This window comes from Humulus lupulus, chromosome 3 (genome assembly GCF_963169125.1).
Source record: "Humulus lupulus chromosome 3, drHumLupu1.1, whole genome shotgun sequence".
Taxonomy (NCBI): domain Eukaryota; kingdom Viridiplantae; phylum Streptophyta; class Magnoliopsida; order Rosales; family Cannabaceae; genus Humulus; species Humulus lupulus.
This window is the reverse complement of record NC_084795.1, coordinates 202,394,845-202,466,933: the sequence shown is the minus strand read 5'-3', so window position 1 is coordinate 202,466,933 and position 72,089 is coordinate 202,394,845. Positions and strand designations below refer to the sequence as shown.

At 39.3% G+C, this 72,089-nt stretch overlaps 2 protein-coding genes and 1 pseudogene across 2 annotated transcripts; 2 read left to right on the top strand and 1 right to left on the bottom strand.

Moving 5' to 3' along the window:
- Positions 1 to 39,416: 39,416 nt before the first annotated feature.
- On the bottom strand, positions 39,417 to 45,812 carry LOC133825322 (polygalacturonase inhibitor-like; annotated as a pseudogene).
- Positions 41,948 to 43,030, top strand: LOC133823361 (uncharacterized). Its single transcript, XM_062256051.1, has 2 exons — positions 41,948 to 42,370; positions 42,673 to 43,030. The coding sequence occupies exons 1-2, from the start codon at positions 41,971 to 41,973 to the stop codon at positions 42,705 to 42,707; spliced, it is 435 nt and encodes a 144-aa protein (XP_062112035.1). The 5' UTR covers positions 41,948 to 41,970; the 3' UTR covers positions 42,708 to 43,030.
- Positions 45,813 to 49,325: 3,513 nt separating the features above from the next.
- Positions 49,326 to 51,457, top strand: LOC133825321 (uncharacterized). The gene is made up of 4 exons (XM_062258281.1): positions 49,326 to 49,923; positions 50,002 to 50,124; positions 50,316 to 50,824; positions 50,999 to 51,457. The coding sequence occupies exons 1-4, from the start codon at positions 49,326 to 49,328 to the stop codon at positions 51,455 to 51,457; spliced, it is 1,689 nt and encodes a 562-aa protein (XP_062114265.1).
- Positions 51,458 to 72,089: the final 20,632 nt, after the last annotated feature.

Genomic DNA, 72,089 nt, shown 5'->3' with positions numbered 1-72,089 from the left:
AACTTCAACTGAGTTCCTAAAGCTTTCTGCAAACCTCCCCAAAACTTGGAAGTGGAAATAGGATCCCGGTCTGACACAATAGACTTAGGAACCCCATGGAGACGTACGATCTCTTTCACGTACAACTCAGCGTACTGATCCACAGTATAAGTTGACCTCACTGGAAGAAAATGAGCTGACTTGGTGTATCTATCCACTATCACCCATATTGAGTCATGAAACCCTACTGTCCTGGGTAGACCTCCTACGAAATCCATAGTAATATCCTCCCATTTCCACTCAGGAATACCCAAAGGCCGAAGCAACCCTGCCGGTCACTGATGCTCAGCTTTCACCTGTTGACAGGTTAAGCATCTAGCAACGTACTCTATCACATCTCTCTTCATCCCGGGCCACCAATACAAAGTCCGTAAATCTTGATACATATTTGTGGTACCCGGATGAAGCGAGTACGGCGTCGTATGAGACTCATCTAGTATCTCCCGTCTAATCCCCTCGTCAGCTGGAACACAAATCCGCCCCTGATACCGAAGTAAACCAACCTCTGAAACAGAATAGTCCTTAGCTATTCCTGCTAAAACATCCTCTCTAACCCTCTATAACTGAGCGTCTGTCAACTGCCCCTCTCTGATCCGCTCTAGCAGGGTCGACTGTAGAGTAATATTAGCCAATCGGCCTACAACCAATTCTATTCCCGCTCTAACCATCTCATCTGCTAACTCCCTTGAGATCTGAACAGAGCTATACAACTGACCTGGACCTCTGCGGCTCAATGCATCAGCCACCACATTAGCTTTTCCTGGATGGTAAAGAATATCACAATCATAATCTTTCACCAGCTCCAGCCAATGCCTCTGTCTCATATTCAGGTCCTTCTGCGTAAAGAAATATTTCAGGCTCTTATGGTCGGTGTACACCTCGCACTTCTCCCCATAAAGATAATGCCGCCAAATCTTCAGGGCAAAAACCACTGCTGCCAGCTCCAAATCATGAGTAGGATACCGCTGCTCATACTCCTTCAGCTGTTGTGATGCATAAGCTATCACCTTCTCGTTCTGCATCAGCACACAGCCTAGACCCAACCTCGACGCATCACAGTATACCACAAACTTCCCTTCCCCCGAAGGCAAACTCAACACTGGCGCTGTAATAAGTCGTCGCTTCAATTCCTGGAAACTGCCCTCACACTTGTCTGACCAAATGAACTTTAGATTCTTTCTTGTCAATTCTGTCATCGGTGCTGCTATCTTCGAGAAGCCCTCTACAAACCGCCTGTAGTTGCCTGCCAAACCAAGAAAACTCCACACTTCTGAGGTGTTCCTTGGCCTCGGCCAATCCCTAACTGCCTCTATCTTAGACGGATCTACTTTAATTCCATCTGCACCTACAATGTGTCCAAGGAATGTCACTTCAGGTAACCAGAACTCGCACTTCTTAAACTTAGCATATAACTGATGCTCCCTCAACCTCTGAAGAACCAATCGAAGATGAAACTCGTGCTCTGCCTCTGAACTGGAGTACACCAGGATGTCATCAATGAAGACTATAACAAACTGATCTAGAAAATCTTTGAATACCCTGTTCATTAAATCCATAAAGGCTGCTGGGGCATTGGTCAAACCAAAAGACATGACCAAGAACTCATAGTGCCCATAACGCGTCCGGAAAGCTGTCTTAGGTATGTCCTCATCCTTGATCCTCATCTGGTGATAACCACATCGAAGATCAATCTTTGAGAACACCATCTTACCCTGCAACTGATCGAACAAGTCATCAATCCTCGGTAGGGGATACTTATTCTTAATAGTTAACTTATTCAATTCCCGATAGTCAATACACATTCTCAGAGTCCCGTCCTTCTTCTTAACAAACAAAACTGGAGCACCCCATGGTGAATAGCTAGGTCTGATGAACCCTATATCCAGAAGTTCCTGCAGTTGTATCTTTAACTCTTTCAGTTTCGCTGGTGCCATCCTGTATGGTGCCCTCGACACTGGCTCTATCCCCGGTGCCAACTCAATAACAAACTCAATCTCCCTACGCGGTGGCAACCCAGGCAAATCCTCAGGGAACACATCCAAGAACTCACAAACCAACCTGGTCTCCTCCGGTCCAACTGGTGAAACCTTGGTGGTATCCACCACACTAGCCAAGAAGCCTATACATCCACCCTGTAGCAAATCTCTAGCTCTCAACGCAAAAATCCTAGGTACACGGGGTCCACGCACTGCTCCCACAAAAACGAAGGGATCCTCACCCTCTGGCTCAAAAGTCACCATTTTCTTTCTACAGTCAATGGTAGCTCCGTATCTAACCAGCCAATCCATACCTAAAATCATGTCAAAGTCCTCCATACTCAACTCAATCAAGTCCACTGACAACTCTCTACCATCAACTAACACTGGCAGTGCCCTAACCCATCTCCTAGACACCACCAGCTCCCCCGTAGGCAATATAGTCCCAAACCCTGAAGCACTAAACTCACTAGGTCTACACAATCTATTAATCACCCTATCAGATACAAATGAATGCGTAGCACCAGAATCAATCAAAACAGTAAAAGAAGTGCCAGCACTAGAAAGCTGACCTGTCACGACCGAGGGACTAGCCTCGGCCTCTGCCTGCGTCAAAGTGAACACTCGAGCTGGAGTCAAGCTGTCCACCTTCCCTGCTTCGCCCTTCTTCATTGTTGGGCAATCTTTCCTGAGGTGTCCCACCACCCCGCATACATAACAGGCCTTAGCCTGACACTCGCCCAAATGGCGTCTCCTACACCTCGTGCATTCTGGGTAAGTCCTCCACGAATCGCCGCCTCCCCGTCGGCCACCGTGAATACCCCGACCTCCTCTATCATACCTAGGAGCAATTGGGGCTTCAGGAGTCTTTCTCTTCAAATCACTAGTACCTCCACCTCTACTAGAACCAGAATACGGAGGCACCGGTCTACGGCCCTCCCTTCTTGCTGCATTATCTCTCCAAATCCTATTCTCTGCTTCCTCAGCAGTCAAAGCCCTTTCCACAGCCTGGGCATAGGTAGTCACTCCAGGAACTATGGTAATCCTCACATCCCGGGCTATCATGACATTTAGCCCTCTAACAAATCTGTCTAACCTGGTCGCATCGGTAGGCACAAGATCCGGTGCAAACTTTGCAAGTCTGTAAAATTTCAAGGCATATTCCGTAACAGTCATACTGCCCTGAACCAATCCCACAAATTCATTCACTTTTGCTGCCCTGACGGCAACATTATAGTACTTCTGATTGAACAAATCTTTAAACTCCTCCCATGTCATTGCAGCAACATTTCTGGTTTGTGATGCCACCTCCCACCAGATTAGGACATCCTCTCTCAGCATATAAGTGGCACATGCCACCCTATCATGTCCTTCTACTTTAATAAAATCAAGTATGGTGGTGATCAAGGTCATCCACTGCTCAGCTTTTAGGGGATCTGGTCCACCCTCAAAAATCGGGGGCTGCTGCTTTCTGAACCGCTCATACAACGGTTCCACTTTATTGCCAACATCAACAGGCTGTACCACAGGTACCAGTGCCGGTGGCCCAGCAGGGGCAACACTCCCAGATGGAGCTTGCTGCAACATTCTAATCAACTCATCTTGGCTCTGGAGCCGAGCTTGCATTTCTGCCATTAACTGCTGCCAGTTCTCAGGGACTGGCGGAGGGGTTGGGCCCTGGTCATCTTCCCTAGCCCCAGACCTGCCGGCTTGTCGTGTGGATTTCCTTGAACGCATATCTATTAAAGTCAATCTGCAAACAACGACTCGGCAATTAGGCTAAGATGACAGGGTGATAATCTCTCCATAATCCACCACCGAAACTCCAATCATTCACAAGCAAGCAAGTATAACAATTTATCCAGATATTCATCCACATACACAGCAATGCTAATAAGCACGCCTCAATAACATCATACAATAGTCAAGGGCCATGCCCTATCAAAATCTCATGCTCCCTATTCATCAGACAGATATCAACATTCATATCTCACTCAAATCATTTAAACACATAATCATGCATATACAATTACCAAACCCTGAGTTGAGCTTGTCTCCCGCAGCGAATGTACATACCCAGCCAGTCTTCAGGACCCATAAACCTAGGACGCTCTGATACCAAGTTGTAACGCCCTGGATAGCCAAGACCGCTACACTGTGTTTTTATAAAGTGCCAGACTTGCTAATCAAGTCGTTAAAAGTAAAAACGTGCTCTGAAACGGTAGAGGTACTAGGGTTAAAAGCGTTTTGGCCTCAAAAGTTATGTTCTCATTACTAAACATTTTTTATGTACATGGGATCCCAAAAATGACAGTTTAAAAGCCATTTATAAAAGTTACAAAGTTTAAGTACATTAACAGCCATACTAAGGCAAAATGAGCAGTTAGGTAATCTCTGTCCTGAGACACTCCTCGACCATGGTGATCGAACAGCTGGCTATGTACATTCCACCTCGGAGCTCTCCACCTCAGGCTTGGTCCAGCTTGCCCTTGCCCTTACCTGCACCACGTAGCACCCGTGAGCCAAGGCCCAGCAAGAAAACACAACAATAATAGAGCATGCACATTTAGCTGTCAAGTCAATTACACATATAGCATCTCATAAACTTAAGCATAACAATAGTCAAGTATTTCGTATACTAAGCATCTCATAAATTCATAATACACAATGCACAGACGATAACCAGGGCTAGCGCTCACAGGCTGCTCCCTCTGTTATCCTCTCGTTTCTGGCTCCCAGTGGCCAATTCGCGCCCCATGCGCTAAATTCATGAACGGTACCCTTAGACCGCTTATACGTGTCCTTTGGCATAATACCAACGATGACACAATACACCACTCGGGAGCACTTAGTCCCATTCACAATCATACATTCGGGGGCAGTGTTCTTACCTTTCAATTCAGTGGTTTTCGATGCCACGTAGCCGCAAGCACGGTCCTCTACCTCGAGCCTCTCCAAAGTCCTAATCACAACGCAAATATAATATTCTTTGTCATTAACCAATCCAAGATTACCTTCCCGGAACCTAACCCACACTCTCGGAACCGCCAAAACCTTAGAACAACACCCCGGAGACATCCCCCGAACCCCCGGAGCAAAGGCCTAAAATTGTCAAAAGTAACATCCTGAAATTAGCCTTGTGCCGCGGCACCACTTTCCTTGTGCCGCGGCACCCAACATCAGAGACCCCCACGCCGCGGCACGCAAAAGTTGTGCCGCGGCACACCATCGCAGACCCAGAATTCTGGGTTTTCCTTCGCATTTTTCCCTAGCCTAACGCACTCCAAATCACCCCAACTTCATACCCAAGCCCCAAAACTTATTTGAAACCCCACATAGACCAACCAACAACTTATAAACACTATAACCCAGCTTAACTACACAATCACCCATAGAATTCACACCTAAATTCAATCTCTAACACTTAAACTGAAACTTGAGAAAAGTACAAACCAGACCCCTAAATCCTTAAACCATTACAGCTATGAAATTGCAAACATACTTAATACCCTTACCTCAATCAGAAATTCAACTTGAGCTTCCTCCAATCCAAGCTTGAGCTAAATTCCACCTTAACAAACCAGCTGAATTCCATACAAGAAAAACCATGGCTATCTCTCAATTCTTTCAAAAGAAACCAAATTCAGAACTTAACAAAACAGAGACCAATCCCTTACCTCAGTATAAACCTTGATATATGCCTGATTCCACACCCTTAAGCCCTTCACTAGCCTCAAAGAACTCAGTTCAGTTCCTCTCCCACTTTGCTTCTTAAGTTCTTGATTCTCCCTTTCCTTCTTGCCCTTTCTAGCCTTCCAAGACTTAACTTCAGTTATACTTAGCATAAATAAATCGTACATATCCTTTTCCCTCAGCCAAAGACTTCTATATCACTGCCAAAAGACCTTCTTAACCTTCCCCAAATATCCTTTTCTAACTAAACCTCAAGGGTACACTTGTCTTTTCACCAGCTTTGCAATTCTACCACTCTCCCCATAAAACTTGTTACTCTCTAAGGTTACTAATAGTTACGCAGGTTACCAAATTACCAATTACCAATATCTAGCCTTCTAGGACCGTCTCGGCACGTGCATCACATTGGTATTACAGCACCCACGTGATACGATTCACACATCATAGTTATCACATAACATAATTCACACATTCATGTAACATGCTTAAAATCATAATCATGCATCTTAATCATAATAATCACACATAATTCCCATCATGCCCTCCCGGCACACTAATCAAGGCCCTTAAGCCTTATTAGTGAATTTGGGTCGTTACATGCACATTGAAGATGTATGATATCAAAGAGCATTAAAAGCACATTGATTAATTTAAAAATAAATTTTTTGTAGATATGAAATATTGGTGATAAGATTTAAGATGAAGATCTAGGTATCTTAATTCTTAGTTCTCTATCCCAAGAGTTATGAACCATTTGTTTATACTATTATCTATGGTAAAGATACTCTAACCATATCTGATGTAAAGTCAACCCCTCACTCAAAAGAAATTTAGAAGAAATGAGAAGTTAAAAATTATCTTTTCTTTTTTGTAAAGTTCTTTCTTGTTAGTAACATTCAAGAATGAGCAGCAAATAAGAAGGCATGTTGCTTGTTTCCCCGTGGATGTTGACGTTCACATTGAGTGTTGAACCACGACGTCTTGTGTTGTTCTTCATTTACATCACCGCTAAGTTTTTCATTTCTATACTTCTATTTCAGTTTCCAGTTCTAGTTCTGGTATTATTGATTCAGTCAAGTAAGATCTATTGTTTTGTTAGATTGAACAAATCACTAAAATTTGTATTAGAACTATGTTTCGGAGAAGCAAGAATCATTCTTAGAGCTTCAAGAATTGATCAAGAATGACATCCACCAAATTCAAGGAGGACAAGATTACAGGGGAAAATGATCTTAGTATTTGGAGGATTAAAATGAAGGCTCTATTTGTGCAACATGGAATTTATCAAGTCATTGATAGTAAAGCTCTTGTTGAACTTTGTGATTACAAGAAGAAATAGTCAAATATTCAAATCAAAGCTCATAGTGTCATCTTGCTCAACCGTTATGATGAAGTTTTAAAAGAAGTTTCGACGAAGCTATGGAACAAGCTCGAATCGATTTACTCAAAAAGTCCTTTGGAGACAAGTTATATCTCAAGAACAAGTTGTACACATTGAGGAAGTATGAAAACAAAGAGCTCTAAAAGTACCTTGATGAATTTAACAGGAGAAGTTTGGAGCTGGGCAACATTATTGTTAAGATTGAAGATGAAAATCAATGTATCTTTCTTATTTGTTCTCTTCCCAAGAGTTATGAACACTTTGTTGATACTATTCTCTTTGGTAAAGATACTCTAACCGTGACAGAAGTAAAGTCAACCCTTAACTCAAAAGAAATTTAGAAGAAATGAGAGAGTTAAAAATGATCATTTTATTTATTGTAAAGTTCTTTCTTTGTTGTAACATTGAAGATTGAGCAATAAAGAAGAAGGCATGGTGCTTGTTTCCCCATGGATGTATATATTCACATTGAGTGTTGAACCACAAAATCTTGTGTTGTTCGTCATTTACATTACAACCAAGTTTTACATTTTAATATTTCTATTTCTATTTTAAATTTGGGTTTTATTTATTCAGTCTAGTAGATCTATTGTTTTGTGTGATTTAACTAATCACAAAAATTGGTTTCAAAACATGGTTTGGGAGAAACAAGAATCTTTCTTAGAGCTTCAAGAATTGATCCAGAATGACATCAGCGAAATTCGAGGAGGACAAGATTACTGGGGAAAATGATCTTAGTCATTGGAGGATGAAAATGAAGGCTCTGTTAGTGCAACAAGGAATTTCACAAGTCATTGATAGTAAATCATATGTTGAACTTGGTGATGACAAGAAGAAATAGTCAGAGATTCAAATCTAAGATCGTAGTGTCATCTTGCTCAACCTTGGTGATGAAGTTTTAAAGAAGTTTCGACAGAGTTATGGAACAAGCTCCTATCAATTTACCTCAAAAATTCCCTTGGAGACAAGTTATATCACAAGAAGAAGTTGTACACATTGAAGATGTATGAAACTAAAGATCTTTAAAAGTACCTTGATTAATTTAAAAAGATAATTTTGTACCTATGCAATATTGGTGATAAGATTTAAGATGAAGATCAAGGGATCTTACTTCTTAGTTCTCTTCCCTAGGGGAATGAACACTTTGTTTATACTATTCTCTATGGAAAAGATACTCTAACCATGCTTGAAATAAAGTCAGCCCTTCACTCAAAAGAAATTTAGAAGAAATGAGAATTTAAAAATGATCATTTTTTGTACAGTTCTTTCTTTGTTGTAACATTGTGGATTGACTAATAAAGAAGAAGGCATGGTGCTTATTTCCCCATGGAAGTAGATATTCACATTGAGTGTTGAACCACGAAATCTTATGTTGTTCTTCATTTACATTAAAACCAAGTTTTTTATTTTAATATTTCTATTTCTGTTTTTATTTATTCAGTTCAGTTAGATCTATTATTTTGTTAGATTGAACTAATCACAACAATTGGTATGAGAGCTAGGATTGGGAGAAGCAAGAATCTTTCTTAGAGCTTCAAGAATTTATCAAGAATGACATCAGCTGAATTCGAGGAGGACAAGATTACTGGGGAAAATGATTTTAGTCTTTGGAGGATTACAATGAAGTCTCTGTTACTGCAACAAGGAATTTTATAAATCATCGATTGTTAAGTTCTTGTTTAACTTTATGATGATAAGAAGAAATAGCCAGATATTCATCAAATGGGAATTACAAAGGAAATGGCAACAATTATTAGGGAAACAGTAACAAGGGTCACAACAACCATGGTAATTGGTCAAGACCCATGTCCATACTAGGGAAACAATGTTACTATTGATAAAAGGAAGGTAATTACATAGATGATTGTTATGCTTTGAAAGCGATGTTGAATCGATACAAGAACAAGGAGAAAGGAGAGGCTGGACGAAACAATTATCTGTTTTGTTCCTTTATTGAAATTGATGGTTGTACTGTGCTACTGGGAAACAACAAGGCGTTCAAAGTTATTGGAATATGTGCAGTTGTGATCAAGATGCATGATGGTGTTGAGAGGAAAATTTAAAATGTCAGATATGTCCCTGAACTTAGAAGAAACATACTGTCTATTGGGGTTCTTGCTTCAATTAGATGCATTGTTAAGATTTAAGGTACATCATTGAAAGTGTTAAGACGTTCATTGGTAGTCATGCCTGGTGAATTCTAGAATGGGTTGTATTTCCTTAATGGTAAATATGTTACTGGTTGTGGCATTTGAGGCTTGGGCACAATAGTGAAAGAGGTCTGACTGAGTTAGAGAAAAATGGTGGTTTGAAAATGAAATTGTTAGGAAATTTCAACTTTTTCACAACTTTGAGTAGTCTCATATCTGCAAAATTTCACTCGATACTTCCACTTGAAGGTCAAGGATATAAAATTCCCAATCAAAGATCTTGTGCTTTGAAAGGTTTTCCTCACATAAAAAGACCATGGAGTAGGTGTACTTAGTCTAGACTTGGAAGGCCTATACAAGGTTGAATAGATAATTAGACTTCGAACCTAAAAGCTAGCTCGACTAATTGCAACCATGTTCACACTAGGATTGACGAGCACGTTCGTCTGTATTACCAGTGAAAACATGAGAAAATATATGTGCAATGTCCTTTTTGAAAATGTATTAGGCTATCATCTTAATTATGAAAATTGTGTAGTCCCAAAACACGATAAAACTATCAAATAATTACTCCTCTGTTTTGTTTTATTTTATATTTCGAGACGTGACTCACTTGCAAGCCCGAACAAGTGATTACACACCAAGGTTTCCAATTACTTGGGGGCATATACGCATAGGACAAAAGTTACTCCACCATACGACTGCTCGCACATATACCTAAGTATCACTTGACCTTAGTGTCACAAGCGTCCAAGAGCTATAATGGGTTCATAAATTATCACTACAGACTTATGACCATGCAGTCCCTATTACCCAAGGTCGATAGTAAGCAGTAGAAGCAAGTTGGCTTGCTCTCTTACGCTGACTAGAAAAAGATACCTAGAAGGAGTACATTATAGCTGATAAAAGAATCTTAAGAGCATTGAATAAGGTTGAGAAATTAAAGTTGTCTTTTTATTATTTCGATAATGTGAGGAGTCTTGGGAAAATACTAAATTTAAAACATGTTCTTATAAGAGAATAGAAATATAAATAGTAAGCACAAACATGTTGAAGCTAAAAGTTATTTATAATGAAAAATATATATATGAACCCCATGAATGGACACCTATTGTGTTTACAAAATTGGCCTTAATGTCATATGTAGATGAAAAATTAAGTAAAAATAATAATAATAATTAAAACAAGAAAAAAGGCAACACTTTTAACTCTGCTTACAAAATGGAGGTTTGGCATCTTAGATCGGGTCTTGAGTTAGTTCCTCAACTAGATTGATTGCATCCTCCTAGTCGGAGCAATCCATATCTGCAACTATTTTAGCTTCTTGAGCCTCTTGGGCTTTAAGCTTATACTTGCATATGGCCCTCAATGTAGCCTCCTAGTAGATGAAGTAATCAAACTATTTATTTGGATTGTAAAGCCAAACCAGATACATTGAATGAAATGGTGTTTAACTCACTTAGTACATTTTGACTTTATTATTTGTCTCCTTCACGACCTCGATCATGCTGGCGACAAGGATATTGGTGCACATCTAGAAAGAGGCCTTCATAAGTATGATTTCAGATATATATTTTTAACTTCCTTAGGCTTAAATATTGTTAGTTTTTTATGTTTTGAGATTTTTCGGCTATAAAAATTTTTTCGGCAAATGTGGCCACGCCACGAGATCTGTCCTCGAGGCGTGGATGTCTCCAGGCTAGGTCACGTCCCGTACCCGAATCCAAGACGTAGGTGTCTCCAATTAAGATCACGTCCTAAGGACCAATTCAGATGATCCTCACTTTCTTCATTCACCGATCCCCCAGGTCTAGGATTCTTATTCTTGTACCCGGAGTAGCTGCAAGGTGTCAGTTGCCGCAGCTATGGCCCACCAGCAGATCACCTGACAACTTTTTTTGAACCTCGAGTAATGGTGTCGAGATCGTACACTCGACAATCAGCAATTCCATGAACATCGCCTGACATGGACGAATGTGCACCGTATCTTAACACTATCAGGCACATGTTCCCCATATGGTTGGTAGGCAGCTTTCTAAAAATGGGCCTCGTGCAATTTGCCTGGGCCCATGGTCTTTATTAGTGCATCCCTATGTAATTAATTAGTAGCTGACTCCCCAAATAATGTGGAATTTTGTATTAACAGTTCATTAATGGTATTAATGACCCAGGCCTCTATAAATAGGGCTGGGGTATCTCCTTGAAAAATGTTCAGAACTTTGGCTTGTTAAACATTGTAAACCCATAGCAATATATACACTGCCTGAGACTCTATTGAAGCTTGCGAAAACAAGACTTAAGCTCACTAGTACCAAAGACTCATGGACTAGGGCTCGTTTACAGCTTGAACCATGTAAAATCTCTGTGTTATTTTCTTCTAATTTCTGTCATTTTCCTAGATTAGGTTGGTAGCGAAAAAGGCAGTCAACATTTTTGTGCTTCCATTGAGTGCTGAAGAAATCTTGAAGAAGAATGACCATGGTGACCACTAGACGGAATGCACCAGATGATGTAGCTCCTTCCACTAGAGCTGAGGGAGGAGAAACCAGCCGTCCACCTCCACAAGACCTCCCGAAGATGGTCCAGGAGGATGATGATGAAAAACACCGACGACGGTGGCGATGACAAGTATTACGAGGAGGATTATCCTTAGCCTATGGATGTGGAGGACTTGCCAGAAGTGGTGGTGCTTTGTGACCAGGTGGCTACCCAGCAGCAAAATCTCAATGCCAAGTAGGGAAATATTGCTACCCTACAGGAGATGGTTAACGCCATGAGGACTACTCTGCGGCCCAAGGGCTTCGAGTGGACTCGCATGGTGAAGTGTCGTATAGGCAGGCACTTGGTGTGCCAACCGTGCACCAAGTTGGAGTGCCAACTGTTAATGCAGCAGGTATGCCTCCCGAGCACCCCACTGACGTGGTGCAAGATTCGCCAGCTACTGTGCGTCCTGTGCACCCAGCTAGAGAGGAAGCCCCACCTGTGCCACAAGAACGTGTCAAGGGCAGAGTCGATGAAAACTCTTCTTCGAGTCAAAAGAAGGTTCGTCGAGCCCCCGAACACAACATGCCCCCGATGCCAGCGAGCAAAAAAAAGGGGCAAGGTGACTGAGGACATCGCCAGGCCGCCAATGCCCTTGGTGTTGCAGGCGTTATGCCTAGGCGTGCCAAGACGGACCATGCTAGGCCTGGAGGAGGTGTCCCCCCAAAACCTTGCTAGCCTTGAAGAACCCCTGGCCAACGAGCCAACCAGAGGAGCGTCTCCAATAACTGAGAGCAAGGCTTTATCATCTCGGTTAATAACGAAACATCGAGTCTGATGGGGAGACCGAAGTAGGATATCTCGAGGACAGTGGTTGCCACCAAGGTCAACCTGACCTACGAGATGGTTTAAATGCTTGTAGGGGTATAACAGCCTCCGGGAGCAACCCCGAGAGGAAAGGTCAGCTTGATCATTGAGACAATCTTAATGCTCAGAAGAGAGATCACCTGCATAGAGTGCCAATCAAGACCATGGCCTTCTCCGCGCAAAATTGGAGAGCTTAAAAAACATTATGCTCAAGACGGCCCGAAGGCAAGGCTAGGACTATGACCTAGAGGAAGAAGATGGGGAGTCGTGTGCTCCCCACATAGTGGAAGCTACACTACCAAGATGATTCAAGATGCCTACCATCACATCTTATGATGGCAGCATGGATCCCACCAACCATTTGTCAAATTTCAACCGATTGATGTCGGTGCATCGTGTCTCAGAGGACACAAAGTGCTACATTTTCCCATTGACCTTGACGAGACTGGTAGATGAGTGGTTCAAGAAACACAAACTAGGGTCCATTCATTCATGGCACCAGCTCTCCTCCTCATTCCGAAGACAGTTTATAACGGCTAGGAATGAGAGCTTTGAGGTCAACACCTAGTCCAACATAAAGCAAGGACCCCTCAAAACCTTAAGGCCGACATCAAGAGCTTCATGGAAGAAGTCTCTAGGACAAAGAGGGTTAACAATGGCCAGTAGTTGATGGCCTTGTAAGCAGGAATCTGTGCAGGGTTTCCTTTGTGGGATGATCTCCAGCGCAGGGTATACCGCAGGCTCGATGAGTTCATTCGTCGAGCACAAGAGTATATAAACTGGGAGGATGCCCAGATTGGGGCGTTTGGTGGATCCGACGCTTTCCTTAATTTGTTAGTCCGAGCCCAGTGGATCCAGGGACCAAATACCCCCTTACACTCCTGTCCAATAGAGTGTGGTGGGCACCCCACAATTCAGCCCAGCTGTCTAGTCAGTTGGCTTTAGTGCCATGCCTTCTGCTGACTTCAGTTGGGCTAACCACGAGTGACCTGTCCCTGTTCACCTAGACTCTATATGGGTTCTTAGGGGAAGGGCTCATTCCGATGGGGCAAGTCATGGTGCTTGTGACTATAACGACCCAAAATTGTTGTTATGGCTTAAGGGCCCTGATTACTGTGCCGGGAGGGCATAATTGGTTTATGTGTGAGTTTATTGATTTAATGCATCATTATATGATAAGCATGATTGAATGATTAAATGAATGTAACTGTGGTTAAATTTTATATCTGTGAGAACCACATTATTATGTGGGTAGGTCTACAGTGTGCGACTTGAGGCTATCCTAGGGAGCTAGATAGCGGGAAAGTCATAACGGGGCTTAATAATTGACTTTGGACAAGTCAAGTGTATTTCAGGTATCGGGTGGTTATTTAGACTATCGGGTTATGGAAACAAATATATGGAGATATATTTGAGGTTAGGAAGCTTAAGCGGGAATCTTGGGGAAATTTTACCATTTTGCCCTCGGGGACATTTCTGGTACCCTTAGCCTTGGGATTAGCTTAATCACATAAGGATAGACTTAAGAGGCTTAAGAAAAAACAGTGGAACAAACTAGACCGATACTTTTGTCTTCCTCTCTTTCTCTCTCAAAGGAAAAACACAGAACCTAGAAATTGTGGCTAGAATTCTGAGGATTGAAGCTGGGATTTAGAGGATTAGCTCAAGGGTTAATTGAGGATTCAATCAGGGACTAAGGTAAGGATTGATTCCCACTCTCTGTTGTTGAAATTCTGTGATTTTTGTTGTGTTCTAAGTGGTTTTTGGGTTTTGAATTTGAAGATAAAATTGAAGCTAGAACCTTGGAAGTTAGCCCAGAAATCTTTTGGAGGATTGATTCTGTAGTTAAGGTAAGGTCGAATTTATGGTTTAATGGCTAAATTTTGGTGTTTTCATGGCTGATTTTTGTGTTCTTAAGTTAGTAAGTTTCAGAGATTGAAATAGGTTTTTGATGGGTTTCTAATCTAGGTTTCAGCTGGGTTGTGTTGCTGGAATTGTGAGGGAAGTCCTTGGGTAATTAAGTTATGGAGTTGGGGTAGTTTAGGAGGAGTTTGAGTGAGGTTTGAGAGTCAAAAATGGAGGTTTTTCTGGGCATGAAAGGTTGGGTCACAACTCTGTTCTACAGCGCTGCAGCGCTACAAAGCAAATGAGCCATGGAGGCTCGGCCAAAGGGGAGCGTCGCAGCGCCACAGGGCAGGGCCGCGGCGCGTGTCTGCTCTATGAGGGGCATGGTGTCTGTTTCAGGGGCGGGTCGCGACTACGTTTTAGGGGCCGCAGCCCTTAGGTGCAATTTTGATATTTTGGGAATTTTATGTGCGGGAATCTAACCTAGGGTGCTCGGGATCGACTCCACCACTGTGTTTGGTGGATAAGCTAGGGCTCGGGAAGTGGATCGTGCTCGAGAGTCATCTCTCATAGTCGGTGAACGTGGAAATTAAAGGTAAGAAAACTGCACTCGGTTGTGTAATTGTAAAGGTACTAAGGGTTCCCTAATATGTATGCTTTGAAAGGATGGTATTATGCCATGTGAACAATAAACCAACGTCCTAAGAGTGACAAGGTTACACTAGCGCACAAGGTGCGGCTCAGCCACTAGTAGCCGAGGACAGCTTATTATGCACTGAGCTCGGTTTAAGCGAGTCGGAGTTAGTGGGGTAAATAGAGGGTGCGGCCTAAGTTGTCGGCCCTGATAATCATGTAACTTGATTATAATTAATGTTTAGTTGCATCTTTGTTTCTACATATGTGCTATGTGATTAATATGTGTGTTTGATCATGCTTAATGGGTTGTTCATCTGTTATTGTGGCTTATGATGCATATTATGTTTTCTTTCTGGGCCTTGACTCACGGGTGCTACGTGGTGCAGGTAAAGGCAAGGGCAAACTCGATTAGCTCTGACTTGGAGAGCTCTGCGAGCTGAATGTACATGACCAGCTGCTCAGTCACCACGGTTGAGGGGAAAACAACAGGGGAACTAGAAATGTTCGTATTGCCTTAGATTGGCTAATGGTTGTCTAAACCTTGTCGATTTTATAAACTGACTTTCGAACGTTGTTTCTTTTTGGGATCCCACATATAAAATGTTTTTTTATATAGAATGTATACTTTTGAGACCAAATTCTGTTAACCCTAGTTCATTAGTGGTTTAGTATCATGTTTTATCTAAATGACTTTAGTAGCAAGTCTTGCATATTTATAAACACACAGTGTAGCGGTCTTGGCTATCGAGGGCATTACAACTTGGTATCAGAGCGTCCTAGGTTTAAGGGTTCCTAAAGACCTGCTGAACATGTACATTCGCTGCTAGAGACAGGCTCGATTTAGGGTTTGGTAATGTGTATATGTGCTTATATGCTTATATGCTTGAAATGAATTATGAATGTTGTTATTTATTAGATTAATAGGAAGCATGAGATACTGATAGAGCCTGGCCCTTGACTACTGTATGAGAATATTGAGGCATGCTTATAAGCATCGTCGTGCATGTAAGTGAATATTTGAATGACTAACTGTATATTGTGCATGGATGAATGCTTTTATCTTGGCTGTCATGTGGTAATGTTGGGGCATGCTTATCAGCAGCCGGTGCATGTGGATGAATGCCTATATTTTGAATGTTTGTGATTGGTTATGTTCCTTTGATGGATTTTGGAGAAGTTTTTGCCCTGTCATCATGGTCTGACTGCTGAGTCTTTGATTGCAGATTGACTTGGACAGTTATGCGTCCAAGAAAATATACACGACTAGCCGAAACTAGGTCTGGGACTGGGGCTGATGACCCGGGCCAGATTCCTTCGCCAGTTCCTGAAAACTGGCAACAACTCATGGCAGATATGCAAGCGCGACTGCAGAGTCAAGATGAGCAGATTCTCTTGTTGCGATAGCAGGCTCCATCAGGGAGTGTTACCCCTATTGCACCACCTGTAGTGGTGCCAGTCCTACAGTCTGGGGAGGTTAGGAACAGGTGGGAGCAATTATATGAGCGGTTCAGGAAGCAGAAACCTCCAATCTTTGAGGGGGGACCTGATCCATTGAAGGCTGAGCAATGGCTGACCATGATCACAACCATTCTGGATTTCATGAGAGTGGAAGGGCATGACAGAGTGGCCTGTGCCACGTATATGTTGAGAGAGGATGCCCACATCTGCTGGGAGGTGGCATCACAGACCAGGGATGTGACTACTTTGAGTTAGGAAGGCATCACAGACTTGTTTAGCTAGAAATACTACAATGTGGCTGTGAGGGTAGCAAAAGTTAACGAGTTTGTGGGTTTGGTGCAGGGCAATATGTCTGTTACTGAGTATGCCCTAAAATTTGACAGGCTTGCAAAGTTTGTACCAGATCTTGTGCCTGCTGATGCTGCAAGGCAGGATAGACTCATCAGGGGGCTTAATGCTATGATAGGATTAGAACTTATGCCCAGGCCGTTGAGAAGGCTCTTACCGTTGAGGAAGCGGAGAATAAGATTTGGAGGGAAAGTGCGGTGAGGCGCGAGGGCCGCAGAGTGGTGCCTCCTTATTCAGGGACAGGTAGGGGCGGAGGCCCCAATGACTTCAAGAGATAGAATCCAGACACTTCGACCGCTGTTGGTCCTGATAGGAGGGGTCGGGGTGGTCAGGGTGGCCGTTAGGGTGGTGGCGAGGCATGGCGGACCTATCTAGAGTGCCCGAGGTGTAGAAGGCGTCACCTGGGCGAATGTAGAGCAAAAGATTGTTTTGTGTGCGGAACAGTGGGGCATCCCAGGAAAGACTGGCCAACAACAGTGAAGAAAGGTGAAGCAGGAAAGGTGGATAGCTTAACTCCAGCTCGAGTGTTCACTTTGACGTAGGCAGAGGCCGAGGCTAGTCCCTCGGTAGTGACAGGTCAGCTTTCTAGCGCTAGCTCTCCTTTTACTGTATTGATTGACTCTGGTGCTACGAATTCCTTTGTTTCTAGTAAAGTGATTGATAGATTGTGTAGACCTAGTGAATATAGGACTGCGGGGTTTGGGACTTTATTGCCTACAGGGGAATTGGTAATTTATAGGAGATGGATTAGGGCACTGCCAGTGATGGTTGATAGTAGGGAACTTTCGGTGGATTTGATTGAGTTGGACATGGAGGATTTTGACATGATTCTGGGGATGGATTGGTTAGTCAGATATGGGACTACTATTGACTGCAGGAAGAAGATGGTGACTTTTGAGCCTGAGGGCGAGGATCCTTTTGTCTTTGTGGGTGCGGTATGTGGACCCCGCGTACCCATGATTTCAGTATTAAGAGCCAGAGACTTGTTGCAGGGGGGATGCATAGGTTTTTTGGCCAGTGCAGTGGATACAGCTAGGGTTATGCCAACAGGGCCGAGGGAAACTAGATTGGTGTGTGAGTTTTTGGACGTATTTCCTGAGCATCTACCAGGGTTTCCGCCGCACAGGGAGATTCAGTTTTAGATTGAGTAAGCACCGGGAACAGAGCTAGTATCAAGGACACCATATAGAATGGCACCAGCTGAGTTGAAGGAACTAAAGATACAGCTGCATGAGCTTTTGGATTTGGGATTCATCAGACCTAGTAACTCACCTTGGGGCGCTCCAGTGTTATTTGTTAAGAAGAAGGACGGGACATTGAGGATGTGTATATATTACAGAGAATTGAACAAGTTGACTATCAAGAATAAGTACCCTCTACCAAGGATTGATGACTTGTTCAATCAACTGCAGGGAAAGACAATGTTCTCAAAGATTGATCTACGATCTGGTTATCACCAGCTGAGGATCAATGATGAGGATATACCGAAGACGGCCTTCCGGACGCGATATGGGCATTATGAGTTCTTGGTCATGCCTTTTGGTTTGACCAATGCCCCGACAGCTTTTATGGATTTGATGAACAGGGTGTTAAAGGACTTCTTGGATCAGTTCGTCATTGTCTTTATCGATGACATTCTAGTATACTCCAGTTCAGAGGCAGAGCATGAGCAGCATCTTCAGTAGGTTTTATAGAGATTAAGGGAACACCAGTTATATCCTAAGTTTAAGAAGTGTGAATTTTGGTCACCAAAGGTGACTTTCCTTGGGCATATAGTGGCATAGAAGGGATTAAGGTGGATCCGTCCAAGGTGGAAGCAGTGAGAGATTGGCCGAGGCCAAGAAATGCCTCGTAGGTGCGGAGTTTCCTTGGTTGGCAGGTTATTACAGGCGGTTTGTGGAGGGATTCTCAAAGATCGCTTCACCGATGACAAAATTGACAAGAAAGAATCAGAGGTCTTTTTAGTCGGAGAAGTGTGAGAATAGTTTCCAAGAGTTGAAGCAACGACTCATTTCTGCACCTGTGCTGAGTCTTCCTTCGGAGGAAGGAAAGTTTGTGGTTTACTGTGATGCGTCGAGGATGGGTTTAGGCTGCGTGCTAATGCAGAATGAGAAAGTTATAGCTTATGCATTGCGGCAGCTAAAGGAGTATGAATAGCGGTATCCTACTCACGATTTGGAGCTAGCAGCAGTGGTATTCACACTAAAGGTGTGGCGTCACTATCTGTATGGGGAGAAGTTTGAAATATACACTGACCATAAGAGCTTGAAGTACTTCTTCACCCAGAAGGATCTGAATATGAGGCAAAGGATTTGGCTAGAGTTAGTTAAGGACTATGATTGTGATATTTTGTATCACCCAGGGAAAGCCAATGTTGTAGCAGATGCATTGAGCTGGAGGGGCCCAGGACAATTGTACAGTTCCACCCAGATCTCGGGAAAGTTAGCTGATGAGATGGCCAGGGAAAGGATAGAATTGGTGGTGGGTCAGTTAGCTAATATTACCTTGCAGTCGACCCTGCTAGAGAGGATTAAGGAGGGACAATTGGTGGATGCGCAGTTGCAAGATGTTAGGCAGCATGTCCTAGCTAGGACAGCTAAGGATTATTCCATTTCGGAGACTGGTATACTTCGATATCAGAGACGGATTTGTGTTTCGGCAGATGAGGGGATCAGACGAGAGATACTGAATGAGTCTCACACTATGCCATACTCGCTTCATCTGGTTACCAGGAAGATGTACCAAGATCTACGGACATTATATTGGTGTCCCGGGATGAAGAAGGATGTGGTAGAGTATGTGTCTAGATGTTTGACATGTCAGTAGGTAAAGGCTGAGCATCAGTGGCCAGCGGGATTGCTTCAGCCTTTCGGTATCCCAGAGTGGAAGTAGGAGGACATCACGATGGATTTTGTGGGAGGACTACCTAGGACAGTGGGACTTTGTGACTCGGTGTGGGTAATAGTCGACAAATACACCAAGTCAGCTCATTTTTTTCCAGTGAAGTCGACCTATACTGTGGAACAGTATGCAGAGTTGTATGTGAGGGAGATAGTTCATCTCCATGGGGTTCCAAAGTCTATTGTATCTGATTGAGATCCTATCTTTACCTCTAAATTTTGGGGAACTCTACAGAGAGCTATGGGGACCCAGTTGAAGTTTAGCACAGCTTTCCATCCTCACACTGATGGACAGTCTGAGAGGACAATTAAGGTGTTGGAAGACATGCTTAGGGCGTGTGTGATTGACTTCGAGGGATCTTGGAGTAAGTATCTACCGTTGATTGAGTTCTCATATAACAACAGTTATCAATCCACGATTGGAGTGGCTCCTTATGAAATGTTATATGGGAGAAAGTGTAGATTATCCATTCATTGGGATGAGATGGGTGAGAGGAAGTATTTAGGGCCAGATATGGTTCAGAAGACTAATGAAGCTATTGAGAAGATTCGAGCCAGAATGCTTGCCTCGCAGAGTAGGCAGAAAAGCTACACTGATCCTAAGCGTAGGGACGTGGAGTTCCAGGTTGGGGACCACGTGTTTCTGCGAGTTTCACCATTAAGAGGGGTGAGGAGATTTAGGGTAAAGGGCAAGCTGAGCCCTCAGTTTGTTGGACCTTTCGAGATCCTAGAAAGGATTGGACAGGTGGCTTACAGGTTGGTCTTGCCACCGTCGCTGTCAGAAGTTCATGATGTATTCCATGTCTCCATGTTGCGGAAGTATGTTTCGGATATGACGCATGTGCTGAAGTATGAAGACTTGGAGTTACAGACAGATTTGTCCTATGAAGAACGACCAATTCAGATTTTGGATTGGAAGGACAAAGTTCTACGGAATAAGACGATTCCGTTAGTTAAAGTGTTGTGGAGAAATAGCAAGGTCGAGGAAGTGACATGGGAATTAGAGACAACGATGCGGGAACAGTATCTCAAGCTATTCAGGTAAATTTCGAGGATGAAATTCTCAGTAGGAGGGGATAGTTGTAACGACCCAAAATTGTTGTTATGTCTTAAGGGCCCTAATTAGTGTGTCGGGAGGGCATAATTGGTTTATGTGTGAGTTTATTGATTTAATGCATGACTATATGATAAGCATGCTTGAATGATTATATGAATTTAATTGTGGTTAAATGTTATATCTATGATAACGACATTATTATGTGGGTAGGTCTTTAGTGTACGACTTGAGGCGATCCTAGAGAGCAAGATAACGGGAAAGTCATAACAGGGCTTAATAATTGACTTTGGACAAGTCAGGGGTATTTCAGGTATTCGATGGTTATTTAGACTATCAGGTTTTGGAAACAAGTATATAGAGATATATTTGAGGTTAGGAAGCTTAAGCGGGAATCTTGGAGAAATTTTACCATTTTGCCCTCGGGGACGTTTCTGGTACCCCGAGCCTTGGGATTAGCTTAATCACTTAAGGATAGACTTACGAGGCTTAAGAAAAAACAGTGGAACAAACTAGACCGATACTTTTGTCTTCCTCTCTTTCTCTCTCAAAGGAAAAACATAGAACCTAGAAATTGTGGTTGTAATTCTAAGGATTGAAGTTGGGATTTAGAGGATTGGCTCAAGGGTTGATTAAGGATTCAATCTAGGACTAAGGTAAGGATTGATTCCCACTCTCTGTTGTGGAAATTCTGTGATTTTTGTTGTGTTCTAAGTGGTTTTTGGGTTTTGAATTTGAAGATAAAATTGAAGCTAGAACCTTGGAAGTTAGCCCAGAAATCTTTTGGAGGATTCATTCTGCAGTTAAGGTAAGCTTGAATTTATGGTTTAATAGCTGAATTTTGGTTTTTTCATGGCTGATTTTTGTGTTCTTAAGTTAGTAAGTTTTAGAGATTGAAATAGGGTTTTGATGGGTTTCTAATCTAGGTTTCAGCTGGGTTGTGTTGCTGGAATTGTTTGGGAAGTCCTTGGGTAATTGAGTTGTGGAGTTGGGGTAGTTTTGGAGGAGTTTCATGAGGTTTGAGAGTCAAAAATGGAAGTTTTTCTGGGCACGAAGGGTTGGGCCGCGGCTCTGTTCTAGAGCGCTGCAGCCCTACAAAGCAAAGGAGCCAGGGAGGCTCAGCCAAAGGGGAGCGCTGCAGTGCCACAGGGCAGGGCCGCGGCGCGTGTCTCCTCTCTGAGGGGCATGGTTTCTATTTCAGGGGCGGGTCGTGGCTAGGTTTCAGGGGTCATATCACTTAGGTGCATTTTTGATATTTTGGGAATTTTAAGCGCGGGAACCTAACCTAGGGTGCTCGGGATCGACTCCACCACCGTGTTTGGTGGAATTCGTTGTCCCAGAAGCTAGAATTGTACCCGGAAACCTTTATTTGAATATTAATGGAATCCATTACCTTGGTTGTGACTAGGTGATAAGCTAGGGCTTGGGAAGCGGATCATGCTTCAGAGTCGTCGCTCGTAGTCGGTGAACGTGGAAATTAAAGGTAAGAAAACTGCACCCGGTTTTGTAATTGTAAAGGGACTAAGGGTTCCCTAATATGTATGCTTTGAAAGGATGGTATTATGCCATGTGATCAGTAAAGCAATGGCCTAAGAGTGCCAAGGTTACACTAGCGCACAGGGCGCGGCTCGGCCACTGGTAGCCGACGACAGCTTATTATGCACTGAGCTTGGTTTAAGCAGGCCGGAGTCAGAGGGGTAAACAGAGGGTGCGGCCTAAGTTGTCGGCCCTGATAATCATGTAACTTGATTATAATTAACGTTTAGTTGGATCTTTGTTTCTACATATGTGCTATGTGATTAATATGTGTGTTTGATCATGCTTAATGGGTTGTTCATCTGTTATTGTGGCTTATGATGCATATTATGTTTTCTTGTTGGGCCTTGGCTCACGGGTGCTACGTGGTGCATGGAAAGGCAAGGGCAAACTCGATTAGCTCTAACTTGGAGAGCTCTGCGAGCTAAATGTACATGACCAGTTGCTCAGCCGCCACGGTTGAGGGGAAAACAGGAACAAGGGAACCATAAATGTTTGTATTGCCTTAGATTGGCTAATGGTTGTCTAAACCTTGTCGATTTTGTAAACTGACTTTCAAACACTATTTCTTTTTGGAATCCCACGTATAAAATGTTTTGTTATATAGAATGTACACTTTTGAGACCAAATTCTTTTAACCCTAGTTCATTAGTGGTTTAGTATCACGTTTTATCTAAATGACTTGAGTAGTGATCTTGGCTATCCAGGGCGTTACAGTGACTCTTGGAGAAGTGCCTCGTCAAGCCTTCAATGTAAATCTGAAAAATGCTAATAAGGTTTAATGCCTTGATTGGCATGCGGGAGGGCATAATTGGATGTCTGTGTGATTAGTTAGTAAAAAACGTGACTATGTGGCATGCATGATATATATGATGAAATTAATATATTTAACTACATGTTTATTTGTATTAAATATGTGTGTTCGCCTATTCTTGATAGTTGGGGCATATTTGCAATATTGGCCTGTTGTAGGCATAAACATTATTATATGTGAGTAAATGATTGAGATCACATCATTATGTGGATATATTTGTAGTATATGGCTCGAGGTGATCCTAGTGAGTAGGTTAGCGAAATAGTCACAACGGGGTCCAATACTCGGGTCGGGGCAAGCCTAGGGGTATTTTGGGCAGTGTAATATATATTTGGGATTCATCGAGTAATGGGTAAATATTTGGTAGTTAGTTGGGCATGACGATGTTAATTGAGAATTTGTAGGGTCACTCGAGGATTAGCAGAAAATGCGACAAATGACGATTTTGCCTTTAGGGTCATTTAAGGTTAAGAGAATGCTTAAGGGGTATTTTTGTCTTTGCACTATGAGATATACTTAGGAAACTTCAAGGGGTAGCTAGAATCAACCAGAAAATTCTCAACTCCTTCACTCTCACGTTCATCTCTCTCTCTCTCTTGAAGTATTGGGAACCTTGGATTTTTGAAGGGGAAGGCTTGAAATCTGAAGATGTGAACCGAGGAATCAAACCTAGGAGCAAACTTGGAGACAACTGAGGATCGAAATCAACTTTGAGGTAAGATTTAAGACATGTCTTTCTCTATGGAATTCTAGTTAGCTTAGGTTTCGACTGGGTTTTAGTTTCAATTTGTTTTTGAGTTGGATTGGGGAGTTAATATGGATTTGAGGTTGTGTGTACAGTTTTTAATGTGTTATTTGGGGTTGTTGACTCAGTTATGGATTTAGAACATGTTTGGGGTGAATTTGGATAAGGTTGGTTCAAGGAAAAACCCAAGAAAAAGGCTGGTTTTCTGGGTTTGGGGGCTCAGGCCACGACCCTGTTCTTCAGGCTCCGCGGCCCATGTGCTCAAAGAGGCTGGAAGGCCTCTATTTTGTTGAGGTGTGCCGCGGTGCAAGGGGTAGCACCCCGCAGCCTGTGTCCTTCAGCAAGAAGGCATTTGCCTCTGACTTCAGCATGTCGCGACCCTTAAGGAGCTCGGCCACGGCTCAAATGCAAAGTTAGGGCAGTTTGCGAGTTTTAAGCTTGGGAACCCAAATGTTAAGGCTTAGGAAGGATCCTACTACCCGGTTTAGTAGGAATCAAGGTCTCGAATGTTAATATTTGATTCCAAAGCTTTTAAATGGTTTAGGATCTTATTGTTATCCATTATCGCACTATGACTAGGTTATGTCGCAAGGGCTCAAGACTAAGGATCGTGCTCGGGATGCTAGGGACATGAGGTAAGAAAACTGCACTCGGGTTGTGATTGGGGCTTAAACCCCTTGTATGAATATATTATGAATATGAACATATCTGTAGCTGAGAATATCTGATTGGGCATGCTTGTATACGCTTCCATGGATTACTTTCTGTGAATTGTACATCTGTGATTATATCTGTTCACAGACCCGCCTAAGAGTGCCGGGGGCCAATAGAAAGCGTGCAGAATGCAACCCAGGGCCGTAGTCGGCTATAAAGCTAGTGGACTCAGCCTAAGGGCGCAGGGCCTGGACATTATACAATAAACAGTGTGGTTCGCACTTAACTATTTGTATTGATTGATGAGAATGATTTATAAGTTTGATTAAGCTAAGTACTTCTATTGAGTTTGTTGAATATATTCTATTGTTACTTGAATCTGGTGAATTACATTTAATGCTTTTATACTATTGCCTAGTTGTGCATGTTGTTTCAAGTTTTATGGCCGGGGCTTGGCTAACGGGTTCTACGTGGTGCAGGTAAGGAAGTTGATAGCTGGATCGGCCATGAGTTGAAGAGCTTCAGGGGAAGTGTGTACATGTACAGTCTGCTCAATCTCCATAGTCGGGATAGCTTGGGAGGAACTAGGGTTAAACCCTGTTTTGCCGCTTAGGGCGGCTAATCTGTAATATGTTTGTCTTTCACAAGTCGGTAAACTGATTTTTGGGATTTTGTGTACAAACTTAATGTTTTAATGGAAAATAATTATTTTCTTGAACAAATATTTTATTACTTGACCTTGATTTAATCTTTAATTGCACATTTAAGCACTATTTTAAACACACGGTGTAATGGTCTCCAGGGCGTTACATTCCAGTATTGCACCTTTGTCGTAGTGGAGTGCTCCTCGGCATATAACGCCATCTTGGGGCATCCAGCCCTGGTAGAATTAGGAACAGTCACTTCAATTCTCCACTTGTGCATGAAGTTCCCCAAGGAGGCAAAAATTTGCATAGTCCGAGAAGACCAAAAGGAGGCCAGGCAATGCTACAATGTGTCCCTCAAGCAACCTGAATGGTGATTGAGGCAGCGGCCCCCAAGCAGCCTTTCCCGGAGGAGGTGCAGGTACAGGTTGTTCAAGCAGAGGAGTCCAATGAGTTGGACCCAAGAGTTCAAGAAGATAGGGTTGTCGAGCCTATGGAGGAGGTCGAGGAGGTAACTCTTGACGCCTCCCTCCCTGACAGGAAAATCAAGGTAGGTAAGAACCTCATGGCGGAGGTCCCATAAGCACTAGTGAGCTTTCTCCAATATAACCAAGATATTTTTTCTTGGTCTCACTATGACATGATAGGCATTAACCTAAATATCATATGCCACACCTTGAACATTGATCCCAACGTCAGTCCAATTCAGAAAAAGTGTAGGAGTATCGACCCAACCTAGGTACTGACTTTGAAGGCCGAGGTAGACAAGCTTCTCGCTATTGGGTTCATCCAAGAGGCTTAGTATCTGAAATGGTTATCTAATCCAGTCCTAATGCCTGGCCAAATGGCACTTGGACGAGTTTTATATATTTCTCTGACCTCAACAAGACCTGCCCAAAGGATTGATTTCCTTTGTTGAAGATAGATAAGATGGTCGAGGCCACCTCCGGATACGAACTCTTGTCCTTTATGGACGCGTACTCGGGGGTATAACTAGATTTCCATGCATGTCATGAACCAAGAGCACACCAGCTTCTGAACTTACAAAGGAGTGTACTGCTATAAAGTGATGCCCATCGGGCTCAAGAACTCAGGTGCCACTTATCAAAGATTGGTAAACCATATGTTCAAAAACCAGTTGGTTAGGAATGTGGAGGTTTATGTGGATGACATGCTTGTAAAATCTAGAATGGCCCCGAACCATGTAAAAGACCTGGTGAAAGGGTTTTCGGTGCTTCGCAGGTTCTGGATGAAGTTGAATCCCCAATAGTGCAATTTCGTAGTTGCCTTCGGGAATTTCTTGGGTTTCATTGTCGACGCCCGAGGAATAGAGGAAAACCCCGAGAAGATCAAAGCTCTGGTGGAGATTCCACCCCCCAAGAAGCATAAAGATGTTCAAAGCCTCACTGGGAGAATCGCAGCCCTAAGTCGCTTTGTCTCCAAGGTAACTGATAAGTGTTGGGGTTTTATGCCCTAATTAAAACTCAAATTCTTTGTAATCTCATTTTATTATCAATAAAAGAATAGAAATCATTTTTTGACTTGGTCAATCACTTTGCTCACATGTTTTATTTTCATGATTATTTGTTTAATATAAACTTCTATTAAATCCCGAGCATATAGCTAATCTTATTTATAGTGACGTAATCACAATGGAATATAAATATAATTATATGTTCAAAAATAAGTTAGCCCTAAGATTAGTCAGTTCACCGGATTTACACTGACTTGCCAATCTATGATATGATCTACTTACACATTACAGTGTTATGTTCTTTCCAGAACATTAGCAAAGTAGATAAGATCGGATGTATTTGTTACATCGGACAGGACCGATATTGACAATTGATAAGATAAGTAAACATACCGTTATTATCTATTCTAGTCATATCATATAGTTGACCATAGGTCAATTCAATCTCAATTCTGAGTGGTTAGTATTCTAACTAATTGTATTATTTGAGTTCTTTGACTTGTTCGTTACCAGCTTACCCTACGGACTAGCCCATACTTACATCTTGGGAACTCGATAGTATAATTGAGTGGGAGTGTTAATCATAGATATGAACATCTATAGCTTCTGATGAAGAAGTGAAACGATGGTTTCCTTTTAGTTTGGTTCAATGTGTTAAATGATAGAGATCTCATTTCAGTAATTAAATTAGTTTACTGAAATATCATTTACAAGGAACTAAGTGTTTTAAGGATAAAATACAATGAGGGGTAAAACGGTATTTTAGTCCCATCTCATTGTAGACCGTCTATAGTGGATTGAGTGACAATTATGGTTGTAACAATGGATAATTAATAGCGTATCTATATTTGTTATAGAGCGTTCTATGAATTCAAGAGTGCAATTCCAAGTCTATAGTGGAGTCACGAGGAATTAATAAGTTAGTAAATTTATTTGTTAGATTTATGATAATTTATTGGAGCTTGATTTCATAGGTCCATGGTCCCCATTGTACCTTGGATAAAATCATCTAGAGAGTCTCAATTAATTGATATTATTATCAATTAGAATTATCAAAGTTGACCAGGTCAATTTTGGATAGTTTCACAGAGTTGTGTAATTTTGAGAAGAAAAGAGAAATTATGGCAGATTTATTAATTAAGATAAATTGGTATCTAAATTAATAAATAAATTTAAATCAAGGTTCAAATTATAAATAATTAATTTGATAAAGGATTTAAATAATTATTTAATTAATTAAATCAATAGAAAATAATACAGGCCTCGATTTTAAGTCCAATGGGCTTATAATCAAATGGGAAATTTCACGGGCCTATAGCCCATGATAATTTCGACCTAGGGCTTCAAAATGGCTGTTATTTTATTGTTTTCTTAATTAAATTAAATGGCCTAATTGAGTCTATAAAAGGAGTGCTTAGAGAGAAGTAATCAGTTAAGATTTCTAAGAAGTTTGATAAGTCACAAGTCAGATTTTCTGATAGTTTTAGATTCTCTCTAAACAAAAATCCTTTTCTAAGCCTCTTTGTTATTTTCTCTTCTTCTCTCTATATCTATCTCATGTGTTGAGAATTGCCCACACTAGTCTAGGTGGTTCTAAGGATACATTGGAAGATTGTGAAGAAAATAGAAGATCGGTTCAGTTTCTTGATAATACTCTGCGACAGAAAGGATACAAGAGTTAGAGAAACTGAAGGAATGACTCTTAATTCCGCTGCGTATACTGTAAGTATTCTATTCTTTGTTTCTCTTTGAATTCAATTTTAGAAACATGTTTTAGGCTATCTCGTATTAATTTGTTTAATATTAGATATACATGAAAATAAATAAAGATCCTGTATAAGCTTTTTCCAACAACTGGCCTCAGAGCCTTTGGTAATCTTTATTTTCATGCATGAACATGTTTAAAATTGGATTATTTGATATGTTCGAATAATTGGATGGTTTTTCATGTTTTTATGAACATATTGATTTTATGTGAATTTTAGCAATTTTTAGGTTATTTTGTTGTATTTTCTATGCTATTAATTTTTATTAATGCTTTATTTTGTGTAAAACATGTTAAAAATTAATTAGAAAATGGTTTTGGTTGAAAAAATTGCACAAAAAAAAAATTTCGAAATTTTTTGTCCTGGCTGCCATGCGCGCGCGCACAGGGAGCCCAGCGCACCACCACCTAGCCCCGCGCGCGCGCCACCAGCAGCCAGTGCACACCACGGTGATACGGGTACTGTTCATCAAGAATTTTTTTTAAAACTTTTTTTTTTGAAAAATAAAGAAAATTAAAAATTGTGGAAATACATTATTTATTATCAAAACTAAAAAAAAAAAATTTGTTTTATCATTTAAAATTGTTTCTTTTTTTTTTTTTAAAAAAAAGATATTTTTGTTAGTTGAGATTTAAATAATTAGATATTTTCTACAAAGATTCAAATTCAAATTTAAAATTAGACTAACAACTTAATTTTAAATCTTTTAATATATTAAAATATTAGAATTATGATATCAGATATTTAAGATATTTTCATTTAAATTCTTGATATTTTTATTAAATCTTTATTTGAAAATATAAATATATTTTTATTCTATACTTTTTAATATTTAAATTATTTGAAATTTAATATTGTTAGTTAGATATTTTTTTGGATATTTGAATTTGTTTAACTATTTGAGAGATTTTAGGCTTGTTATAACTATTTGTATTTTATTATTTTTAAATGGTTAAAATATTAGATAATAGTTGTAACAACACAAGATATTTTTTTAAAATAGTTTAGATATTGATTTTAAAATTTAAAATTGGTGAAATTTTGAAAAATATGATTTTTTTTCAGCCAATTAATAAAATATTTTTTTTAATAAATGGGATTTAAATTAACTTTGGTTAATTGTTGATAAATCCTATTTAAATTAAATTAATATTTTTTTTTCAAATTAACCTAAAACCAAGTTAATTGTTGATAAATGAAATTTAAATTAACTATTGTTAATTGTTGATAAATGAAATTTAAATTAACTATTGTTAATTGTTGATAAATTTCATTTAAATTGACTTATTTTTTAAAAAAATTTAATTAATTTGAATTTTTTTGATAAATTCTAGATAATAAATTGTGGTATTTTTGCAAATGAAATAAATTGTGGTATTTTTGCATAAATTCATAGAATTGCTCATATAGTAACATGATTAGGCCCATCCAATTATAACATGTCTGTTTGCACAATATGTGGTATTTTTGCAATTAGGCTTAGATGCATATAGTGGCCCATATGTTTGTTAGATATATGGTATTTTGCCAAATAAAATATTCATAAAATGATAGGTTTTATTTGGGCCCATTAGAAAATGTAAAGTTTAAATTCCTCTCTTGTGGGTGATTCCACTTGTGAAGGCCCATTTGCTTTGCATGACTATAGTGGGCCTAATCAATTAATAATAATTAATAAAACGAAGGTTGAAATTCCTATCTTTTGGACCTTGTATGGAAGATAGGGGGCATTTGTAGTGGGAACGACATACTGGACCCAGCCCTCCTCCATACAAGCCCAATTGTTAAGGCCCATTTACCTGAGTTGGACTTAATTATATTGGTTCATTATATTAGTTAAACCTAAATATTGATTAGCAACAAATTAATTCTAAATTAATTGAATTTGTTTCAATGTGACACTTTAGAATTAATAAGAAATTATAGGACTTTGGTTTTAAAAATTTAATCTGTTTAATTTTTTTTTAGGAAAACCATAGTCATTAATTTTCTAAAAATAAATAATAAAAATACTATTTTTAATTTTATAATGAGCTTATTTTAAGAATTTTATTCGATCTCCACCATTGGTTTAGCATAGCCAATAACTTAATGGGGCTTCAAGGCACTTTGATTCGTCCCCTACGGAAGGTGTTCATTAGTTATTTTGACAAGGTTAGATTTCAAAAGATAGATAATTATAGGTCAAATTCTACTAGACTCACCCCTACGGTGACTACTAGGACTAAATCTATGATTATTGAAATCGTGGGTCTAGCTCATAAAATAAGAGATTTTGTTTTCTTATTTTGATCGAATAGTAGGTTGTTAATAGTGGTGTCCATTATTAAATGAGTTTACAACTCTATTTAACTAGTGGTATTTTTTACTCTCGCCAACCAGGACAAGGGTATCATAGATTAGTTAAAAACCTAAAGAAATAGAGATATGATTGTTTTTGGAATTTTTTCTCATATCTTACATATTTTTGGTATATGTTGTGCTATTTCTTGAAATTTGTGTGAATAGAAGTTTTATTGAGCAAATGTGATTGATTTCTATTTTATTGATAATTTGTAGTTTTAAGCTAAGTAGTGTATGTGTCTACTCCCATCCTTTCTCAACTTTCGATGGAGAAACTCACTGGACAAAACTTCCTTAATTGGAAGCAGAACATCAACATTGTGTTCATATGTGACAACTCTGAATTCGTCATGATTGAGGAATCCCCAGAACGAGCTCCATGTCCACACATTAGTGATGGCATCGTCAATGCTCGTGATGGTACCGTAAATGCTTGGATAGCACCATGTCTGCATGTTCGTGCTCAACTCAACTATGGTCTGACTCAGCTCATGAACGAGCTTCAGATTATTGAACCTGTCATGGGTGGACCTAGTAAAGGAGGAGAAAATAAAACTACTGATGTTGTTGCTGATCTAGCTAAGGCTGAAGCTAATCAAGCTTCGTCTTCGAAAGCTGGAAACAAGAGGAAATGTGGACAAATAAACAACCCCAAGCCTACAAAGGCTGCAAAGACGAGTGCACAACCAACTGCACAGACGCCTAAGGGGAAGAACAAGAAAAACAAGAAAGGTAAAGATAAATGTTTTCACTGCAAAGAAAAGGGGCATTGGAAACAAGATTGCCCCAAGTTTCTAGCAGATAAAAACAAAGGTAATGATTATAGTTCATTTATCTTAGAAACATGTGTTTTAGAGAATGATAACTCCGTTTGGATTATTGATTCTAGAACTACTAACCATGTTTGTAACTCTTTACAGCTTCTTGAATAGTGGGAGGAAGTGAACGAAGGCGGCTTAAAGCTTAAAGTGGGGAATGGAGCGTTCGTTAAGGTCCAAGCTAGAGGAATAGCTCGTCTGAAGTTCGGAAATAAATACTTAATTTTAAAAGATGTATTTTTTATTCCAGATTTTAGTAGAAATTTAATTTCAGTTTCCATGTTGCAATTAGAACGATTTGTTATGACTTTCACAAGTTTTAATATATCTATTTCTTTCAATGGATCACAATTGTGTATTGCATGTTTGGAAAACGGGCTTTATATTCTGCGACCTAACGAACCCCTCGCTCTTAACAATGATTTATTCAAAGTAGCTAAACCTAGGACCAATAAACGTCAAAAGACCGATAACAATAATATGACGTATTTATGGCACATGAGACTAGGTCACATTGGCTATGATAGGATTCAAAGACTTACAAAGGATGGACCTTTGAGGGAACTCACCTTAGGTGAATTACCTGTCTGTGAATCTTGTCTATAAGGCAAACTGACCAAGCGTCCATTCTCTGCAAAGGGCGATAGGGCCAAAGAATCACTTGGTCTTGTGCATTCAGATGTTTGTGGACCTTTGAATATACAAGCCAGGGGTGGTTTTGAGTATTTCGTCACTTTCATTGATGATTACTCTAGATACTCATGTCTTTACCTAGTGCATAGGAAATCAGAAACATTTTCAAAGTTTCAGGAATTCCTAACAATGGCTCAGAACCAATTAGGTAAAACATTAAAGTTATTGCAATCTGATAGGGGTGGAGAATATTTGGATATGCAGTTCCAAGATCATTTAACTGAACTTGGGATTTTATCACAACTTACTGCCCCAGGTACTCCGCAACAAAATGGTGTAGCGGAACGCCGAAACAGAACTTTATTGGAAATGGTTATATGCATGCTTAGTTACTCAACTCTACCAATTTCGTTCTGGGGACATGCAATTGAAACCGCAAATGACATTCTCAATGTCGTGCCATCAAAATCAATCCCCAAAACACCTTTAGAACGCTGGAATGGTCGTGAACCTAGTTTACGCCATTATAGAATCTGGGGGTGTCCTGCTCACGTCCTGAGGAAAAAGGAGGGAAAGCTAGAACCAGAACTGAAGTTTGCATGTTTGTTGGCTATCCTAAAGGTACTCGGGGTGGACTTTTCTATAGTCATTCAGAAAAGAAAGTGTTTACTTCTACAAATGCTACTTTTCTGGAAAATGACTATGTCCAGAACTTTAAACCTCGCAGCAAAGTAGTTTTAGAGGAGATGGTTAAAGAATTGACTCCAACCAATATTCCATCGTCATCAACGCAAGTTGATGATGAAATTCCCACTCTTCATGTACAACCGACGCAAGTCGATTTAAATGAAGAAAGTACCACTGTTCCTGAGCAAACAGTCACGAAGCCTCGTCGTAGTGGGAGGGTTTCGAAGAACCCAGTTCGCTGTGGTTTGGATGGTGAAACCAATATGGTTGTTGGTGACACTAGTGATGATGATCCGTTGTCTTTCAAACAGGCAATGGCTAGCCCTAAAAAGGAACTATGGCTCGAAGCCATCAAACAGGAAATGGAGTCCATGTACTCAAATTCTGTCTGGGATCTTGTGGAAGCACCTAGTGACTTTAGGGCCATTGGGTGCAAGTGGATCTACAAGAAGAAACGAGGTGTTGATGAAAATATCGAGACTTATAAAGCTCGATTAGTGGCAAAGGGTTATACCCAAAGAGAAGGCGTGAACTATGAGGAAACTTTTAGTCCGGTAGCCATGCTCAAATCCATTCGCATCCTCCTATCCATAGCAGCCGCTCTCGACTATGAGATCTGGCAAATGGACGTCAAGACAGCTTTTCTTAATGGAAAGCTTGACGAAGTCATTTATATGGATCAGCCAGAAGAATTTAGAGTATCTGGACAAGAAGGAAAAGTTTGCAAGTTGAATAGGTCCATCTATGGACTTAAGCAAGCTTCTCATTCCTGGAATCTTAGGTTTGATGAAATAATCAAAACCTATGGCTTTGAACAAAATATTGATGAGCCCTGTGTTTACCTCAAATAGTGGTATTCCTGGTTCTTTATGTAGATGATATCTTACTCATTGGAAACAATGTTAAGAAATTATCAGATGTGAAGAATTGGCTGAGCACTCAATTCCATATGAAGGATTTGGGTGAAGCAAGTTATGTTCTAGGTATCCAGATCATCAGGGATAGAAAGAATAAACTTTTAGCTCTATCTCAAGCAGCTTACATTGATAAAGTACTTGAATGTTTCTCAATGACAAATTCCAAGAAAGGACGTCTACTGTCCCCCCATGGAATTCATCTTTCAAATAAGCAGTCTCCCCAGACTCCTGAAGAGGAAGATGCAATGAGAAAAGTTCCATACGCATCTGTAGTTGGAAGTTTGATGTATGCCATGTTGTGTACTAGACCAGACATCTGCTATGCAGTGGGAGTAGTGAGCAGGTATCAGTCAAACCCAGGACCAGAACATTGGATTAAGCATATCCTGAAGTATTTGAGACGGACTAGGGATTATATGTTAGTCTACAAGGGTGGTGTTCTGAACCTTGTAGGCTACACCGATTCAGATTTTCAGACTGATGTCGATGACAGAAAGTCTACTTCTGGAATGGTGTTTACTCTTGGGGGTGGAGCTGTGATTTGGAGAAGCGTAAAGCAGTCTGCAATCTCAGATTCCACCATGGAGGCTGAGTACATAGCCGCATCAGAAGCAGCTAAGGAAATAGTCTGGCTAAAGAAGTTCTATTCAGATCTTGGTGTTATTCCATAAATGGATAAACCGCTTGTGTTGTTTTGTGACAATACAGGAGCGATAGCCAACTCGAAAGAACCTCGAAGTCACAAGAGAAGTAAGCATATATAAAGGAAGTATCACATTATTCAAGAATATGTGGCCAGGGGAGATGTGAAGGTTATGAAGATTGCAACTGAAGACAATCTTGCAGATCCGTTTACAAAGACACTACCTGAATCTACATTTGATAAGCATATCAAGGAGATGGGATTAGTAGAATTAAGGCATTAGTTTCAATTAGTGCAAGTGGGAGTTTGTTGGGGTTTTATGCCCTAATTAAAACCCAAATTCTTTGTAATCTCATTTTATTATCAATAAAAGAATAGAAATCATTTTTTGACTTGGTCAATCACTTTGCTCACATGTTTTATTTTCATGATTATTTGTTTAATTTAAACTTCTATCAAATCCCGAGCATATAGATAATCTTATTTATAGTGACGTAATCACAGTGGAATATAAATATGATTATATGTTCAAAAATAAGTTAGTCCTAAGAATAGTCAGTGCACCGGATTTACACTGACTTGCCAATCTACGATATGATCTACTTACACATTACAGTGTTATGTTCTTTCCAGAACATTAGCAAAGTAGATAAGATCGGATGTATTTGTTACATCGGACAGGACCGATATTGACAGTTGATAAGATAAGTAAACATACCGTTATTATCTATTCTAGTCATATCATATAGTTGACCATAGCTCAATTCAATCTCAATTCTGAGTGGTTAGTATTCTAACTAATTGTATTATTTGAGTTTTTTGACTTGTTCGTTACCAGCTTACCCTACGGACTAGCCCATACTTACATCTTGGGAACTCGGTAGTATAATTGGGTGGGAGTGTTAATCATAGATATGAACATCTATAGCTTCTGATGAAGAAGTGAAACGATGGTTTCCTTTTAGTTTGGTTCAAGGTGTTAAATGATAGAGATCTCATTTCAGTAATTAAATTAGTTTACTGAAATATCATTTACAAGGAACTAAGTGTTTTAAGGATAAAATACAATGAGGGGTAAAACGGTATTTTAGTCCCATCTCATTGTAGACCATCTATAGAGGATTGAGTGACAATTATGGTTGTAACAATGGATAATTAATAGCGTATCTATATTTGTTATAGATCGTTCTATGAATTCAAGAGTGCAATTCCAAGTCTATAGTGGAGTCACGAGGAATTAATCAGTTAGTAAATTTATTTGTTAGATTTATGATAACTTATTGGAGCTTGATTTCATAGGCCCATGGTCCCCATTGTACCTTGGATAAAATCATCTAGATAGTCTCAATTAATTGATTTCATTATCAATTAGAATTATCAAAGTTGACCAGGTCAATTTTGGATAGTTTCACAGAGTTGTGTAATTTTGAGAAGAAAAGAGAAATTATGGCAGATTTATTAATTAAGATAAATTGGTATCTAAATTAATAAATAAATTTAAATCAAGGTTCAAATTATAAATAATTAATTTGATAAAGGATTTAAATAATTATTTAATTAATTAAATCAATAGAAAATAATACAGGCCTCGATTTTAAGTCCAATGGGCTTATAATCAAATGGGAAATTTCACGGGCCTATAGCCCATGATAATTTCGACCTAGGGCTTCAAAATGGCAGTTATTTTATTGATTTCTTAATTAAATTAAATGGCCTAATTGAGTCTATAAAAGGAGTGCTTAGAGAGAAGTAATCAGTTAAGATTTCTAAGAAGTTTGTTAAGTCACAAGTCAGATTTTCTGATAGTTTTAGATTCTCTCTAAACACAAATCCTTTTCTAAGCCTCTTTGTTATTTTCTCTTCTTTTCTCTATATCTATCTCATGTGTTGAGAATTTCCCACACTAGTCTAGGTGGTTCTAAGGATACATTGGAAGATTGTGAAGAAAATAGAAGATCGGTTCAGTTTCTTGATAATACTCTGCGACAGAAACGATACAAGAGTTAGAGAAACTGAAGGAAGGACTCTTAATTCCGCTGCGTATACTGTAAGTATTCTATTCTTTGTTTCTCTATGAATTCAATTTTAGTAACATGTTTTAGGCTATCTCGTATTAATTTGTTTAATATTAGATATACATGAAAATAAATAAAGATCCTGTATAAGCTTTTTCCAACAATAAGTGCATACAATTCTTCAACATACTCCGAGATGGTCTGAGGTTCGAATGGATGGAGGAGTGCGAACAACGTTCCAGCAGTTAAAAGTGCACATGGCCAACCCACCGATCCTCTTAAAGCCCATAGATGGAGAACCCCTCCTCCTCTATATGGCTGTGTCGGAGGGACTCCTCCTGTACTATACAAGCAAGAGACTCCTAAGGGTGGAGTCTAGCTACCCGCTTATGGAGAAGATAACTTCTTGTCTAATGGTGGCCTCTCGGAAATTAAGGCCCTATTTCAAGACGCATCCTATCAAGGTCCTCACTAACCATCCCTTGTAGCAAGTCCTTTAGAAGTGGATTCATCCAGGAGACTCCTTAAAAGGGTTGTTGAACTAAGTCAGTTCGACATCACCTATCACTTGAGGACCGCCATCAAGGGACAGTCACTGGCAGATTTCATCACCGAATGCACAGAAATATATGAGAGACTGGGGTACGCCCCAGTGGTCAGGCCTAAATGGAAGTTGTACGTAGACTGGTCTTCCAATGAGAACGAAGTTGGAGCGGGTCTGATCTTGGTATCCCCTGAAGGACATAGGGTCCACAATTCCGTGAGGTTTGGGTTCAATGCTTCCAAAATGAGGCTGAGTACAAAGCACTGGAGCTTAAGGTCAAGGGCCTCGAGAGCTTCAGCAACTCACATTTGGTAGTCAATCAAGTGCTCGGAGAGTACCAGACCCGGGGGACAAAGATAGCCACTTATCTGGTGAAGGCCCAAGAAATGTTGCAAAGCTTCAATAAATTTACCATACGACAAGGGCCACGGGAACAGAATTCTAATGTTGATGCCCTGGCTAAGCTTGCTCCCACCAAGGATGCTGAGTTGATCAACATAGTCCTTATTGACTATTTGGTCGCTCCAAGCATTTCAGCCCCCGAGGAGGTAGAAGCAGCCCAGCCCCATGATGGCTGGATGGAGCCCATTGTGAAGTATCTTGTCTCCATGGAGTTACCCAGGACAAGAAGGTAATTTGAAAGTTTCTTTATCAGGTTCCTCAGTATGTGATCATGGATAGTAAGTTTTACAGGCGATGATATTCATTGCCCTTGCTCCGATGTGTGTCCAAGCAGGAAGTCGGTCTCATTCTCTGGGAAGTGCATGAAGGCTCTTTTGGGGACCACGCTAGGGGGTAGAACCTTGCCGAGAAAGTCTTGAGACAAGGATACTTTTTGCCCACTATGAATGGTGATGTGATGGATTAAGTCAAGAAGTGTGACTAGTGCCAATGCTTCACCAACATACCCCGATCTCCTCCAAATAAGCTCACTCAGATGACAAGTCCATGGCCCTTCGTAGTCTAGGGCATTGACCTTATCGAGTCCTTGCCCATGGGGAAGGGGGGGAGTGAAGTATGCAATTGTGGCGGTCGACTACTTTATGAAGTGGGTCAAGGCTGAACCTCTTGCTACCATCACATCCAAGGAGGCACTAGATTTCTTCATCAAGAATATCGTTTGTCGCTACGAGCTCCCGAGGAAGATAGTCTCCGACAATGGCCTACAGTTTGACAGTGATTCACGGATTTCTGTCAAAGGCATGGGGTGGTGAAGAGTTTCTCCTTCATACCTCACCCGCAGGCAAATGGACAGGTAGAAGAAGTCAATAAGACGCTTAAAACCACCTTGAACAAAATAATGGAGTAGGCAAAAAAAGCTTGGCCCGAGGAGCTGCCTAAGGCATTGTGGAGTAACCACAACACCGCCAGGACCTCCATTGACCACTGGCGACTAGCCATTCTCCATGGCTTATGGGTACGAAGCCATGCTCCTAGTTGAGGCAGCAATCTCCACGCACCAAAGAGATATGTATGATCAACACAAATCACACTTTACTCTGAGAGTCTCTAGACCTCGTTGAGGAGCTCCGCGAAGCTTCTCATCTTCGAGTAGCGTCCTACCAGCAGAAAGTTGGAAGATATTTTAACTCCAAAGTGAAGGATAGAAAATTTGGGGTCGGAGATTTGGTGTTGCGAAGATTCTTCTTAGCCACCCACGATCGTGGTGCTAGAGTGTTGGGCCATAACTAGGAAGGTCCGTACCAAGTCAAGAGCGTTATATGTCCAGGGACTTACAAACTTGGCCAACTGGGTGGGTAGTAGGTACCCCACACCTGCAATGCTGAGTATCTCCGCCTGTATTACCAGTGATGTGAGCATTGTATTTTTGTTAAAATTTGTAATCAATGTGTAGCCTCCGGGCACAAGTAATGGAAATTATGTAGACAAAACATGGTAGAAAATCTACAAGAATCTGCTTATATTTTAGTTTCCTTTTTATTCTATTTGTCCTATTCTTAGAGCACTCACTCGCTGGCCTGAACAAGTGATCGCAGACAAGTCTACAATCACTTGGGGGCCTGGGGTTAGGGCAACCTCACAGAGTATAGTGTCTCATGGAGGATGACCTAGGAAACTAGGCATATCACGAGCGTAGTAAGCCTAGTGTCAATAGCCAAAGAAAAGAAAAAATATAAGGAACTAATCAAAGTCAGGGGAAGTCCATGGCCTAAAAATCCTAGTAGCACGAGAGCGAACTTAGGTTCAATGGCTGAACCAAATGTAAATACTACAATTATGGTTAAAACTAGCCAAACAATATATAGGTAATTTTCTGGGTGTAATTAATTTGCAGGAGACCCTTTCAAAATTTTCGTAAACTTTTAATAAAAATTAATGTCACAACCATTCTAATTATAATTAACTTATGATGATATTAATTTGAGAAATTCTAAATATTCTTCCCTTTCTTTTTCAATGTTCACCTAACAATATTAAAAGATCAAACAATGAGTCACAAAAGCAGGTACAAAAGTACAGCTTATTAACGACAAACAATACATTTAGTTATTAATTAATGACAAACGGACGACAACATTACTTCGATGCACACAATAAGAAGCAACATATAAATCATAATTCTTCCACCACGTTACTACTACTTGCACTTAGGTAGTGGAGCTCCACACAAGCACGTGTTATGGAAATAAGCCGAGTAATCAAACTTCTGCAAATTTCCACCCATCGGAATCTTCCCACACAACCTGTTATAACTAACATTAAACTGTTGGAACTCTGGCACTGTCAGCTCCGCGGGAATGGAACCCTTTATCTTATTATGGTTAAGATCCAAGAATATCAAGCTATTAGGAAACTTCACCTTAGAAAGATCGAACTCCAACAAGTTCCTCGACAGGTCCACGTGTTGGGTCATGGTCTTATCCGACCCGAATAGGAACGACGCGTCACCTTCAAGCTTGTTCCTTGATAGGTCAATATATGTGAAACCCTTTCTCCCCAACGAAGTTGGTATTTTGCCAGAGAGCTGGTTATGAGAAAGGTAGAGATAGAAATCATTTCCTTTCAATTGTCCGAACGTGTCTGGGATCGGTCCCGTGAGCTTGTTACGGTCCAGACGGAGCCCAGTAAGTTTCGGGAGCAGGCCAATCGATCTCGGGATCGGTCCCGTGAGGGAGTTGAACGCTAGAGAAATAAAATCGAGATTCTTCAGTTGGCCGAGGAAGTCAGGGACCGGGCCTGTGAGTCCAGTGTTGGTGATCATGAGGGACTTTAGGTTTTTGAGCTTGGCAATAGCTAGTGGGATTGGACCCGTGATGTTTGGTTGTTTGTGAAAGTCAAGGTATTCGAGGTACGGAAGGTCGGCGACTTGGGGTGGGATCGGTCCAGATAGGTCGCCATTGTTTGCAAAGAGGGTTTAGATTTGGTGAGTTTTCTCATGGCATTTGAAGCCGTACCAGTAGCAGCAGTCGGATTTTGGGTCCCAAGAGGCGTAGGTGTAAGGGATTTTGAAGGCTTTTTTGATTTGGAGGAGGAGTTTTTTATCGTTTGGGTGGCAGAGCTGAGCTGAGAAAGAAGGCTATTAGGAATATAAGTTGGTTGTTGTAACTGTTTTGGGTTTTTTGTTATTCATTTGGGCCTTTATTATATATAATGGTCCTTTGTGTAATAATAGAGCATATTGAGGTGTTTTCTGTTGAGAAGTGTGTACTGTAACATGGTATCAGAGTTTATTTTTTTATTTTTATTTTTTGTCTGAAACTCTCTTCTTGATATCCAAACCGAAACCCTCTTTTTTCTGAAACCCTCTTCTTGAAACCTTTCTTTGTTTTTTCTGAAACCCTTTTCTTGCAACCGAAACCCTCTTCTTGAAACCCTCTTCTTGGATCCCGTTGCCGCCTCTCTGCTCAGCCACGACCGGTCTCTGCTCAGCCGCCTGGTTCGCGACCGTCCTCCCTGCTCAGTCGTCACCTTCCTCGCTGCCCAGTCGCATGGTTCCTTGCTCATGGCTCGCACCAGATAATCTTAGCCACGAAGCTCCTCTGTCTCCAGCTTGCCCCCTGCGCCGGCCACCGTCCCTGGTGTGTCTCCTTCAGCTCCGACCATGGTGCCTGGTCCTTCTCCGAACCCCAGTGTTGCTGCGCCTCTTGCTGGCTCTTCTTCATCGCCTCCACGTGCCGGTCTGCCAACTGCTCCTTCGCCTCCTTCTCCGGGTCCTCAGCCCCCTACTCCGGCAGCTGTTCTCCCAAGGTGCTCTGCTCCTTCTGGCAATGGTCCTCCGAGCCTTGGCATTCCGTGTGCCTCAACAGCCCCTATCTGTCAACCATCTCAAGTTGATCACATCTATCACTTGGGAACCGGAGACAATCCCAACTTTATGATATCAACTCAGATTTTAACGGGTCAAGAAAATTTTCAGTCATGGAAGAGGGCTGCTTCCATCTCCATTGCTGCCAAAAATAAAACCCAGTTTATAAACGGGTCCCTGCCTCAACCCCCTCCCCATGATCCTTTTTTTCATGCTTGGGTTCAGTGCAATAATATGGTTATGGCTTGGATTTTACAATCTGTTTCTCGTGAAATTGCAGCTAGCATTATGTTTCAAGATTCAGCCACCGCTATGTGGAATGACCTCCATGAGCGATTTAATCAAGGCAATGGTCCTCGCATATTCCAGCTTCAAACTTCAGTCCACACCATCAAACAAGGTGACTCGGATGTCAATTCATACTTTACTCATCTCAAAGCTATTTGGGATGAACTCAAGGAGTTTCAGCCAATTATCCCTTGTTCTTGTGGCTGTAAATGTGGTGCTATTGAAAGATTGCTTGGCTATTATCACAGGGATAAAATAATGCAATTTCTGGCTGGTCTCAATGACTCCTATTCTTCTGTAAGAGCCCAAATTTTGCTCTATGATCCTCTTCCTCCGCTGTCCAAAGTCTTCTCCATGATCTCTCAAGAAGAAAGACAAAGAAGTCTATGCCACACCATTCCTTTCATTGCTGCTACTGCGAGTTCACACACTTCTACCAAGCCTCCTCCATCAAGATCAAAGAAACCGAGACCCACTTGTTCTCATTGTCTCAAGCCGGGTCACTTAGTGGAAAAATGTTTTTTTCTTCATGGGTTTCCTCCTGGGTACGGTGACAAGCGTCGTCAAGATGAAGCTATCAAACCTTCTGTTCATCAAGCTTCCGCTTCTCTTGCTTCTGGGTCGATTTTAGGCAAACCACCTGTGCTGTCCCAAACCGAGCTCAGCCAGCAGCTTAACTCCCTCCTAAGTCAGAATCTTCAGCACACCGTGGCTGCCACAGACACCAATATGCCGATTGCCTCACAAGTCTCTGGTAATCTCGTTGACTTCCCTTCATGTCTGTGGATTGTTGATAGTGGAGCATCTCACCATGTGTGTTACTCCCTTAAATGTTTTAAGACCATTGATAAACATCCTACTGCCACTTTAGTAACTTTACCTAATGGTCATATCATTCCTATTTCTTATTCTGGCACTGTTCAGCTTTCTAGCTGCATTATTTTGACTGATGTTTTATTTGTACCTGATTTTCAGCATAATCTCTTCTCGGTTAATGCTTTCTTGCAACATAGTTCTCACTCTCTAATTTTTTCTGCTTCTGAATGCTTTATTCAGGCACCCTCTCGGACTTCCAAGATTGGGATTGCTAAGAAAATAGGCCGGCTGTTTTACTTTGAACAAGACCGTCAATTCTTACATGTTGTACATTCTGACAGCACTCTTAATACTTGTACTAAAATGGATCAATGGCATTTCCGCCTTGGCCATCCTTCTATGTCAATTTCAAATTCAATAAATAAAACTCTTGTTTTTTCTAACAAGTCTTATGATCATGTTTGCTCTATTTGTCACTTAGCTAAACAAAAACGGCTTCCCTTTGTGTCTAATAATAATCGTGCTCCTAAGCCTTTTGATCTTGTTCATTTTGACATTTGGGGGCCCTTTCATGTTATTAGCATAGAAGGTTACAAGTATTTTCTTACAATAGTTGATGATCATACTCGATTTACATGGATATATTTACTTAAAGCAAAATCTGATGTGCAAACTATTATTCCTCCGTTTTTTTCTCTAATTGCTACTCAATTTTCCATTTCTATTAAAGCTGTTAGATGTGATAATGCAAAAGAACTTAACCTATCTTCTTTCTATGCTTCCAAAGGGATTGAACAATTTCACTCATGTGTTGATCGGCCTCAACAAAATTCCGTGGTTGAACGAAAGCATCAACACATCCTCAATGTTGCTCGGTCATTATTATTTCAATCTCATATTTCTATATCTTATTGGTCATATCTCATTAGCACAGCTGTCTATCTAATTAATAGAACTCCTTCTTTACTTTTAAAGAAAAAGACTTCATTTGAGCTGCTTTATAATAGATTGCCCTCATATGAGCATCTTAGAAACTTTGGTTGCCTTACTTTTGCCTCAACTTTAGATCGAAATAGACATAAATTCTCACCTAGATCTAAAGCTTGTGTTTTTATTGGTTATCCTCATGGAATGAAGGCCTATACTTTGCTTGATATTGAGACTCACCAGATATTTCACTCTAGAGATGTCATCTTCTATGAACATATTTATCCTTTGAAGCATGATAACTCTACTGTGTCTAATGATTCTTTTCTCCTAACTAAAGTGTTTGATACAGGATCTACTCATCCTCAAGTGTCCTCTTCTTTCAATAACGCCCTTGAGGATCCCTCTCATGTGGTTACCACTTCTAAAAGTGGCCGAACTATTTCTCGCCCCTCCTATCTCAAAGACTATGCTTGTAACTTTGTTATTTCTAATTCCTCTACTACTTACCCCTTATCTGATGTTATATCTTATGATAGGTTAAATGATCACTTTCGGGCTGCCATTTTGTCTGCCCATATGGTAGAAGAACCATCCAGTTACAAGCAAGCTTCAAACATTCCAGAGCGGCAGGAAGCTATGCATGATGAACTTCATGCACTTGACCGAAATCACACATGGGAAATTGTCTCTCTTCCTCCTGGCCAGCATGCTATAGGATGCAAATGGCTCTACAAAATCAAATATCAACCAAGTGGAGCCATTGATCGCTACAAGGCCCGGTTGGTTGCCAAAGGCTACAACCAAAAGCAAGGTATTGATTACTCTGACACTTTTGCACCTGTTGCAAAGTTTAATACCCTTAAATTACTTCTTGCTGTTGCTGCCATTAAAAATTGGTCTTTATACCAATTAGATATCAACAATGCTTTCTTACATGGGGACTTAAAAGAAGATGTCTACATGACAATTCCAAAAGGGTATAAATCCCATAGTCCCCTACCAAAAGATGCGGTTTGTAAATTAACCAAAAGTCTTTATGGCTTAAAACAAGCCCCAAGACAATGGTACTACAAACTTAGCACATACCTTATTTCTAGTGGTTTCCGTCAATCTCAATCGGACCACACATTATTCATTAAGAGCTCTTCTAATATCTTTATTGCTCTTCTAATCTATGTTGATGATATTATTATTGGTTCAAATAATGATACTGCTGTCTCTCATTTTAAAGACATGTTACACTCTGTGTTTCAACTAAAAGACCTTGGCCCTTTACGATTCTTCTTAGGCCTTGAGATTGGGCGTTCTCCCAAAGGTATATCTATGTCTCAACGCCCATTTACCTTACAATTATTGAGTGATACAGGTTACTTGGGGGTCAAACCTTCTTCCACTCCAATGGAGCCTAATGCCAAACTCAACAAAGATGAAGGGGATCTCTTAGCTAACCCCACCATTTATAGACGGTTAATCGGTAAACTCATCTACTTAACGATTACTCGTCCTGACATTTCTTTTGCTGTCAACAAGCTAAGTCAATTCTTAGCTTCTCCAAGGACTCCTCATCTCAATGCAGCGCATCGTATCCTTCAATATTTAAAGGGCACTCCAGGCCAAGGCCTCTTTTTTTATGCTCAATCCCCTCCTCACATAAATGCTTATGCTGAAACTAACTTTAACTGTGGAGATCTATCTCTCAAAATTTTTACAGATGCAGATTGGGTTTCTTGTAGTGATACCAGACGATCTGTGTCTGGATACTGTGTCTCCCTTGGACAATCTCTCATCTCATGGAAATCTAAGAAGCAAACCACTGTCTCTCCCTTGGCCAATGCCACATGCGAGATCTCATGGCTTCTCTCCCTTCTGAAGGACTTTGACATTCAGCATTCGCATCCCGCCATTCTCTATTGTGACAACACGGCTGCTATACACATCTCGGAAAACCCGGTGTTTCATGAGAGGACGAAGCATATCGAGATCGATTGTCACCTTATTCGTGAAAGAGTCCAAGATGGCTCCATCAAGCTTATTCATGTCCCCTCAAAACACAACCTTGCTGATGTTCTCACAAAGCCCCTGTTTCCAAATCAGTTTCATGAGCTAATCTCCAAGATGAATGTAAAAAATTTATACTGTTCATCTTGAGGGGGTGTATTAGGAATATAAGTTGGTTGTTGTAACTGTTTCGGGTTTTTTGTTATTCTTTTGGGCCTTTATTATATATAATGGTCCTTTGTGTAATAATAGAGCATATTGAGGTGTTTTCTGTTGAGGAGTGTGTACTGTAACAAAGGCTTGAAAAAGGTGGAGAAGAGGATAAGAGTGAGGAAGAGAATGGAGACTAGTTTTGAGGTTTCCATCATTGAACTTATCATTTTATTATATGCAGAGGGTGTGGATTGAGAGGCTGATATAGTTGTATTTATAGTTCAGGCATCATTCTAATTGTAAATATGTATGTACACAATTAACAAGGGAAATATATATGTGGCGCTAGGAAAAGAATTGCATAAAAAAAAAGTAGAGAGAGAAAAATAATTATGTCTTTTTAATCAGACCATTTTCCTAGTGGTGCTAACATGATTGTGTGGGAACTCAGCTTAAAAGTGATAAATGTACGTTAGAGGAGAATTTTTATCATTAAGCTCAAATTTTGGTTGAAGTAAACTTGTTTAAATTCTTGAAACATACTGATATGATCGACAGGCTCTTTGCTTTTGTTCGTTTATGTTATGTTAGAGCATCTTCCTGATTTTTGTAAAAAATAATGTTATTTTATTGGACATACTTGTCTCTTCCAATTGCAGATCTGAAAATGGGAGGATACATTTAAAGATGGTACTTCTTGTCATGAGACTTCTTGTTAATAATTATAAGAGTGTTTAAAGCTCCATTTTACTCAGACGAAGAATCTGTGTCTTCGTCATTGTAATAAAAATAAAGAATTAAACATTTTCTTAAAATAAAATGAAACTATAATTCTATAAATTAATTTTGGAGATAATGGATAAAAGTTGTTGCGATGGAAAGGGATGTATGAGTATATATGGGACTAGCGATAAAAAAGTTTATCATACAGAAAAGGCAAATGTCATCGTTGATTCTTTAAAATTCACTACCTACCTCTGCCTGCCTGCCTGCCTGCTTGTCAACTGACCGGAACTTTGACAAAAACTTAAGGAGGTGGGACAATATGTTATAACTAGTCCATAAAACGTGCTACAAATTATGCATGTGGAGTATTAATATAGCCACCGACAATTGGAAATGGGTATGTCTTACAAAATAATATAATAAATAAATGAGATAGTAAAAGCAAAAATACTAAATCTTTTTGAACCATATCACACATTTTTTATTTTTGGAAAGCAAAAACCTTCCATTAAAGATTAAACAATAAGTACATGAATACGCTACTACAAAATTGGGTTTTCCCGACACCCAACCACGACAGCCATTGCATAGCGCGACTCTACGCCGACAGTTAAAAACTGTAGGCATAGAAATCCATGCCGACAGTGAATAACTGTCACCATTGCTTTTGACTGTCGTTATTGACCTCAACGCCGACAGTTAATTCAATACCAATGCCGACGGTTATAAATTGTTGTTGTTGACCCCAACTATGACAGTTAATTCGAGACCAAAACCGATAGTTAAAAATTGTCGATATTGACCTTAATGTCGACAGTTAATAAAAGCCTAATACAGACAGTTATAAAATGTCGTCGAAATTCAAATAAAAAAATCTTAAAATATAATTAAGGAATAATTTAATTTTAAAAATAAACTAAATTTTGTAAATATATCTTTAAAAATTATGTATTTTATAAATGTTTCATATTATTAACTTTTTTATTTATAATAATTTGTATATTAAAATTTAAATTAGTGTTAGCTAAATTTTTTTTTTTATTGATTGGTTAAATATTGTAAAATAATTTTAAAATTTCTATAAAATTATTAGTTATAATTTTTTAAGGGAAATTTTCATAAATATGGCTTTTTAGCCATAATTGTGCAAAAATATGGGGAATCAATCTTTTTATAATATGTATGGAAGATTTTATACAAGGAAAACTTAGAATATGGGAAAAATAAGTACATACCACAATTAAAATTTAAACAACAACACATCAGCACAAATCAGGGGTATACATGTAATTACCAATTCAATCCTCCTCTGCTCATTTGCTCATGCCTGAAACATGATAAAAAAACCACGTTACTATTCCTTCCATCTCCGGCACTCAATTCTCCGGTGATAGCTTCCTTCTCCGGCAACGACTCGTATCTCCGGCGATCACCACAACAATCGACCAACTCTAGCAAAGGTTTGACCTCATCTTCTGCCAAAAAAATGCAAGAAAAATCTGATCACTAAAGCAATGGTCCCTTTCTGCAGAAATCAAAAAAATTCCAACATTCTTCCAATCATACTAGCTACAATCTTTGAAGATTCCGGCGACCTGCATATCCACTACACAATCAAGAAACAAGGTTTGCAAGAAACCGTTTCCTCTGTCAACCCTGTTCTGCTGTCATTTATTTTATTTTTTTTGCAAACTATGTTAAATCAACTATTATCTTGATTATAATAAAAATGATCATGATCAAATGTGCTTGCTGAAAAACAGAAACAATTTATAAACTAAAAAATAGAAAAAAAATATCGAAGCTCACTGGTTTATATACATTGATTAACCAGAAAAAAAACAAGAAACAATAACTCTGAAATTTTTACATCTTAATTTGTCTTTACAATAAAAAGAATAATTTGATATTAGTGTGAATTTTAACAGCCAAAACATTCAGAAACATTAGGACAACCAGTTACTTGGAATAAAATTCAATAAATTCAACTAAAATATTTCAGAACGGTATGCAACTACAGATTAAGGGAACCAGTTACCTTCCCACTGATTTTTGTACATTCATTAACCAAAAAAAATAGACAAGAAACAAGAACTCTAAAAATTTGACACTCTAAATATCTTTACAATAAAAAAAAAAATTATTTGATGTAGCTGGGAAGATTTACTACAAAAACAATCAGTAACAATAGGGTAACCAGTTACCCTGAAAAACAGACAATAAATAAAACTAAGAGGAAATTACAACTATATAAAACTAAGTGTAAAAATAGGCAATATATGATTCATTATTAAGGTAACCAGATACCCTCCAAAAAAAAAAAAACAATGTGTAAAACTAAGTGTAACAAGTTACCGTGCAACAACAATCAATATATATAACTAATTTGAAAAACATAAAATATACAAAACTATGTGTGACCAGTTACCCTACAAAAGCTAAATGTTTCAGGAGAATATGTGATTAAATATTAAGTTAACCAGTTACCTAGCCGATTTAGAACCAACTAACTACTTAAAAAATTGCCAAATTTTACAGATATGGACAATATTACTTCTTTGGTTCAATATGGAGGCAATTGGAATGAAAACAACGAGTACCAAGGATACACAATGACTGGGATATTAATACCACCAAATTGTTCTCTTGACAACTTGGTGAATTTGATAAAAAAGGAGATAAAGGAAAAAATAGCAACTATTGAAGTTTCTTATCAAGTAGAAAAAGGAACACCACCAATGAAGGTTGTAACAGACAATTCAGTGTTGTTCTTCCTGGAAATAAAGAAAAAAGTTGCTGCTAAAATAACAGACTTACCATTGTGTGTCACTATAGTTCAAGAATCAAGCAATGAAAATGACCTTCTTCTACTAGCAAATCAGAAAGCTACAGCAGAAGAAATGGAGGTGGGAACATTATTAATGCAAGCAAATCAACCTTCCATCAATGAACAAATGTTACTTGAAGAAGGAATGTGAAGCACAACAAATGAGGGCATAAATGTGTCATACATACCTCATTTTGCTGAAGAAGTAGCTGATTTCATAATTGAGGACAATACAAAAAGAAAAAAGAAGTTGGATGAAATGCAACTAGTAATATCTGATTACAGAGTGAACACAATAGAGCAAGGACAAATTTACAAGGATAAGAACACAGTCAAATCAGCCCTTAGCTACTATGCAATGCTGCATAACTTCCAGTTCAAAACAAAAAGATCAGAACCTAGAGAGTACCTAGTTACTTGCGCAGATGAAACATGCAACTGGTTGGCGAGAGCATCTAAGTACAAAAATCAAGATTTATTCAAGGTACGGAAATGCAATCCAAATCACACTTGCTCTGTTGAAATTGTTTTGGAAGACCATAGGCAAGCAAAAAGCATCGTAGTTGGGGAATTAATAAAGAATAAGTACAAGTCAATCAAAAGAAATTACACTCCAAATGACATCATGAATGATATGAATGATGACTTTGGAGTAACTATGGGATACACAAAAGCATGGAGATCAAGAGAGAAAGCTTTGCGTCTAGTAAGAGGGAACCCCGATGATTCATATCAAAAGTTGCCAATATATCTTTACATGTTGAAGCAAGCAAATCCAGGAACAATAACACACCTACTCACAGACAAGGAAGATAGATTCAAATACCTATACATAGCTTTCTCTAACTCAATCAAGGGTTGGAGATACTTGAGGCCTATAATTGTTGTTGATGGAACTTTTTTGAAAAATGCACATGGTGGTACCCTATTTTCAGCATCAACGTTAGATTCAAACAACAACATTTTCGTGTTGGCTTTTGGAATAGCAGACTCTGAAAATGATAACTCATGGCTTTGGTTCTTCTCCAAACTGCGAGAAACCTATGGAGAACCCGAAGGTATGATAGCTTCAACGATATATTCTTGTTTACAAACAAATAGGAACATTTTACCAAAACAAAATACACAAATACATGCTATTTCTTTTAGAATCTGACCAAAGTAACTGGTTACCTTCACCAAAATAAAAAAAAAAATTGAGAAATACTTAATTTTTGTTTTTTTATTTAAAAATATTTGTACTCCACAGGATTGGCTATAGTTTCTGACAGACATAAGAGCATAGACAACGCAGTACATATGGTGTACCCAAATGCTTTCCATGGAGCTTGCATGTTTCACTTACTCAATAATTTGAAAGGCAAGTATGGGAGCCATGGAGAAGAACTACAAATGAAATTCATTGCACCAGCAAAAGCATACACACAGACAGAATGTGAAAACTACATGAAAGGCCTTGATAGAATTGATAGACGCATTAGGCCCTATTTAGAAAAAGCCAAGTATGAAACTTGGGCAAGATCATACTCGCCAACAAAAAGATACACCATGATGACATCCAACATCGCAGAATCACTCAACGCTGCACTAAAAGCTGCAAGAAATCTCCCCATTGATATCTTGGTTGAATGCCTTAGAAGTTTGGTTCAAAAGTGGGTGTGGAACAACTCAAATAATCCAAATGGAACATTCACAAAAGTCTCTACAGCAACAGAAAATGAATTGAGATATGACATTGTTTCAAAAATGAAGTATGAGGTATGCAACTAAACATATTCTTACAAATCCTTATTCTGTCAATAGATGGTAACCAGTTACCTTCCATAAGAACAGGAATTTTTTTTTACACAGAAGCATAACTAGTTACTTTAAATCTTAAGTCTAGTTAAAATGTTTATTATCTGATTCTATTTCATGACAAACTATTTTTAGGTCTTGCCTTTCAACACAATAGAATACCAAGTTCGTGATCAAAAGGGGATAAATTTCACAGTAAATATACATAATAGAACATGCACTTGCAATAGGTTCCAAGAAGATGAAATACCTTGTGGCCATGCAGTAGCTGTCATTGCAAAAAGAAACTTGAGTGTGTATGATTATTGTGCAAAATTCTACAGAACACAAACGTTGAAAGCATTGTATCAAGAAAATGTTCATCCTTTGCCCCATAAAGATGAATGGAATCTCCCACAACACTTGGACATAATAGTGCTGCCTCCAAATGCAACAATCCCTGCAGGAAGACCCAGAAAGAAACGAATAAGATCAAGAGGGGAAAATAAGGTAATAATCACATGTGGGAAATGTGCACAACCAGGACATAACAGGAAGACTTGCAGGAATCCTCCATTTCAGAAGCCAAATAAACAGAAAAAGCCAAAGACATAGATTCATATTCTACAGCAAAAAAAACCTTTCATAGCTTTACTCATTGAAAGAGAGACTTTCATATTCATCAAGTATCATTCAGTATTTTAATAAGATTGTTTCAAAATGAAACACATTGATTGGTTATGCAAACTTATAAAATCCTTTCAAAATAATTTCTTGGATTTGTTTGCTTCTATTTTTCAATGCTACCATCACTATAAATAAACCATGACGAAAAAAAAAAGATCGTACCCAGTTACCAAAAATTAACAAAAAAAACAACGATATAGGTAACTAGTTACCCTGAAGTTTCAATACAAGATAAATTACCCCACTATAACAATCTAAAAGCCAAAAAAAAATAAAAAAATTAAAACCTTTACTTTCTTATATCACAAACTCGTCTATATATAATATTAAAGTTACTTTAATATTAACTTAATAAACTAGTTGCATAACTATAAAAAAGACAAGCTTAGGGGAAAAATAAAAAAAAACACTTAAGTAACCAGTTACCCTCGGTATATTAGGAAACAAACAGTCTGAGTACCTAGTTACCCTCAAATATCACCAATAAAATTAGTTAAACAACCCAACTAGGAACTAGTTTCCCTCAAATTATTCCATAAAACAGAGGAAAAAAATACAAAAACAAACAGAAAACTAGGTACCTGCTTTAAAGTGTTATCTAAAAAATATATTAAGAAATGTAATTAACAAAAAACAAACCAATGGGGAATTTTTTTAAAAAAAAAAACAATTAAGTAACCAGTTACCCTCGGTATGTTAGCAAATAAACAACCTGGGTACCTGGTTACCCTCTAAATCATTCTTCCAAACGCTTACAGCAAAAGAATTAACAAAACGATATACTAATATGTATATATAAAATGACCTTAAGAATCCAAATGTTTTACATAAGAAGAAAAATAAAAAAGCTAACTATTAAACTAGAAATTGATTCATCATTTAATTACAGTTGTAGCAAAGATAAAAAACCAAAAGAAATATAATATCACTAAAAGCCTATGCAGCAATTTTCATTCTTTTCTGTCTCCTCTCCAGAAGCTTCTCAGTGAACTCATCGCTAGTTAAGTATCCCTCAAGTTCTTTGTTCTTTCCATGATAGTACAAGCTGACAGCAATGTCTTTGCGAAGGAGACGAACATCAATATTTTTAGGCATCTCATTCTCCTTCCCAAGAATTATTTGCTCAGCAAAATAAGTAGAAAACACCCCACAATCACTGCATAATAGAAAAAAGTAAAAAAAAAAAAACAACTAAGAACATATAAACAAAATAGAACACAAAAAAAAAAAAAAACTAATATCAAATAAACAAACTAACCAATCAGTCTGTTGAGAAATGTCTTTAACAATGCTCAACTTCAAAGACTCATTCTCTGCCACATCATACGGGCTAACATCAAGATTAATATCTTTACGAACATAGAAATCAATCATCTCCAATAGAAGAGGAATCAAAACAGCAAATGCCTCAACGACAGGTAAAGTCTGATTTTCATGCTTTGCACCAGACATTGAATCATACACCGTAAGAGATCTCTGCTGTACATTAAAGTGCAACAAAATCCAGTGCATAAGACCCTTCACATTAACAGGCATGACAACATCATCAAGCAAATTCCAATGAGTTGCACAAAACATGGATTCCAATGAGTTGCAGAAAAATTTATGAAGAAACACCCAAACCGTATAAGAGAGTTGCCTTGCTTTTCCCTTCTTTCTTTTCTCCTTCTTTCTTTTCCTTTTTCTTTTCTTCAGCCTACTACAACTTTCTACATAACCCACTAAGGCATAAAGCAGCATGACCCTTATCTCTGATCCTAAACACCAAAAGACCATATTGCCCTACCACTTAAAACTAATCTTTTAAACATCTTAAGGGCATTTTAGTCATTACACCCAATTCTCGCTAATTCCTCTAATGTCTCTAATATTTTCCTCTTACTTCTCGACACCTAACTAATCACCAATTATATTCCTTAATATCAAAATAGACTCCAATATATTCCCTAAATTCCCATAAATACCTCCAGGCTCGCCCCGAGCCAGGTATAAATCCTCGCCGTGACTTTTTTGCTAAACCGTTCACTAGGATCGCCTCAAGTCACAGATTACAAATATATCCACATAATAATGTGGTCTCAACAATTTATCACAGTTATTTACATTTATACCCTCAATGGGCCAAAATTACGAATGTGCCCTTCTAACTTACTCAGGGCCTACATGCATACTAATACACATAGTCATGCATCACAGATATTCAAATAATCATATAACATGTGTTTAATCATTTAATTCACATATAATCCAGTTATGCCCTCCTGTCACACTAATCAAGGCCCCTAAGCCTTATTAGTAAATTTGGGTCGTTACAACTATCCCCTCTTAATGAGAATTTCGTCCTCGAAATTTACCTAAATAATTCGAGATTTTGATCTCGCAACGCTGACTCAAGCTCCCAGGTCGCCTCCTCGACCCTACTATTCCTCCACAACAATTTAACAAGAGGAATTGTCTTATTCCGTAGTACTTTGTCCTTCCGATCCAAGATTTGAACTGGTTGCTCCTCATAAGCTAGATTTGTCTGCAATTCCAAGTCTTCATACCTCAACACATGTGTCACATCTAAGACATACTTCCGGAGCATGGAAACATAGTATACGTCATGGACTCCTGACAATGATGGTGGCAAGGCTAATCTGGAAGCCACCTGACCGATCCTTTCCAGGATCTCAAAAGGTCCGATGAACCAAAGGCTCAGCTTGCCCTTCTTTCCAAATCTCCTCAACCCTTGCAATGGTGAAACTCGGAGAAACACGTGGTCCCCAACCTGGAACCCCACGTCCCTACGCTTAGGATCAGCGTAGCTTTTCTGTCTGCTCTGTGAGGCGAGCATCCTAGCTCGAATTTTCTCTATAACTTCATTTGTCCTCTGAACCATATCTGGCCCCAAATATTTGCTCTCATCCATCTCATCCCAATGAATTGGTGATCTAGACTTCCTCCCATATAACATCTCATACGGAGCCACTCCAATCATTGTTTGGTAACTATTGTTATATGAAAATTCAATCAATGGGAGATACTTACTCCATGACCCCTCAAAGTCGATCACACACGCTCTGAGCATATCCTCCAACACTTGAATCATCCTCTCAGACTGCCCATCATTCTGAGGATGAAAGGCTGTGCTGAACTTTAACTTTAAATGTGTCGTAAAAGAGAGTTGCCCTGCTTTTCCCTTCTTTCTATTCCTTTTTCTTTTCTTTCGCCTTCTAAAACTTTCTACATAATCCACTAAGGCATAAAGTAGCATGACCCTTATCTCTGATCCTAAACACCAAAAGACCATATTGCCCTCCCACTTAAAACTAAGCTTTTAAACATCTTAAGGGCATTTTAGTCATTACACCCGATTCCCGTTAATTCCTCAAATGTCTCTAATATTTACCGTTTACTTCCCGACACCTAAATAATCATCAATTATATTCCTCAATATCAAAATAGACTCCAATATATTCCCTAAATTCCCATAAATACCCCCAGGCTCGCCCCGAGCCGGGTATAAATCCCCGCCATGACTTTTTCGCTAAACCGCTCACTATGATCGCCTCGAGTTACAGATTACAAATATATCCACATAATAATGTGGTCTCAACAATTTATCACAGTTATTTACATTTATGCCCTCAATAGGCCAAAATTACGAATATGCCCTTCTAACCTACTCAGGGCCTACATGCATCACAGATATTCAAATAATCATAAACACATGCGTTTAATCATTTAATTCACATATAATCCAGTTATGCCCTCCTGGCACACTAATCAAGGCCTTTAAGCCTTTATTAGTAAAATTGGGTCGTTACAGGTTTTCAGCCTCACTCATACTTGGCAACACTTAGTATCTCTAGGCACTCTCACTGAATGACCAATATTCACGGTTACTATCTCGAAATAACTTATCAGATTACTTGCTCGGGTTCTAACCGTTCAATGATTAAGTAAGCATGAAGATCCCTAGGTTCCATTCATTTTGGCGCCCCTAGGTTTAAACCAGCAACCCTCACCTCTTGGCCGCTCGTCACGGTTGTGAATCGGACATAATAAAATCAAACAAGCAGTGTGACGGGGATCAGCCGTCTAGGATATGACGGATATCTATCATTCATATTTTCTGAATCAGCACCTACTAGACTAACGTCTCTATGTAAACTTTCTATGACATTGTATATATGTGATGTGTCTCTATACTAACATGCAATCCACTAGTCATTTCATGTTGTAGCCACACAATAGAAGTTGACTTACTTAGAGTCCTTAGCTTTTAGGAGGATTTCACCCTCCAATGTATAGTCCAGTTACATTTCGCCAATACTGTAATTATCCATACAGTATATTCAGATTAATTATGGCACTCATAATTCATTATTATTATTATTTTGGGCAGTTTGGTCATTTTCAAAATCATTTGTAAGGATTAAAGATCCTTATTTGGTTTTAAACCCATTCAAGAAATTCATACAAAAAATTTGAGACTAAACCCTAAGTCTCGAGGAGACCTATCCTATGGTCTCGATACCTCGGCTAGGGTATCGAAGTAGTATTTTTCCATAATCCGCTAAAATTCTTATTCTTTAAAAGTTTCGCTATGAACCCGTAGTTTCAACAAGTCGGTTAAATATATTAAAGATTTTAGCCAGTATTATATCTAGAAAATAGTAATTAAATTCCTCAATTATTTTTCAAGAAATAATCCCTTAATTTTCTTTTTCCTTTTCTTAAGGTTTTAATCCCTAAAAACAGATTTAAGAAAATAGCCTAATTTTAATTTAATTAGAAAAAATGGTTAATAATTGCTTTTAAGACTTACCAAGTCTTTATCTTGCAATATGCAAAAAATGTATTTTTTTTTCTTAAATTCCAAAATCTCATTTTTGTACTAAGTGTGAAAATCTCATTTTTCACATTTTTAACTACATACTTTGTTAGGTCATAACTTGAAATTTACTTACTGAATTGTTACCAAAATTTTCTAATTCAATCTTTGGTATGCCATTTAGGTCTTTATAAAATATTAGGTCAAAGGAAGCATTTTTTATTGGCACTTAATAACTCTCAAACCGTCCAGTATTTTGTTACCAAATTTTATAGTGGAATACTAGGTTATGCCAAGAACAAGTCCACCAATTTTTTGCAAAAAATGGGTTCATTCGTCCTATACAGTGGCTGTCCAAGTCTCGAATTTAAGAATAAGAAAAAAAATAGTTTTTTACCTAAACTTTAAAATAGCATAACTCACTCATTTCTAAACGTTTTTTAGTATTTCAAAAGCTCGAATTCACGTACTCCAACTCAAAAACATTACAGTACAATTTATTTTTAAAAATAAGTATATGGTAAATGCTTGACCCCTTGGAAGTCACAGCCCAAAACTTATATTTTAGTTTTACGGTTTTCAACAAAACCCTTAGGGATTTTGGGCCCTATTTTAAAAAAATCAACATACAAGCATCATAAAAATGATCAAGAAACTACCATAGCCTTATTACATCACCAATAAAAAACTTTAAGCATTAAATACACAAAATAATGTTTAAAAATAAAAACCATACAAAAACAACCATAAAAAGTAAACTTTTTACCTCTTGTTGTTCTTGCTTTAGGTTTTGATATTTCTACTAGCTTTAGATCCTTCAAAATTCTTTCAAAACCTTAAAACAACTCCCCCAAAAATATATATAGTTAGTTATTGAAAGATCTATGGTTGAAATTTTTACAAAAGTCAAGTTTTGAAACTTTTACCTTAGGGACACTCTTCCAAGATCAAGACTTAAGCTTCCAAGGTTTCTTAGGATTTTCGGTAGTTGAAAATGATGAGAAAACTTTAGAGAGAATTTTTGAACAAGATGAGAGTGAGATGAGAGAAGGGGGTCAGTTTTAGGAGGTTGGAAGAGCTTAGACAACTTTAAAAATATCTAAAACACTTAAGTGTTTTACCTTTATCACTTTCTGTCATTAACCCTAATTTAAATGTGATTTAAAACATAATCAATTTGGTCCACAAAATTTAAAACCCTCACATGGCCGGCCACCTCTTTCTTTTTATGTATTTATATATATGTATATATATATTTATAAAGGTTAATAAACATTTCCTAAGAATTTATCTTTTTTTTCCAAAAATCAAAAAATTACTTTCTATAACCTTTTTTAACTCTTATAAAGTTTTTTTAAAAAAAAACTTAACAAATAATAATTAAATTAAATGTCTCTCACATTTTATTTAATTAATCACACAATAAAATTTAACCTAAGGTCCATTTATTGAATAAAATTCCCCAATTCGGTAAAATTAAGCATTTAACACAAAATACCCTATAATTTCGATTTCCTCTTAGGTTTATTATTTTTGAACAAACTTTAATTTTTTATGAATGCATTTTATGCCCAAAATATATTTTCCATAGTTTTTTATTTTATGAGATTTTTAACCAATTAGGGTTTTTGTGTCGGTCCAAGACCGAAAGTCTTATCTTGACTTTTAATCACAAACTTCATAATTTAGCAAGCAATAACTCATGAAAATAAATTCTAAACAAATATAATATTATTTAAAATAATATTCTTAACTCGGGAAAAACAATCCCGACCTGTGTCGTTTAAAGGTACCCAAAACGCAGGGCATTACAACTACAATATGTAAGAAGTCTGGTTTAACGCCCGTGACATAAGAGTCCTGTTAAACTCCGGGACACATAAGTAAGTTGATTCTGATTCCAACTAGACATTGGGGAACTAAGTAAGAAACCAATTCGCCACATGTGGCTATGTAACTAAGGTCGGTTGGCCATCGCAACATGTAAGAAGTCCAGTTTAACACCCATGACAAAATATTCTGGTTAAACCTCGTGACACATAAGTAATTTAATTCAAGAATAAAATCTCTATGACTAAGATTGTATGCCGAATTCTTCTAGGAGTCTGGGTAACTAGTGTAACCAGTTTACACCCGTCGACGCTATGGTAAGATCTGTTAAGATGTACTAAGATATGTTAAGCTATGGTAAGATATGTTAAGATGACTAAGATATGTTAAGCTATGGTAAGATATGTTAAGATGTACTAAGATATGTTAAGCTATGGTAAGTATGTCAAGCTATGGTAAGATATGTTAAGCTAAGCAAAGATATGTGAAGATATGTTAAGTTATGTTGAAGGTTCCTCCAAGACCCTAAGTAAGCATGTATGTATGTTAAGATATGAATGACTAAGTATGTATGTATGTTAAGATATGAATGACTAAGTAAGTATGTATATACGTTAAGATATGAATGACTAAGTATGTATGTACGATAAGATATGAATGACTAAGTATGTATGTTAAGATTTGAAATAATAAGTAATTATGTATGTTAAGATAAGACTGAGTAATTAAGTATGTATGTTACCAGTTAAGACTGTATGTATGCTCTGGGATTTTTTGCGTGTAGGTGTACTTCCAGGATATGAATTTTGGTTATGAGGCATGACCATAAGTTTGTCAGGATGTTCGCACGTTCTTAAATTGTATGTTAGGGTTCAGTTTCATCATAATCCTATTCTTGAGTGGTTATTTGCCTAGTTACAGTTAGTTTAAGTCCTTGCTTCGTTTATGTGGTTATGTTTGTTAAGTTGTTCTTACTAAGCGTTTCACTTACCTAGTTTTTTTATGTTGTAGGTAAGCCCATAGGCAAAGTGGATCAGTGAGCACTAGAGTTTATCTGGGAGGATGTACATGTGGACCAACCTTTTGGGAATTTATGTTTTGGGGACTAGAACCCAATGATAAATAAGAAATTATTTTGGGCTTGTTGAATGTTTTAAAATTATGACACTGTAATCTACTTTTAAGAATGCGCATACTTCCGACTCTTGCATGTTTTGAAAAGTATTATTTTTATATGGATTTTCAGTTACCTTATTTTTAGAAAATGGTTGTGTTTTTTCGCAAATTATGTTATAACATTTCACGGGATGTTACAAGCCTCACTAGTGGTCAAAAAAAGAAAGGGTATTCATTGGAATCCATGGAGGTCTGAAGCTTGCAAGAGAAAATCTAGCCATTATAGGCCATTCCAAGCTAAACCGTCACCACCACAAGACTCCTTGAGCTTTGGGCTTCGAAGCCCAGCAACTGTTTTCCCAAACCACCACCATGGGGTGGTGGCGCGCGCCACCTTTGTTGGAGCTCCGGTGAGGGTCTCGGCAAGCCGCAACTTTTGGTAGTTTTGAGGTTCATCTCGAGCTCCCAATGCCACCCTTAATCCTGTTGCACTATCCTGAGTGCTATGGTATAAATTCCTAAATAAGATTTTAATTGTTTTGAGTTTTGAAATTATTTGCGAGTTAGGAAACTAAAATGCAATTGTGTATGTTCATAGTATATTAAGAGTTAAATAGTATAATGAGTTGAACGGTGATTTTATTGGACTGCTCTATGACTGTCATATGTCTTGTTTGCAGGTTTTTAAAATTTGGGGATGTTCGATTTGCAGCCATTATGCTGCCCATTTTTCTAGAAATTTACGGAATCTTGTCTAATTAAATTTTATAAAAATCACTTGTTGTTTTAGAATCGATTAGAGTGGCGATTTCTAAAGATTAGGAAAATATGAATATTAAGTTGTATTCTATTATCGCTCGAGGCTAGAGTAGTACTTTATTAAGAAGTATTATAAGTGGCATACTATTATGAGTCATTGGTGTGACTTTCATGATAGTGTCAAATTGGTATCCAATGAAATTTACGATAATCCTTGACAGAATTTTAAAGCTAAGTCATAATCTTTATAAAAATTAAATTTGTAAATTGTGAGTTATAAATTAATTAACGGTTAATTCCCAATAAATTGTTGGTTAAGAACTTTAGCACTCTAATGGGAAGTCATCTACCGTTTAAGAGGAAAATTATGAATAACAATTTTATAATTGAAAATGAAATAGTGTGTAGATGGATTTTTGTGTACTGGAATTGTGAAAGGAGGTTTTCTATTTTGAGTATAATTATTGTTATTATTAATTATATTAGTAAGCATTTCTTATGGTTAAATAATATTTTATTATGATATTATTGGTATAATTTTTATAATAATATTGGAATCTTTTTAAAAGGGAAAATTTGTTACCCTATGATTTTGGGTGGATTAAAATGAATGAGGCAAGTGGTTTTTAAATTGTTTAATTCAAGCCACTCATTCAATATTATCTATTTTCCACTAGTGTATAAAATTATTTTAAGATCCTTCAAACTTTTTATGTTAAATTAGTTGAATGTGTCTAACTTCAAAGTTGTCTTTCTATCCTTACTTATCTCTTAAATAATGAGGGACTCGTGGCTTTTGCTGAAAATGGATTGATGATCAGATGGTGGTCTCTGGGATCAGTTTGGTGGGAAAAACTGAGTGGGAACTTAGTCCCTGCTCAGTGTATCAAATCGATCTTTGTGTCACCATGGGAAGGATTCTCATCTAATTCTTCTAGGTCAAGCATAATGGCAAGCGTAATGGAACATGACAAACAAGTAGATTTTCAATTAGTCCACCTTCTAACATTAAGTTCTGACATTACTATCTACTGATATAACTTCTACTTTTAACATTTTATCATTTTTTTTTGCTAGGAAATTTTTTTGTTTGTATAATTCATTTACTAATTTTCTTCAAATATTAACCGAATTAGTTTGTTTGAATTCATTTACTAATTTTATAATTCATTGTCTTCTCTAAAAATATGATAGCTAGGTCTATTTAATTATTTATTGATAGGCAATTGAGCATAATAATTGAGTTAGTTTGTTTGAATTATTTTTCTAATTTTCTTCAAATATAGTGTAACTTTTGAGATATTTGATATTTTAGCTTTAAGTAGATAAATTATATTAAGAATACTAGACAACATATTTGAAACTTAATTTGGATTTATGTTAATGTGAATGAAATCTCATATTATATTTCTATTATCTTTATTTACATTATTGTGGTAATATTAATGTGTATATTATAAGAGAACAAAATGGAAAAGCAACACATTTAAATAACTTTATTATATATTATTCTCTTACAATTTGATGCTTTTTCTTTTCATTATCTTTACATGAAAATAATATTATAATATAATTTTTCTCTAGCACAATATAATATATGTAATACTAACAAGTATATGTAATATACTCTTATATTTGTCTATGTTAATAGTGCCGACAACAACCAAAACCACAGAGTGGTTTCTTTTGCATGAAGTATGCTAGGGATCTCATTTCACAAAAAAAAAAACCAAAACATATCTATCGAATAGTGTAATAATTAAATGTGTTTACCTTTAACATTAATAAAGTTATATTTTAATTAAATAGATATTTGACATCTAACTTATAATTTCAATTATTTGCAGTTCAATTCAGATTTACTGTATACTGAAGTTGAACTTAATGTAGTTCAAAAGGAGTGGGCAAAATATATTCTACCGCATCTTAGTAAATGATGGCATGCATGCTCAATACCTATGTGAGAGGATTTAGTCATTTTTGGAACTTTGTATTTTTTTTATTAGATATTGTTAGAACTAATAAAATATAGAATCAATCTAACATATTATAGGTTGAGTTGAATAAGTTTTTTATGCGCATACTTTACTAAAAATCCATTTTATGACAAATTAGTTTTTTTGGAACTTTGCTAGATATCCATTTTATGACAGACATTTTTGGAACTATGTATTTCTTTTATTAGAAAGTATTAGAACTAATCAAATACAAAGTTAATGTTACCAATGTATATTTAATTTAACTATTCATGTGCATTGTTTTACTGCAATTGCTGCGTGGATTTTGAAACCAGGGGGCATTGACAACATAAATGCAGTTCCCTCTGATGTGGAAACTTTACGACAGTTAAAAAATGTCACCATAGAGAGACAATCATGACAGCTATATACTGTCGGCGTTGCCAGTAACGACACCTAATAACTGTCGGCGTTGCCCACAACAATTATAGTTTTTAATTGTCGGTGTTTCTAGCAACAACAAAACCTAATAACTGTCGGTGTTGCCCGCGTCAACTGTCAGCATAGCTACCCCTAAGTTGCCATAGGAAAATACGACAGTTAGTCGACTGTCGTCGTTACTCAATAGCGACAGTTAAAAACTATCGGGAAAGCCCATTTTTGTAGTAGTGAGAGCAGAAAGCAAAGAGTGAAAATTCCACACAAGTTCACCATTCAACACTAATGTTACATGAGACAGAGAATGAGCTAATTAATACATTAGCTTCTCAAACAACCTTAACGATTGTATGATGATGGTGATGTTTGTTTGTTTCCCTCCTTACTAGGCGTTAATAAATCATGGTGTCATCATTAGTAGTTGAGAAGGTGATGAACTAAGTTTGAACCAGTGAACATATGTATGTTTTGAGGATTATTATGAACAATTTACGATCTAGAGGACCAAGCTTTATTCTGAGTTTTGAAGTAGTTTCATTTTAAAAGTTTTGTCATGTACTTAGTTAAGAAAACTATTTAAAGTGCATTAAATACTTTACTTTTGTTTTAAATTGGATGTATTTGACAATTGCATGTTTTGAACAAGTTTTTATCGAAGTATCTAGTTTTCAAGCTTTAAAGTGCTAAGCTGTTATCTAAAGTATTTAGAACCCTAGTCAGTTCTCGAGTTCAAGATTTTGGGGGCATTACTTGCCTACCCTACATCGACACTCTTGATTTATGTCATTTAATCTAAAATAATAGGTTGTGTTATCCCAAAAATTTGAAAAGAATGACGTGGCAGTAAAATTGGCCATGGCATGAGTTAGTGGGGTGATCTGGCTTAGTAATGGCCCAATACATCAGTTAAGGAATTGGACAGATAGTCAAGTCAAATACACCCGACCGAAGAGAATATTGGGACTGGGGGTTGCTTGGCTCAGACCCCAGTTTGAAGAACCTAAAGCCAAGTCCAAGAAGATTGAAGGGGAGTTTTGGATTTTGGTTCAAGGGATAAAAGCAATAGGTCTGATTGGACCTAAGCTTAGGGGACCTCTTGATAGTTTGGCTCGAACGTGTCCAAAAGAATGACTAAGGCTTAAGTTTTAGTCAATGAGAAAGCCACATAATGGCCGATCGGGTATGCCATGGAAGAGGCAGGCTTGGGCTTGAATGAGGTGAGAAGGAGGAGAAAAGTATACCTCGGGCCACCTTGGTCCGAGGAGAAGATTTTGAGGTCCGATCGGACCTTGGTTGAAAAGGAGAGGCTCGGACCATTTTGGTCCGAGGAGAAGGGCACTATGTCCGATCGGACATACCCATAGGAGTTGTACCTTGGACCATTTTGGTCCGAGGAGATGATATGAAAAAGGTGGCTCGGACCACCTTGGTCTGAGGAGAAGAGTACAAGGTCCGATCGGACCTTGGTTGAACAAAGAAGGCTAGGACCATTTAGGTCCGAGGAGAAGAGCATTGTGTCCGATCGGACATGATGCCTATGGGGGGTGCCTTGGACCATTTAGGTCCGAGGAGATGGCATGAAGAGATGGCTCGGACCACCTTGGTCCGAGGAGGAGAGTGCAAGGTCCGATCGGACCTTGACTGAAGAAGCCAAAGAGGGTGGTTTGAACCACCTTAAGCCGAAGAAGAAAACTATTGTGTCCGATCGGACATAATGAAGGAGTATACCTCGGACTTGCCCGAGGTAAAGAGCAAAGTAAGTATCCTCGGACCACCTTGGTCCGAGGAGAGCTAAACTTACATGATCTTTGGTCCGAGGAGAGCCATGCACATACCATCTTTGACCCACGAAAAGCTTGAAGAGTAATCAACATGCATGAGAGACTACGTCAAACTGCCCGAAACTACTTCAGTGAGAATTGGTCTAAGCATCCGGGAATCTCTCACTCCTCACTCGAATTTAGGGATCAGTTGTATTTTAAACATTTATTTTGTAATATAAATATAAGGTGAATAATGAAATATCCCGATCTAAAGGGGATATCAGTTGAGAATCCCAGGTCTATAAATAGAGAGTTGGGAGGATCGGAAAGGGACTTTTGGCGAAATTAAGAGTTAACCTGTGTTCTAGAGAGAGAAAGTGTTTTTCCCTGAGAGAACCCCTTTTTGTATTCTGGAATATTTTGCACTGAAGAAACTCAGTTGACACTGTTCATCTGATCTTGAGTGTGAATACAGTAATAAAATCTCTAAGTGGATTAGGCTATTACCGATCATAGGGGCTGAACCACTATAAAATCTCGTGTTATTTACTTTCATTGATAAAAACTGTCTGTTGTCGTTTATTATTCTCTTGAAGGCTTGTTGTAGTTGACGTTCTTACGTCGTTGGCTAAAAACGCAGTCAACATTTTGGTGCTTTCATTGAGAGCCTGAAGAGAAGACACACAGTCCCTGAAGCAATATGGCGCCTAAGAACACCACTGCGGCCTCCAAGAGGGCAAGCATCTCTAGGGAGCATGCTAGATCAGAGGACCCCAGCGTTCAAGATCGTGAGAATGAGCCTAGAGTCGTGCTCGAGGATGTAGTTCCAGAAGTTGAGGAGCTCCAGGAGACTATGAGCGCATTCCAGGAGGAGCTAGCTCAGTTCAATGCTAGGCAGGAGGCCTTTGCTGAGGAAATGGCCAAGTAGAGACGAGAGATGGACGCTAGGAGCGAGGAGATCCGTCGGCAGCAGGAGGAGGCTGACAGGCGACATCGCGAAGCTGCACTTGCTCTGGAGGCAGCTACGCAATTGACCCGAGCCAATGCTCAAACTGCGCCTGGGGTGACACCCACCCCAGAGGCAAGGACCACAGAAGCTGGTCATAAGAAAACTGATAGACGAGGCAGGGGTGGTGGTAACCCACGTGGTCATGAGGAGGAGGGAGTACGATCGCGCACTGCCTCTACCCAAAGGGGGAATTCTAAGAGCCCCTCAAGGAGCCACAGATTAGAGACTTCCAGGTCAGGGAGTCATAAGCCTGGCAGTAAGAAAACACCTTCTGAGCAGGGACACAACAAAGATCCTCGTGGCAAGGAGACTTCCCACTTCAAAGATGGACATGGGCGTGATGAAGCTGACAGTCACCACACCAACCAGTCGAAGGAGAAGAATAATAATCGACGAGGAGGAGAGGATCAACCGGCTCAAACGGGGAAGCCACCACGGCATCCGAACCAGTGTAATGGAAAAGAGCACGCTCCACCTAGTAGACCTTCCGAGAAGACTCGGAGTACGGTGTTCGACCGGTTGGGAAAGAACACTGCTCAGAAGGACCTAAGGGACGTCATTGATGACAGAAGGAGGACCGTTCTGGTCGAAGGGCAGGAGCCAATCCATCCTACCAGTCGAGTAGAAATACTCGATGTAGATACGACGGATAGGAGTGCCCGACCAAACGGTCCCGAGGGTGTGTCCCCAGCAGTAGCCCCGGGCATCCAAGCTCAGCTTGATGCTTTGACGGCGGCAGTACAAAGTTTGTCAAAACAACCAGTTATAGATCCGGTAGACCACAGAAGTGGTAGCCCTTTTTGTGCTAGAATAAGAGCAGCCCAACCACCCAGGAAATACAAAGCTCCGGTATTGCCAGTTTATACAGAAAAGACAGACCCGGTGAGACACGTTGGAAAGTTCGAAGATCAGATGGAGCTGCTTAGGGTGAGTGATGACTACTGCTGCAGAGTCTTCCCCACCACATTGTCAGACACTGCCCAGGAGTGGTACTGGAAGTTCAAACCCGACTCCATCACCTCTTGGGAGAGCTTTAGGAAGGAGTTCTGCAGGCAGTTTGGTACTGCCCGAACCCCTCCTGTTTATGCCAACCACTTGGTGGACATTAGGCAAGGCAAAGATGAGTCTCTCAAGAACTACATTCAAATGTTTATGAGAGAAGCCAATCGGGCTACCGCGGTTGGAGATGAAGGGAAAATGGTTGCACTATCCTTCGGTATTATTTATCGAAGTCCTTTGTGGGACAGCATCCACCGCCATCCAATTTCAACTTTACAGCAGTTTTTAGACCGGGCAGATAAGTACATGAAGTTGGATGATGCCATTGAGAAAGGAGAGAATGGGTTAAACAACCCAAGTGGGCCAGATGAAACTCCGAAGGATAGCGGAAATGATCAAGGCGGTAGTAAGAAACGTGGGAATAACGGGTCTGACCGCCGCAATGAGAAAAAAGCTAAGTCGGGATCGAATGATAAGCCTACGAAGTATGAACCTCGATTGACCAACTACACTACTATTTCGGCGACCCGAGAGGAGATCTATCTAGCCAGCCATCAGGAGGTCCCTTACCGGAGACCCCCACCAATCAAGAAGGAAATGAGTAAGAGGGATAAGAACAAGTTCTGTTGTTTCCATGGAGACTATGGTCACGACACAAATGAGTGCAATCACCTTAAGGATGAGATAGAGTTTCTCCTCCGGGCGGGGAAGTTAAAAAAGTTTAAGGCAGAGAAGACCCAGGGAGAGGGGAGCAGCAATAATCCCGGGTTCAAGCGGCAACGGTCCCCACCTTTACATCCTGAACTTGTGGACTTCACACTAGATACAATATGTGGAGGACCGCATCTTGCTGGGGATAGCAACAAGGCGAGGGAGAGGTATGCTCGCACCCTTCGTCATGAGTTGGGGGCGACATCCACTTCCGAGGTTATGACAGTGGAGGAGAGACCATCAAAGAACCCAAGGTATGAACGTGAGTCCCTCACTTTCACCGAGGAAGATGCTAAACACGTGAGGTATCCTCACAATGACCCTCTTGTTATGACAGTTCAAATAGCTAATATGAAGGTGAAAAGATGTATGGTTGATACGGGAAGCTCCGTAAACATTATTAATAAGTCCTCTTTTGAAAAATGAAGCCATCCATCAATGACTTGAAGCCATGTTCTCACGTCATTTATGGGTTTACTGGAGAGGGACTGTCACCTGCTGGGACAATAAAGTTACCAGTCACCACGGGGGAAGCCCCCAAGCATGAAACCGTGATGACCGAATTTTTGATTGTTGACTGCCCGTCTGCCTACAATGTGGTTATTGGTCGACCACTACTCACCAACTTGCATGCAATAGTTTCAATTTGGCACCTCTCTATGAAGTTCCCGACCAGCGCTGGCATAGGCTGCGTCCAAGGAGACCAAAGGGAAGCTAGAGAGTGTTATAATGCCTCCATAGCTAAGGCAAAGAAAGGTGCCAAGGAGAACAACATGATTGTATGCGTTGAAAGAGAGGAGGTGGATGAGATGGATGTAGACCATAATCTTGTAGTAGTGAACGATGAAGAAGTGTTGGAGGAGTGTGACCAGGAGAGCACTCCTAGTTTAAAAGAGCAGAAGACCCCATCAGGTGATGAAGTCACCAAATAGGGCGTTGCCCAAAGCGAGGGAAGAGATATTGATCCTCGCTTTGGGGATTATGAGAGTGATGTGGGACCGTCCGAGGAGTTAGAGGAGGTCCCTATAGATGAGAATGACCCGACAAGAGGGGTCAAGATTGGGAAGAAGTTGAAAGCTGAGGTGAGAGTACAGCTGATAGAATTCTTGCGAAGAAATTGAGATATCTTCGCCTGGTCTCACAAGGATATGGTGGGTATCTCACCAACTGTGATCAGCCACGTGCTCAACGTGGATGAAAGATATCCAGCGGTACAACAAAAGAGGAGGTTGCTTGACAAGGATCGAGCAAAGGCTCTTAAGGAGGAGGTAGAGCGATTGAAGGAGAACGAGTTTATTAGAGAGGCATACTACCCAGCTTGGGTTTCAAACCCAGTCTTGGTGCCAAAACCCAATGGAAAGTGGAGGACTTGTGTAGATTTTACTGATCTAAACAAAGCGTGCCCGAAGGATTGTTTTCCTTTACTGAGAATAAACCAGTTGGTAGATGCAACCTCTGGTCACGAGACCTTGTTCTTCATGGATGCATATTCGGGATACAACCAGATCAGCATGCATCCTCCTGATGAAGAGCATACCAGCTTCCGAACGGATATAGGGCTGTATTGCTATAGAGTGATGCCCTTCGGATAAAAGAATGCAAGAGCTACCTACCAGCGCTTGGTGAATGGTATGTTTTGTGACTTAATCGGCAAGAGCATGGAGGTATACGTAGATGATATGCTGGTGAAGTCAAAGGAAGCTGGGGGGCCGTGGGTGACTTAGAGGAGTGCTTTGCAATCTTAAGGAGGTATAACATGAAGTTAAACCCCCTCAAGTGTTCATTTAGAGTGGGTTCTGGGAAATTCCTTAGGTTTATTGTTAACTACCGAGGAATAGAGGCAAACCCAGAGAAGATCAAGGCTCTCATAGAGATGAAGTATCCGACAAGAATAAAGGATGTGCAAAGCTTGACTGGGCAGATTGCGGGTTTAAGCAGGTTCGTCTCAAAATCAATGGACAAGTGTGTCTCGTTTTTTAACCTGCTTAAAGGAGGCAAGAAGTTCGAGTGGACCGCAGAGTGTGAACAAGCTTTCCAGGCGATAAAGGAGCATTTGGCTCAACCTCCTGTTCTTTCTAAGCCAGTTGATGGAGAGGACCTATTTATGTATCTAGCAGTCACGGAACACGCTGTTAGTGCTGCCTTAGTGCGTGAGGAGGATAAGGTGCAACACCCGGTGTATTACGTTAGCAAGTGTTTGATAGGAGCGGAGTCTCGATACCCCATGATCGAGAAGTTGGCTTACTGCTTGGTACTTGCGTCACGGAAATTGCGGCCGTACTTTCAGGCACACCCCATCAAGGTCCTTACTGACCAACCTCTTCGCCAAGTTTTACAGAAGCCGGAGTCGTCTGGTCGGCTACTTAAATGGGCGGTCGAGTTAGGCCAGTTTGAAATCAAGTACCAACCAAGGACTGCTATTAAAGGTCAAGCCTTGGCAGATTTCATCGCTGAGTGTACCGGAATCGTTGAAGTCCCTGACCAGCAGGAGAGTGTTACTGGGCTAAAAGAAGAAATTCCTGCTTGGCAACTTTTCGTTGATGGATCGTCGAATGAGCACCATTCAGGAGCTGGGATTATACTAGTCACACCAGAGAAGCACCGAATTCATTGTGCACTAAGATTCGGATTTAATGCTTCTAATAACGAAGCGGAGTATGAGGCCCTCTTAGCAGGCTTGCGACTGGCTAAAGATGTACGTGCCCGGTCGGTGGAGATAAATAGTGATTCCCAATTGGTGGTTTATCAAGTATTGGGGGAGTACTAGGCAAGGGGCCTACGCATGGTGGCATACTTAAACAAAACCAAAGATTTGCTAGCCTAGTTCGAGGAGTATACCATCAAGTTAGTACCAAGGGAGCAGAATTCCAATGCCGATGCTCTAGCAAAGCTTGCAAGTGCGAAAGATGCCGAAACTCTGAATATAGTTCCGGTAGAGTACTTGGTGGAGCCAAGCATTGATAGACAAGAGGCCATGCCGATTACGATAGCCGACACCTGGATGACTCCCATCATTGCTTACCTTGAGCAAGGGACCCTCCCAGATGGTCGTAATGAAGCAAGGAAAGTTATGAGGCAAGCTGCTAGATACACCATGGTGGATGGAGTGTTATATAGGAGAGGATACTCCTTACCTCTACTCAGGTGCATAACTCCCGACCAGTCAAAGAACTTATTAACTGAGGTGCATGAGGGGTTTTGTGGAGATCATGCTGAGGGGCAGAGTCTATCTAAAAAGATCTTGAGGCAAGGATTTTTCTGGCCTACTATGAACGAGGACTCTATGGAATATGTGAAAAGGTGTGACAAATGCCAAAGATTTTCTAAAGTGCCCAGAGCGCCTCCAAATGTTTTGAAGCAAATGCAAAGTCCATGGCCTTTTGCAGTGTGGGGCATTGATCTAATTGGGAAGTTGCCCAAGGGAAAAGGAGGAGTGCAGTTTGCGGTGGTCGCGGTAGATTATTTTACTAAATGGACTGAGGCCGAGCCATTAGCCATGATTACATCGAAGAAAGTGTTGGACTTTGTTGTTAAAAACATAATATGTCGCTATGGTCTGCCTAAGAAGATAGTGTCTGACAATGGCACCCAGTTTGACAGTGACATATTTACCGATTTTTGCACTCGGCATGGCATCACCAAAAGTTTCTCCTCGGTTGCCCATCCTCAAGCCAATGGGAAGGTTGAAGCAGTGAACAAAACGTTGAAGGACACTTTAAAGAAGCGCCTGGAGCAAGCTAAAGGTGCTTGGGCAGAAGAATTACCAGAGGTCCTTTGGTCATATAGGACTACCGCTCGGACGGCAACTGGTCATACCCCATTCTCTTTGGCATATGGGTATGAAGCCATGTTACCTGTGGAGATAGACCCGCCATCCCATAGAAGGACCGTGTACAACCAAGAGGAGAACCATCAGTTGTTGGCAGAATCATTGGACTTCCTCGAAGAGAGAAGAGAGGAGGCAAGCCTCAGAGTAGCAGCTCATCAGCAAAGAGTGGCACACTACTTCAATTCTAGAGTGCGAGATCGAAAGTTCCAGGTAGGAGATTTGGTCCTAAGAAAGGTGTTTTTTAGAGACCCAGCTGGTGTGCTAGGACCAAACTAGGAAGGACCGTATCAAATTGAGCAAGTCTTACCGCCCGGCACCTACAAGCTTGCTTGGTTGAGTGGGGAGCTGATCAGGAACTACTGGAATGGCGAGCACTTGAGAAAATATTATCAATAAATACTGCTTGTAGAGTAGTAACTTTGTATCAAGTGCTTAACTTGTTATTTAAGTTTTTGTTTGTGAACTGGTTATTTGCTACCTAGTCACACTATTTTGAACAATGTTATTTTGTTTGGAACTCGTTGTTAGACATGTTTTGTCATTTATTATTACGAGTAATAAAAGAGACCACGCGCAGCGTGGTCGCATCTTGCTACAAATTTTGCATACGTGTTGATTATTTTTTCTTGGAAGTGTTCAATTGTCATAACGATTTAAACAAAACAGGTCTTCTAAAAACTAAGTGTAAATATATACCGGACAGTGTTCAACTGGTCGGTATCATGATATGATGGACCAACGTTTAAATAATATTTTTGTAGTGATCAACTACTGAGATATGTTCGTATATTTTATGTGCTTCACGAGTAGTAACTACTCGAACAAATTCGATCAAGTAGCAAGTGATCAAGGATTTATCAACCCTCAATCACTTGGGGGGCACATAGGGTATACTAGTCTGGTATACTAATCTGTATTTCAACACAGGCAATAAGAGCACGAGCAAATATATTTGTTTTTGGGCTGACTTGTAAGCTTGGAAGTCTAAAAAAAAAAGCCATTAAGCTAACTTGTTTTACAAAGCTTAAGTAACTTGGAATTTTTCAAATTTTAAGTTAGAAACGGATATTCGTGTAATAAAAAATTTATGCTCATAAAAAGTTAGAGCAATAAGAGCATGAGGAAGTATATTTAGTATGGACTTATGGAATGGTAAAAATTTCTAAGTTGAAAAACTAAATACTCATGTGAAACTAAAGGCATCTAAGAACTTTGCTATGCACAATAAAAACTTAAAAGTTTAAAGTTGTCGACAAGGAAAGAGTAAAGTGCTAAGTGTCAAAATATCTCACTAGTTCGAGCAACAAAATACAAAGTAAAGTAAACTAT

What these genes read in the sequence shown, in the direction of transcription:
- LOC133823361 (XM_062256051.1), top strand. Translation starts at nt 41,971, where the DNA reads ATGATCTCTCAAGAAGAAAGACAAAGAAGTCTATGCCACACCATTCCT. An exon ending in GATTGCCTCACAAGTCTCTG is followed by an intron (nt 42,371 to 42,672) that starts GTAATCTCGTTG and finishes TGCTTTATTCAG; the next exon opens with GCACCCTCTCGGACTTCCAA.
- LOC133825321 (XM_062258281.1), top strand. Translation starts at nt 49,326, where the DNA reads ATGCAACTAGTAATATCTGATTACAGAGTGAACACAATAGAGCAAGGA. An exon ending in AACCTATGGAGAACCCGAAG is followed by an intron (nt 50,125 to 50,315) that starts GTATGATAGCTT and finishes TGTACTCCACAG; the next exon opens with GATTGGCTATAGTTTCTGAC. An exon ending in TTTCAAAAATGAAGTATGAG is followed by an intron (nt 50,825 to 50,998) that starts GTATGCAACTAA and finishes AACTATTTTTAG; the next exon opens with GTCTTGCCTTTCAACACAAT.